Genomic DNA, 60274 nt, shown 5'->3' with positions numbered 1-60274 from the left:
CATACGGAGCTACTGAGGACCACACACACCTCCCCGCTGGCTTGGCTGCAGATGGATTGATGGGTGGATGTCACGACATCATTGGTTGGAATTGGTCGGTACCATCTTCCATAAACACGCCTCATATCTTGTTTTACAGGGAGAATAAACGATTGGATTTTGATGTAAACATAGAATAAATGGATCTTCTGCATGTAAACAGTTGCATTATATAACTGGAGATGTGATCTAACGGACTTAATAAGGCATTTGTCATTTCATCTAAAAGCCGTGTGGATAGAAGAAACACTGTTCTACTCTTAAATACAGTAATAAATAAAACATTTAAAGGACGGCTGCTTTTATGTGTCTGTGATCAGAGAGAAGCTTCCATCTTATTAGATGTGGGTGGATGGTATCCAACAAATCTGCCTCGTCGTGAATACAGTATATTTTTTGGAATGAAATCAGATTTTATACCCTCAGATTTGCTTTAGGAGTTCAATATCCGGTGAATAATGTGAAACGTGCTTCTGTCCATCCCCTCTCTGTGAAACCTAAACAAAAGTTGGGCTGGTACCAACTACGATGTATTTCACACAGTGGGGGTCTGTGTCGCGGTCGGAGGCCGCCTTAAAAGTGAGCTGTGTTTAACACAAAAGAGCTCTCATCACAGAAAGTTACGTAACGCTGTTTGACTTCTGCTTTGTCAACAAATGGCAGAGAGGAGAGAAGCTATCCAGCGCCGTGCGTGGATCCCACCAAACAGCTCCAAACATGGCTCGGAAGAGCCGCTCCGGAGCAGCAGCAGCAGCAGCTTATCCCCCCCCCCCTAATTGAGAAGAGACCCCCACCTACCCCCCTCCACCCTTCCAACTCTCTTCCATAAACAGCTTCCACGCTGGACGGCAGCCTGGGATTCTACACATTCCTCCACCGAGCTATTTGAAGTTCATTTCAAACAACTGCAGCATAAAAGGAAATGTATGTAACTTAAACACTGCAGTCATTACGGGCCTCGGAGCAGGATTACACATCCATGTTGATAATGGACGGAGCTTAGGCCCAGTCTACGCCAAAACTGCTTCCTCGACTAAAGACGTAACGAGTTTATGGCGAACGTCACGCGGGAGGACGTCTGTGACCTTTAAGAATAAAATGTCCTTTTTCAAAAGGCAAAAAATAAATAAATAAATAAGAAAAAAAAAAGCAGCCGTCACACCAGCGAATGAAAGATGTGTCCCCCAGCGCTCCGAGGGGCTCGCAGCCTGCCAGAGTGTCCGTGAGAAGCCCCGGCAGTCGCTGGACGTGGCCATGGCCAGGTCCCTGGGACAGGAAACACTTGGCGAGCACGTGTGAAGGTCCTGGGGAAGGACTGCAGTTGGCCGCAGTGGACTGCAGACAGCCGTGTTGGAGAGCCAGCCTGCTTATAACGTGCCTGCTAGGCTTTTAGAGGCAGCGTAGGAAGAATGTCAGCGAGCTGACAGCTTCCCCAGGGTGATGCATCTTCACAGCGAGGGCTCCAGGCTGCTCTCCGAGAGGGCAGACAGCTTGGATCACAGGCCCCGGAGTGAGGATAAACATTAAACTCAATATTCAAGTGTCTCTTTAGGGGGCTTTTTTCCTTGAGTTGACTTTGTTAGGAGCGAATTCCAAAAAGCATTTGAGCAAATAAGGAGCTAAAAGCGGAACATCACTGGAAAGACATTCCCACCGATAATTTCCTTGAGTTCATTTAATTTGGGAGCATGAATAAGAGACATGGTGTTCCTTTGATGTCATGTGACCAGATAACGAGCTCAGCTGCTCCTGGCTTAGATAACGGGGGCGTGTACCGCACATTAGGTGAGCAGCGGTGACAATTCAAATCGTTGTCTGAGAGAGTGCTGAAAGTGTTTCCTCATCTCGGCTGGATGTTTTGACTCCGAGCGTGGAGAGCAGCACGCTCCCTAAATATAACCCGCCCGTGTGACAGCACCACTTGATAATTGAGTCATAGGATATGGCGGCTAAACGTGAATATAAACAGCGATGTGATAATCCAGCAATTTTAAGTGCTATGAAGGTATCCTCGTGTGAAATGAGGCTCCCCATCATGCGTCTATTTCAGGAATGCCGTCGCACCCAGACGCGAGCGCGACAGGCAGCTCCATCAACGGCAGCCCGCCCGCCGACGTGGATATTAGGCGTCTCATTACCGTCGATTAGGTTTTGTGGCGAGTGATTTATAAACACGCTATGCATCGCTGGCACATGATAGTTCTGGGTTTGCTTTGTGTGGTGATGAGGAAGGACACATGCTGGTTCCTATTAAAATACATCCCAACAACCGTTGATGTTGACATGCGACTCAGGGGAGGAGGGTGGAGGCTGGAGGGTGGAGGTGTCATGGTGGAGAGGCGTGCTGCTTTAATCCATCACTAAAACATAAATTGTCTTTTCCCAGCCTTGTTTACATGCATCCATGATGCAGGGGGGGGGGGGGCTTCTTTGTGCTAGGAGCCTTGAGGAGCCAGAGCATAACACTTCACTTCACCGTCCACTTCAGCCAATGGCAGCAGATGGGGGAAAGCAGGGGGTGTGGGGGTTGCTAAGCAACCTGTTGTAACATCAACATGGAGTGAAAACAGAAACCCGGTGGTGGAAGACGAGGCTGCTTCCTTTAAAATACTGTCACTGCGTCTCACATCCGCCTTCCCCGAGCAGTGATGCATGAACTCTCACAATAAAAAGATGATTTATATATCATTAAATTAGCTATGTGCAGATAATAATTTGTTTAAATATTCATTGTGAACACATGGATGATATTTTCTGCTGGCAGAGGAAATGAATTCCAACGACTCGTTGATAAACATGCTTTAACCAGTTGGTCTTTTCTAACATTCTGTGTCGGATCAAACCAAATGGAAATTAAATAAACGTGACGGTGATCTGGAGGCCAAGGGAAATCTCTTGAAGCTGAGTTTTGAGATTGGTGCCTCCTGCTCCTCTCAAATCTAGGGGATCTGAGTAACGTGAGTCTGAACAAGCTTCATGAAATATTAACAACTGTTCTGGGTTCATACCGGCGGGTCCCAATGTTCACTCCACAGGTGAACATTTCTGTTTGTCCAGCTCAAAAGAGTGGCATGCAACACTTTGACCTTGATTTATTGTGTCACCGAAAAAGCAGCAACCAGATAGTTTCTGGCTTATAAGCACGTTATGTTTGAATATTAGTCGCTCTGTGGTCTGAAATCATAAAAACGTTAGTAAGTTACTGACAGTGTTTACAGTATCATTACTACATTTCCAGGTGCATCACTATTGTATTTTTCACTTACAGTATCGTTTCTGTATTTTAAATTACTGTATTACAGCTTGGTACTTTATATTTTTGTTCAATTTACAATTAGTTGAGTTTCATTTACGTTAAACACATTTAAAGTACATAACTGTAGTTAGACTTTTTTACTATTTTTATTTATTTAATTTTAAATTTGTCCTTCAAATATGGTCTTTGATTTATGAGCGTTTAACATGTCATCAAATTTATGCTAGCAGAGCTTTAACGTTAACTTATACACTATACTACGGCAAATGGTTCAATTAGTGAATGGATATTTTCCCATAATCCTTTGCCGTTTACTGCATACACCTTGCAGAGTGTCCTATCGCAAGTATAATAATTACAAAAAACTGGTTACAGTGTTTATCATAAAAACATCTGAAAAAATTGATAACAGAAGCTCATTCATCTAAAATAAACGACTGCAAGAGAATCATTTCAATCTCGACTGAAAATGTTTCGTCACGTAGTTCAATATTTGACTTGCACAACAACATGAGAGGTCGTCGGGAGGATCGGCTGCTCTTTGAACAAACGGCTCACGGCTGAGGTGACATATGACTTCCATTTCCACGCAGCAGCAGACCGATGACCACGTCCGAGTAAACACCTACAACTCCTCCGCTGACCTGTCGTCAACCAGCAACTACTACCGAGTCAACACTGAAGCAGCAGCGAGGACACAAGCTGTTCTTTCACGGAGACACTGTGATAAAAAAAAAACACTTGACAAAAGGTCCTTTAACACTGTAGCTAATGGAAGTCCTGTTCTTTGTGAGTAAACACTGTCTAGATACACTATCTCCACCAAAACGTGATAAGACAAGCAGGAGTGTGATATCCAGAAATGTGCCGACCACATTCAACTTTTTCTTCTTTTCTTGAGTAAATCAAGTCTTCCTTCCTGCTTGGCCTCTGTCCTCGAAGCAGTGGATGAATTATTTGTGGGCCGGGGGTTAATGTTTTATTAAGCTTGTGTAGCGTCACGTTACTAAGATCTCTTGGGAGTAAAAAAAAGAAAAAGAAATCACCACTGTAGTAAAATAGTGAATGAAGAGTTGCAGAGGAAAACGACACATGGCTCATCGACAGAAACGGATTTTCTGTCAAACTCACACATCGTTGAAAAGCATATTCCTGCTAACAAGAGGTGAGTGTATTTATCGTCCTTGTGTCTATATGGGTTCACACTTGTGCTGCGAGGCAGTTGTTCCTGGCACATGCTGTTCAATATGAGGCCTCGGGCAGACCTGTTTGTCAGACTATACAACAGGAAGTTTAACATTCAGCTCCACTGTGTCAATAACCGCAGAGGATAGTGGCTCCATTACACTCCAACACACACACACACACACACGCCGGGATAAGAAGTGAACAAACACATTCCTCTAAAATAAAAAGCCTGTTTTATTACCACTTAAGAATTCACCTCATGGATGCAAAACTACTCCTTCACCTTCAAAATAAATCATCCAATCCAAAATGGCAACAATCCAATCTGGACTTGTTGTGTTAAAAAATAAATAAATAAATAGCATTACTAAAGTTTTCCTGCCGCATAAGATGCATCCCATTAGTGGTCCTGATGCCACAGCTTCGTTGTATGTGTGGAGCAGCACTGTAGTCTGCTGGCTGCCTATGAATCATACTGACAGCTAATAAGCCTCGCTGCCACCTGCCAATTCAAAGAAACAGCCACACTAGGATGTATTTTTATATATTATAATTATAAAAGACAGGAAGCGTTTAATAACCAGACTTTTTCTTTTTAAATCTCCTGGGCATTGAGCTTGAGAGTGCGGCACCCATCGCATTGTAGCGGATGGATCGGTCCGTACACTGCAGCAACTGTCCCGAAGCCTCTTTGCATCACAAATAGACTCATAAAATAGAAACTCGCGATTGATAAATGTTCTGCTGGATTCCCGCTTAATGACTTGGCTGATGAATCAGAAATAAATTAAGTGCTTTTTTTTTTTTTTTTGCGTCACACGCTCAAAACACAAAGTCAGCTGTTATGCTGCCCATGTAAAAATAAATAAATAAAGATAAAAAAAAAATGGAATTATAATAAACCTCCAGAAGCCGTTATCCAGCGGGTATCCATGCCGGGGACATGCTTACCTCGGTGAGGTGGTTATCCAGCGTTAAGCTCGCTGCTGCAGACACACTCCGCTGAGCTCCGTGCGCCGCCGACGGCTGCTGCTCTCCACCGGCGTCCCGTCAGCGCTTCACCCTCACCGGCCTCAGCTGCGTCAACGCTGCCGCCGCACCACACAAACCACCTGGCACCGGGGGGGGGCGGGCCACCGTCCCTTCACAATAAAAGCCTGGACTCCGTCACTTCATTATGAAACTGAAATAAATGTTTAAACCCACATTCAAAATGTTAAGTACTCACCCATTCATGTGTAGATATTATGTCGTCCATTTTGGAGAAAGCTGAAAACAGTTTATGACTACAATGTTAGCAAACAAAGCAGTAGCTTAGCTTTTCTAGGCAACATGGCAGCATTTCTAGCGTTCATTAGGAGTTCAGACCACTTGTAGAATATAAGGATACTATTATTCACCCTCCTATATGCCGGTTTTTCGTCGCCATCAACCCCCGGGAAAAGCGTAGCTGATAAATGCTCCACTTTGCTAGCTGACGTTAGCTAGTAGCTTCCGTCCTTCCGGTAGTTTGTTGCCGGGCAGGTAACATTAGCAAACGTACAGTGGGTTCTTTTATATGCTTTTCGCGTAGACTGTATATAAGAAGTGGACGTAGTCATCGTAACGTCGCCCACAAGTTTGTGGACTGCGGTTTGTAAAGAGTTCGGAATTGTAACTGTCGCCATCTTGGATTTTGGCCGTTGCCGTCTCGATTTTTTTGTTTGTTTTGCAACCAGTGAAGGAAGTTACCATATTTGGACACGGGGGAGCGACGGGTGGATCTGACGAACACTAGCAGCAGAACAGCAACCTTACTGGATCCATCTGGATTCTGGTGTGACCTGTTAAGAAAAGGTAGCTTCATAATTCAAGGTCAATTTAACAGCTAAGTGTTAAAGTCATCTTAATAGTTAACTGCATTGATAGCGACCTGTCAATCACAAGGTAGCCACGCCCTAAATAATAATAATTGAGGCGGTAAGGTCAGTACAGTTAACCTCAATACAGAACAGCTGAAGCCCCTAAAAACCAAAACTATGAGCTAAAGATGCTGAAACGCTCAGCACAGCTGGCATCTACCATCATGAATGAAACCCCCTACTTTACCATTAGTCATTTGACCCATTGTTCAAAAATCATCTTTTTCAAGGTGATGCATGTGATTTTGCTATTGATTTTTCCAGTTGGGGCCTAAACAGGCATGCGTTGACATTCCTATTATACTAAACTGAATAGTGACCATGAGAAAACATTTTTCCAGTATTCTTTTTGTACAATATTACACATAAGCCTGACTATTAAATTAAACTTAATAGTTTCTCATGATTAAGATGTATCCACTGATGAATATTAACATGCTCTATAATATATAATATTTTTCTGCAACAAAGGTCACAGAAAAAACACTTGGAAACTAACCCTGAAAAATCTGGATTGGGTTTTTAAACAAAAACATTTCCAGTGAGTGATCAAATATATAAAACATACTTTAATTTAAAACATGCTTTACATTTTTCTTTCCACTTTGATGCTGTGAAGTCATGAGTGAAGATTTTACTTTGAAAGTTCTGACAGGAAGTCCCAACTTGCTTCACTCTCTCCGACTTTGTACAGTGTCTCTCCTCTCAGAACTTTTGAGGGGAAAGTTGAACTTATATTCATAACAGTGAAGTCATGTATACATTAAATAAACTGCTGCATGCTTATAAACAGACAGGTTCACATACATGGGAGAAAAAAAAGAAAGTCAATGGAGTCCAAACAGAATGTAGAGCACCATCTAGTGACCAATCCTCATATTGCACAATAATTAAATCGATACTGGTTGTGAAGGAGCCAATGAAAACAAAACACATTCAAGTGTATAAAAGGAACATCTTTTTTTATATTTCATTATGAAATTCAGACAAACAAACAACAAAACTGACTTCCTAAAGGTTATTTTATGTTCCACCCTTGAAATCACCGAATTTAAGAAAGACAAATATCACAACCATTAAAAGTCCTTCAAGAAGAATAAAGGTGACACGTGATGGAAAAGTACAATATAATGAGTACTAGTATTTATAAAAAGGAATATCATTTTTCTCTGGTGAACTTGACCACATTAATGTCACTGGCTCAGTTAACAGAGGACCAACTTTCAACCATGTTTAAATATCATCATTAAGATTTAAATTAAAACCACTTATTTTGCTTTTATCCCCAAACACATTATATTTAAGACTTATTAAAAAAAATACATACATTTTGTTAATACACTTTTCAATTGCCACAGTAAAGTCTTTAAATGTTCCAGGGTTATTACAGGGAAAAGTTGTTCATACCAGAATACAGTGAATATCAGACTCACACAAATACACAAACCCAAACACACACTGAGATATTATGGGATGTGAATGGATCGGTTTGGCACAATGATAAATATAAAAATAAAAGTGTCTTTCTGCGTGTATTCATCTTGTTAAATCCTGGAGGTTGCTGTGTTCCCTCTTTGGATACTCAGATACTCTAGCAAGTAAACCAGCAGATGTGTGTGTCCATCACCGCAGGCGTCGAGGGATGGGCGGCGCCGAGTTCACGTGGGAGGGTCTTTGAGGAAGTGCTCGAGTCGGGCAGGATATGTAGCGCTCATGCAGCATCTTCTCAGGCACCCTGAGACAAACAAGACAATTTGAGATTATCATCGGGGGGAAAAACAACAAGAAAAGCAGTCCTTGGTGTTAAATCTCCCTTTATTTGCCTTTGTGACTATTTTGAAGTCATTCGTTTGTTTGTACTGTGGGTGGCAGTCACCTACGATGTGACTCGAAGTAAAAAAATCAGGATTTAGGAAAAGACGAGCGCGGTGCTCTGAGTGGAAGGAGTGCGTTCAGTTTCTGCAGCTCCTCCTTCCTGATGATGTCACAGTTTAAAATCAACTCTGGTCATTCACAGTTCTATGCCATAATAATTTAAAGAGTTAAATTCTCGTCTCTTGCATCTTATCGTATTGATTGTTTGGTGTCATGTCATGCTCCTTAATCACACTGCAAAAACAGCCCTTCTAGAAAGAAGTAAAATATTCTCATATTCAATCAAATTATCTTGTATCAAGCAAAAAAATCTGCCAATGGGGTAAGCTTTTTTTGCTTGACAAGCAATTCTTAAAATAAGCCCAAATTTCTTAGCTCCGAAAGACTAAAATGAGACTTTAAACTAGACAGAAAATCTTAAACTAATCCAAATTCTTCTAAAACAAGCAATGAAAAAAACACTAATTCAAGATTAAATTACTCAAAATTAGAATTTAAGTCTCTTTACTAATTTAAGAAATTACACCTTAATCTGGGATTGATAATGAGCATAAAAGTAGTTAAAATAAGACATCATTTCTTAAAACAGCATAACAAATATAAAAGTAATGTCTTAAATCAAGATACTTGACTTGAAACTTTCTCAGTTAATTTTTTTTTTTTATGGCTGGAGTACCATGCAAGCCTTTTTTATTTTGATTATGAGAGAGACAGTGTGGAAAGGGGAGATAGAGGAGACTCCCAGTGTGGGCGAAGGAGATTGCCGGGCCGGGAGTCGAACCACTGATCTCCGCGTCGAGGCTGAGCCTCCGTACATGGGGCGGCTGCCTTATCCACTGCGCCACCGGCCGCCCCAATTAATTTTTTTATTAACTTTGCATTGCTCAATTCAACATCCAAAAAAAAAAGGGCACTTCTGCATTCCAGATCCATCATAATCAAACAGATTGAAAAGCCAGTTTTGATTTGAACCTCACTATCAAAATAATAATACATCAGTTATTGTAGCAGCATAGCAACTAAACATCATGTTGCAGCTGGTTTGCAGCATAATATCCCATATGGTTTTCAATCTCACCAAGCAACTGTCCTGTAATGAAAATGAAAATATTAATAATAAAAACTTTTGTCCTTGTTTCATGGCATTCTTGAATTGAGATGTTGTGCAAATGGTCTTACTCTTAAAATGAGGCAAATAATCTTGGTGCCCCGCTGGGTTTGATCGTAAAACATTTTTATACTCTTTTTCTGGTTCATTCTAGCTCAAAATTAGCTGGAATATCTTATCAAGAAAAAGTAAGGCATACTTTCTTAAAATGAGATATTTTTTCTAATGCAAAACTTGCTTGACAAGATTAATATTCTTTTTGGACAAAAAATAAGACTTATTTTCTTGATACAAGGCTTTTTTTACTTTCTTGAAATTCCATTTTTGCAGTGCACACAATCATCAGCGTTTTCTTTCTTAACTTAAAAACGTACAGAACACACACACACACACACACACACACACACACACACACACACACACACACACACACACACACACACACTTAATCAGATCTCACAGTGCCGTGAAATGAGCAAGAATAAAAACCCACCCGGGTAGATTTTATCACATTATTTGCAGCACATCAAACTTTCTTGCCGCGGTGAACTGTGTGTGTGTGTGTGTGTGTGTGTGTTTATGAGTCTTTACATTTATTTAAGGAACATTACTTATTCATGATTAGAGACCTAACTGTTCACAAACAAGAAAGATTCTTCATGCACGATGCAGCTCTCTTAGAGAGATGATGATAACACCTCTATGGTTTCAGATCACCTCTGAGTAACTATTAATACGTTTATGAGCATGAACATCAAGGCTTTTCTCATGTTGGCTCCACCCACTAATGCACAGCTGTGAGCCATCGCTGGTGAGCATTTCCTCTTCATCGTTTCTCTTTTCTCACTCTTACTCTTATACTTCTATTAGAGCTGTTACTGAGAGCTCGAGGAATGAGTCCTAATACCCAGAAATTAGTCAGCATATTTGCACTTCCGGTTCCCTTATCTTAGAATCAAATGTGGATTTTTTCTTAATGGGCTTTTAGTGAGATGCCTGGAATAAGTTCTGTGGTTAACATGAGCTTAAGAGACTTATGTTCTATGATATTTACATGTGTCGATAAAAACCCCACTGAATTTTGAAGCGTTCTGTTTGCTCATGGTGGTGAAGTTTGCTTAAATACTAACGTTAGAGAGATTTTTACTTCTGTTTGCCTGTGTGATGATAACTTCCAGGGTTGGCCTACAAACATTCGTCCTCCCTGTAGCACTCTGATCGAAATTAATTAGAATTGAATCAGTAATCTGGATGGCTGGTCTTTAAACTGACCTGTCTGGGACCCGTGGAGGAATCCTGGGTGGAGCGAGGGGTGCAGCATCAGACGGCCGCGGAGGTCGTGGCGGAGGGACGTTTTCTATCGTGTCCTTTAAAAAAAAAATACAAAAGACATTTTGAAAAGTCCAGCCTACCACAATACTCCACATTTACAGCTGAAACATCGACTGAATATAAGAAGTGGATGTTGGTTTGTGGACTACAGTTTTGAAGCCTCGAATTCGGCATTTTGCCCCGTCACCATCTTGGAATTTTTGCAACCAGTGACCATATTTGGACTGTGGAGGAGCAACGGGTACCATGCTGGATTGAAGAAGACTTGGAACTAGAGATTGAGACCATAAACTCATGTTTACAATGTTTACTGAGATAATACATCAAGAGAGAAGTAGGACCATTTTCTCATAGACTTCTATACAAGCAGAGAGGAGTCGCCCCCTGGTGGCCAGCAGAGAGAAGTAGGACCATTTTCTCATAGACTTCTATACAAGCAGAGAGGAGTCGCCCCCTGGTGGCCAGCAGAGAGAAGTAGGACCATTTTCTCATAGACTTCTATACAACCAGAGAGGAGTCGCCCCCTGGTGGCCAGCAGAGAGAAGTAGGACCATTTTCTCATAGACTTCTATACAAGCAGAGAGGAGTCGCCCCCTGGTGGCCAGCAGAGAGAAGTAGGACCATTTTCTCATAGACTTCTATACAACCAGAGAGGAGTCGCCCCCTGGTGGCCAGCAGAGAGAAGTAGGACCATTTTCTCATAGACTTCTATACAACCAGAGAGGAGTCGCCCCCTGGTGGCCAGCAGAGAGAAGTAGGACCATTTTCTCATAGACTTCTATACAACCAGATAGGAGTCGCCCCCTGATGGCCAGCAGAGAGAATGACAGATTCAGGCACTTTACTTTCACTTTACTTTTCAGGATAGGGCTGCAACAATTAGCCAATGAATCAATTACTGGTTAAAAAGAGAAATAATAATCCACAACTTGTTTGTTTAATTGATAAAGTACGCTTTCTGGCTCTTTCAACAAGAGTTCAGTGAAACTGACATCTGCCATATCTCCAAATCCACCACAGTTCTGATTACTCTGGTGATTTCTGAGAAACCATTGAGCAGTGCGTGCCACACACAAACTACAAGTATATTTAGAAACCGAAGACTACCGCATTAAGCCAAACACTAGACTCTCTGTCTACCTGCCTGCTCACATGCACTCGTGAGGACCGAGTGCAGCACCGCAAGACGAAGTGAAGGTTCAGTTTCTGATGTATGTTTGTTGTTAATTCAGGCTCACCTCAAAGTCGGGCTCCGTCCCGCTGCTGTAGCTGAAGGTGCTGTGAGTGCTGAGTCTGTTGCTCTCAGTACCTGGAAAACAAAACAATAAAAAACAGGGTTCATGTGGAAGCAAAACACGCAAGATTAAGTTTCTGCGAGGTGAATGCTTGTGGTGGATCGTGCTGGAGGACCGCTTCGCCGAATGTGTATAAAAATACCTTTTTGAGAGCATGACGAGCGATACAGTGAGATTAAATGGCTGAATCTGTGAGAATAGGAATCATGAGGCAACGTCGTGCATCTAAAAAGAATATTTACAGGCACTGTTCTCATGTTGTCTTTTAGTTTTAGGCAAGGTTCTACGAAAAATATTTAATTATCTTAAAAAAAACACAAATAACCTAGAATTCATAGTAAAGAACAGTTCAATGCACGCACACTTGAAAACATAAACATGAAATAAACAAAGCATGCAGCGACTGGGTTAAATAAGTCTCTGATACGAATCTGCCACCCTCGTTTGTCAAACTGTAATCTGACAGGAGGATATTTTTTTAAGATAAGGGGTTGTTGTTAGAAGTGTCAAAGGGCAGATATAAGAGTTTCAGGGACATTTTGATATTTCAGACCGGTTTTCTATCAAAAGGACAAAGCACTGAAGCAGATTTGCTTGCTGCAGAGGTATCAGTCAAGCTGTTGTGTAATTTGTCTTTGAATAATTGAATCTATCCGTAACTTAAGTCTGACACAATGTGTAGAATAATGGAATAAGAGAGAATCTCCTGGAGACTAAATAAAGCTCCTCAGAGATTTTCTCCCATTTGCATTCATAGAGGGAGAATTGATCTTAAAAATCTCAAATCCACGATGGGAACAGAGAGATCAGAGGTTTTCTTCAGTATTGTGAGAAACCAGTACTGAATGAGGACGGTGGGAACGATGCTGACACGCTCTGCGTCGTACTGTAGTAAAACAGAATGAGGACGCTGTGGCTCCATCAGTTATGAGAAAAAGGTCTCAACCTTAAAAAACCGAAACGCTCATATCTCCCACACGTACAGACATGGCCACCACTATCACGACCATCACCATTTCCTTTAGCTCCGCCTCCTTGCTGCCAGAGTGACGTAGAAAACACAGGAAGGACAACAAATAATAATGTAACATGTAGTTGCTCAGTAAGTCTCGTCCGTTTGGTCCTCTATTTATAATCACGTTCTGGATTATTCCGCTGGCTACCCAAGTTGCAAATCATAAAAAATAATAATAGGACAGGAAAAAAATCAAGACCTGGATGGTAAAGAGGGAGAAGTGAATGATTTCAGTCACAACTAGCAATGGGACGATATAACATATTTATAACAGATCGGGATTAACGCTCACAATAAATGACTCATAGAGAATCTTAATTATCTGGATTATTGTAAATGAAAAGAGAGAAGTAAAATTTACAGCCCCGATTTAAAGAATACAGGAAATTCACGTGTTGCCGTTCTCTTATTTATTCATTGAGACCTTCTGGTTTATGATTACCTTATTTACGATTGTTTGCCGCTACTATGGATGTTCACTAAAACAACGCAATAAAGTACGTTTTAGTGCCATGTTTAAAGCTATGGTCTACGATTTGGAATAAAAAAAAAATCCATTCAGTCTATCAGCCGTAGGCCTGCATAGAAATTAACCAATGGGAGCCATTGCTCCTATTGGCTCGTACCCTCCATCCAATCCCCTCGTCTCCCCTGCTCCTCGTCATCCCGCCTCGCCGAATCGTGCAACACTGAGGGGAGGGGCTTGGTTGGGGGGGGCGGGATGCTTTTTTCAAATATGTCTCAGAAGCTCCACTGATTTTCAGAATGTAAATGTTTGCTGCAAACAAACAGACAAACAAACAAACAAACAAGCTTCGGGACTCACTGGAGGTGCTGGACGTGCTGCCCGTCTTCCAGTTTCCTCTCTGGATGAGCTGAGGCACCGGAGGAAGGAGAGCCACCACTCTGGGCGCCGACTCGTACACGGAAGACTCCGGCGTCATGCTGGAGCCCCACTGTGAGTGCTTCGGCAGCGGGGCGCTTATCTCGTAATCTAACAGGGGGGAGACCACATCAGTTATCAGCATTTCCTTAAAAACAACGAGAGGAAGTCATTTTCTGCTCTGTGAAATATGAAAATAATAGTCAAATGATTGTACCGAGCTCCTTCCCCAGCTTCTCTCTCTCTTTGTGACGTCTGGTGATGCTTTCGCGTAACTTCTTCAGATTTTCCTGAGGACACACAAGGACACACGTCAGATCCAGCGTCGGACCAGCTGATCTGCACCAGGAAGTGTCTGCTCTACCTGCTGGTAGCGTATGGAGCTGGACCGCCGCTCGTGGTTTAACTGCCAGGCCTTGAACTCCTGGACGGCCTCGTCCACGCTGATCTCCCCCACCTTCACCCGTTCCTGCAGGGATATGAGCTGCCGCTGGCCCGGCGTCTTCATGCCGGCGTAGGGGTCGTAAGGAGGGGAGGGGGGGTCCGCCTCAGGCTGGGCTGGATGGAGGAATACAACTCGTACATTAGACACATTTTATTTTCATTCACTGTCTATGACAAAGGAGGTGATGATGTTCATTAATTTAAGAAGTTTACACTTTAATTAAATCTCCGACATGTTAATATGTAAGGGTGATTGGATGCAGTGACGGAGGACGTGTTTACATTTTTATTTAAGTCTGAGCATCAAAATAGTGAATACTAAAAATACTCATGGAGAATAAATATTATATTACTGGGTCGTAATTATTGATGCATTACTTTGATGTTGCAGCTGGTAAAGGTTGGTTTAATCTAAATCACTGCTGGGCATCTTAACTTTTAATAACATTTAATATGAATTTATCGATTTATAACTGATAGTAACTGATTACTGAAGCTGTGATAAAGTAGTTAAAAAAGTGCAATATTTGCCTCCAACATGTAGTGGAGAAGAAGCATAAAGTAGCATAAAGGGGAAATACTCAAGTGCAGTACTTGTACCTCATATTTGTATATAAACGTTACCTGCAGAATATCCTGCTTCCACTGGATTGGACGTGGCCTTATCTGAAAACACTGTCAGAAACATTCAGTTAGAGAGCGCTTTGGTGAAATCTGATGTGTGAAAGAGAAGATTTACCTCTAGAGATGTAGGTCAAAGGCTTCTCGGGCTCCGACATGGACTCGGGTCTCGGGATGGGTGCCGGTGGGCGGTTCAGGACTACGGGGATAAAGGTGCCGTTGTTGTCATCCACGGTGTCGTAGATGTCCTCGGGGAAGAGGCTGTACGGATCCTGCTCTTCTTCGATCTGATCTAAGTCATTGTGACTGTCTTTTTCCTCCTCCTCACCTTTAAGGCGCTTGCTGTCCCGGGTCGCGGCGCACGGTGGTTTTGCTGAGAGGGACACAAGGTTACCTCGTTACCCTACATTATAAATGTTGCTGTTTAGGGTCATTACTTCACTTATTCACGTGTTTACTTTGGAAGAACTTCCTCAGCATCACTTCCTCGGGGTTCTCGTCTACGGAAGTCATCGCCACATCTGAAACACAAACAAGTTTAACCTTTTACGTTTTGCCGTGGTCGTCGTTCCTGGGATCAATAAATCAACTCATCTTACATATGTCGTCTGCACACTCGGGGTCGATCACCAGCATCGACTCGTATATGTCCTCGGAGCAGCCCGAGTACCTCAGCATGATATCCTGAGGGGTCGCCATGGGCTCGTACACGTCGCCGCCCTCCTCGGTGCTGATGGAGCCCTCGATGTGAGACTTCAGCATGTCTGCCGTCTCCTAGATTCGGTTGGAGCAAAAACACACAAGAACCTGAGCGTCTGAAGACGAGATCCGACACACAACAACACAAAGAGGACGCTTTGATCGCCGGACTCACAACAAATTCGTCCATGAACTGTCTGAGATCAGAGAAGCCACTCTTCTCCGCCAGCGTGTTGGGGTAGTCTCCAGACTTGTTCATCACGCTGTACGCCTGCAGAGCCCCGGGACACTGCAGCAGAATGGTGGTCAGCTTCTTCAGGCCGTACTTAGCGGCGAAGTGGAGCAGCGTGGGAAGCTCCTCATTACGCTGATCTGGAGGACAGAAAGCAATCAGATAAACCCGTTTGTATGACTTTATGTTTGTCTCATAAAAGCTGGTTTCACTTCCCCTGAAGGTTTTTCACCAGAATTAGATAAAAAAAAAAACAGAACCGCAGATGTGGATTTAAATGTGCTTCGCATATCTGGGAAATTATTTGAGGACAAATCTGCTCCGGCAACTAAGAGAAGAGGAGATAAGAGGGGAGCGTACTCACATGCAGACATATTGTCTTCTTCAATCTGTCTGATTCCAAACAGCTGAAGAGAAGTTGCAGGCATCCTGGATTTTAATGAGTCAGTTAGCATTCTGTCCAGTGATTCTGTTGCATTGGACGTCAAGTTAAAGGCCTGAAAGCACAAAACCACTCATAACATGGGGAGCTTTCAACATGGAGCTGCTGTTAGTGTGAGAGACGTTACATCCTGGTTACTTATGCAACTTTCTAATCACGTATTATCACAGTCTTCTACTTCAACCGTTGCATTTCCTGATGTGTAAAATCATCTTTTAAATTGACCAAGGTATAGACATTCTAAGTATAAATTATGAAGTAAAAGTATCCTATGAAGGACATTTCTACTAGCTGATATTTTGCAAGACGAACTGAATCTCGCTGCATATTAATAAAAAAAATTTTAATCGATAACTACCCTCAGATGCATTGAAACTAACTAACGACGACTAGAAAGTACAGATGTTCGTTTTAAAATGTAGGGAGTAAAAGTAAAAAGTTGTGAGAAAAATAAATACTCAAAGTAAAATTCTAATTGCAGTAAAGTACAACAAGGTATTTGTACTTCATTACTTCCCACCTCACAATATGACATCGTGTTTTCTTATTTTTGACCTTTAATTAGGGAAGAGAAACTTGTACGAGGGGGTGAAAGCTCTATTACGGTCCACAAATCATTCTCTGAGGCAAAAAATATATGTTTTGAATTTTGAGCAGCATAAAAAGTTAATAACATATAATCAAATTTAGATTTGTGGGGCTAAAGAAATACTGTTACTCCATTGATCTCAATTAAGGCCATATAACCCTCTTGGACACTGTGTGCATTCAGCTTCCATCACTTTCTCCTGACTTTCACTGACTAAAAGCTGAATTTCCAGGACCTTTCCAGGACCTTTCCAGGGAGGTAAAAACAGGTCACCATTGTGTTAAGCAGACAGTGTTTCAAACCCATTCATTTGATATAAGTGGTAGTAACCATAACAACCACCTAGATATAGACGATAAATAACCCGGTAAAAATACAGCATGGGAAATATGACATTTTGATGAATGGCAACTAAAATTTAAACATTACAAACAGAATTCCCAGATTTACATTTCTCTACTGCTTAAGCTCTTCTTTATCTTACAGCCTTTTTATTTTTGGTGGCGTCTCTTCAATTCTTGGGTATTTGTTGGCCCGTATATAGTTTTACCCAAACTTATAATACGCAATCAGCCACGCGCCTCCAGTTTATAACCAGAGACGATCTTTCCTCACACAGAAAATAAATATTCCAGCGTGACGTTCTCACCTGGCAGATGAAGTTAACGGGATCCGTAGCATGTTCCAGACACCGGCTGACTTCTCCCATATTGGTGTAAAAGGTAACGGGCCTCAGCCGGACGCAGCGCTGGTCGCCGGCGTACATGGTGAGTGAAACCACGCCAGCAGGCAAATCTACAGAAGGGATTTCACTTTACAAGATCTGAACATCAACACTGGAGAAAAAGACAAAAGCAAAGGGGGGAGGGGGTGGGGTCACATGACTTCCTGGAGCTACTCACCAGGCGCAGTAACACTTATAGTATATTCGTTCTCCACGGTGCCTGAGACCCTTTCTGCTGCCGCGCTGTCAGATGAAAACTCCACCTCTGGCACCAACTGATCGTCTACTTTATGTGTGAAAATGATAAATAGTCTCTCCCGTTCCTTAAAAATAGGAAAAGAGGGGGATATGATTAATAACACGGCTTCTAATAAATAGGAAATTCATGTTGAATAACGCAGCATCGCCATGGAAGCAGCTCTGATCCACGTCTTTGATGTTGTTGTTACGTCGATGACTTCGGTACTTTGGTTCTTACCCCACACAGAACCCTGTGGGGCTGGACGGTGAGACAGGTGAGGTGCGTGGGCGCTCTGCGCTCCTTCATCTGATTCCCGGAGCTCGCCGCCTCTCCGTCCCCCAGGACGGCGGCCCGTTGCTCTTCAGACACAACCTCCTCCGTTTCATCGGTGCTGGGAGGTTCAGTCCAAGACGCTGCAGTGACGCGAGGCTCGATGTGAGACTCGACGTGAGACTCGACGTGAGACTCGACGTGAGACTCTGCAGCTTCCCTCTCATGTTCGGCCTCGGCTCGTCTGCCTTTGAATAAGAATTATTACAAAACATCAATTACTTCCACGGTCACCTCAACATTCTATATACTTCCACTATTCAGTGAGGGGTAAAGAGAAAGAAGTACATTTCCCTGCTGATAGTTTCAGTTTTATATGCTGAGGTTGTTTGAGGTTCCCTCCTCTGAAACTGAAGCCTAACAGTGTAGGTGTAGGTGTAGGTGAGGGGGATTTCATGTGTGTTTGATAAACCACAGACCCTTCTAGCTGGTTCTGTAGACTAACCAGGTCTTTAGGCCTCTACGCAGCTTATCTGAACATTTAAAGGAGTCGTAACCTGTTCGGGGGAACAGTCCATAATAGGAACAAAATAACTAAGTGAGGTCAGGCTTTGCGTACTCTCAGCGATGGACTCCAAAATGGTGGAAATGTAGACGGCGGGCTCGTCGTCGGCGTACAGCTTCCTCCAGCTCGACCAGTCTGGGAAGCACTCCATCAGCATGTCGTCCTCGGGCACGCCGCACAGCAGCGCCACCACTCTGCACGGAGGATGGAGGAGGCTCCGCAGCGCCCCCTGCACGTCGGGCTCGTAGAGCAGGTCCAGCATGCCCCCCGTGAGCAGCAGCACGATGCAAGCGCTGCTCCGGAAGCCCCCGAGGTCATCGTGTCCGTGGAGCTCGTCGGCCGGCTGGACCACATGAAGCACGATAGGCCTCCTGCGGAACTTTTTGTTGGATTTCAGGATCTGCCGCAAATATGTGGCCCACTCATCGGCCTCGGCGGTGTGCAGGATCACCAGCTCACGTGCTGAAAACCAACAAACAGAAAACAGCGTGATCAGAATGAGTCAAAATTGCTCCATCAACGCTTTAAAAAGTGGGAAAATAGTAATCATTAGTTCCTCAAACACCACATGAGATGATTCACAATCCGGTAATCGGCTCAAACGTCACGGCAGCGACGTGACAACGGTAGCATTGTGTTGTCGTGGGAACGACCACGACATTCCAGCTGTGAGATGTCAAGGTGACTGCGGTTCGGAGAACAAGGTTTTTTTCCGTGGCGAGCCAGTAAGGAGCTGTGCAAACACGGCGGTGTGTCAACAACTGGTGGGACTAATTCAGTCTGACTCACTACAGTGTTTGATCAGGTCGGGCTCACCTCTGTTCACGCTGGCTGGAGAAACCCAACGCTGACTGTTTCACCTGCATCACAGCGAGGAAGGAGAGACCGTTCCTTCACCATGTGGGAAATCCTAAAATAACTGACATGTTCATTTAACCATACAGGAAGATGCTTGCTTCCTCTTTTTTTTTTTTTTTAGCTCAAATAATTCTCAATGAATGCCCAGTCGAATAAAGTTCAATTAAATAAACACATATTTGAAAAGAATAGATAAAACCGTTTCAAAGAGGAATCCGTATGATGTAAAACAGTCTGGGTTTTGTGTTTCCAACACCTGAAGGTGACGACAAACACAGACCCACTTGAGACGGTCATGTTTACCTGGTTTAACGCCTGAGACGGGTTCTTCCATGGTCGCGAAAAGCCTCAAAAAGATCACAAAAATCACCTCACAAGAAGCTTCATTTGCCCCGAATATGTCCTTTTTCTATATCTCCAGTTGACCGATGCTCTTTCCTCCTCGACGGAGACTTCATTAGCTTTCACCAGCTGCAGCCCTTTGCTCGGTCGTATTAATAGCACCACTCAGTTTCCTGATTTTGGTGACACTGCCTCACTTCCTGAAACGGATGAAGAAGTGAGAGAAACGCACCACAGCGCTGTCGTGTCGTGCAACGTGTCTGCCATTCATCCCGTCAGTCGTTTGTACATTAACGCGAAAATGAAAGAAAAAGAAGAATTAAATGTTAAAAAAAAAAGAACCGAGTTACTGTGTTGAACTTGATGCAGGTACAGGTAAATATGAAGCCTCTGGTCTTTTATGTAGGAAACATTTATACAATTTTGTTCCCAAACATACTGCACACACACACACTAAAAAGAGTGCATGAGTTCACCTGAGTTGCATACTTCTTCCGTTTTTGTTTTCACTTCCTGAACAAGGTGCGGTGCGTGTCTGGGGAGTTTCAGTCACACTTTATGAGACTATATCTCGAGTAGATAAACATGCGTTTCTAGAAAACACCTCCTCCACTGCAGATATGAGAGTCAATGTTAAACTTTATACTTTTATAGCTAATAAAAACAGACTTCAAACATGCTGATGCACCCTGTCTGGGTCATTGTGAAGCTTAGGTATAAAATGTGCGTAAATCTGCCTTAAAAGTGACATTTTCTAAGGATGTATGATATTCACACACACACACACACACACACACACACACACACACACTGTACTTCTAAAGAGGCTGAATGAATCATCTGTGTGACATCACTATTACTAAGTATGGGAAGTTTCAGTATTTCTCCTCTAACCTGAACCAACATGAGGCACCACACTGATGACGCCACTAGAGGGCGGCAGTGAATCACTCACACGAGCCAACAGACCGTATCCATCGCCGGTCGCCATGCAGACGACCACAGCAGCCACTGCACGGCAGGTGCCTCGCTGCAGGTGTGCTGAACTACTTTAGCAGAAGTAAAGTTGTTATTTAAATGCGTCGGATCGGTTACGACAACGTGGGTTTGAGCATCTTTACTCCAAGTTGGTGTGGAAGACTGAACTGAAGGGTTCCACATGCTGCAGCAGCACTGGAAAACTGTCTGCTGACTTCTGGAGGCCAGGAGGAGGATTGTTTCTCTGCTGGAAAAATGTGGGAATGTGGACACAGCCCAACACAGGAAGGAAAAGATAAGAACCTTTACTCATTTATGGAGGAGTGAGAGACGACTTCTTTGTTGGTTTTTGCTAAATGTACTATGGAGTTTATGCACTAGACCTTTTCTGCTAACAATCCCACTTTGTCATGCATCACATTTTATAGATGTGAAAATGACTAATAACCTGTATTGATGTCATGGTGATGTCACCCGTTGGTTTGTGGACTAAAGTAATGAAGCTTCCAGCTTCATAGGTCAACTTTACAGCTCAGTGTTAAAGTCATCTTAGTAGCTAACTAGCATTGGTAGTGACCTATCAATCATCAGGTAAGCCCCGCCCCCTAAAGCATCCCCTGCTTTCTGGTCTGGTGGACTCTAAATGGACCATAATGTACTAAATGAACATCATGCTGGATTGAAGAAGACTTGAAACTAGAGATTGAGACCATAAACTCATGTTTACAATGTTTACTGAGATAATACATCAAGAGAGAAGTAGGACCATTTTCTCATAGACTTCTATACAACCAGAGAGGAGTCGCCCCCTGGTGGCCAGCAGAGAGAAGTAGGACCATTTTCTCATAGACTTCTATACAACCCGAGAGGAGTCGCCCCCTGGTGGCCAGCAGAGGGAATTACAGTTTAAGGTGCTTGGTTGGAGGCTGCAGTCGGGCTTTACACCTGTTTGTGATGATGCAAACTGACGATGATTCATAAGATTCCACAGCCTCAATTTACTGTAAAGAAATGTGATATAACTTCACATAAATATGTAGAGCTTTTACCTCTCTTCAAGTGTTGAAGGCTGCAACCGACATGACTTAGACCCACGAACACAAAGCAATCATCGGCCATCAGCATCATTGTATGTGGATTGCTGGAGCCCAATGAAGCCCTCACATGTGTTCATATAGCAGCACCTGAAACAGCTTTTTCCACTTGCATAAAAAAAACAAAAAAAAAACACCAAACCGTCTCTTGCAGAATTACTTCAACAAACGTCCAGACTCATGTCGAATCAAAGCCAAGAAGCTGTTCTCAACGGCTCACGGTTTAAACCTTCCTTTGTTGGCGTTTGGTTGATTTTGGCATGAACATGTAGGTCTGCCCCGTCCTCCATCTTTTACTCTCTTTAGTTGTAGTTACAAAATCACAAAACGAGAGTTCATCCATTTGTCTCACCATGAATTTCAGCCACTAAAATCAATTTACGCAGCTTTGCCTTCCCCCAATAACGCAATTAGTTTTGTTTCTGCCTTGACCTCTTTCTCCGATGACGCAGACCTTTTTAATCGCCGCAAAAGAAGTTCACCCTCCGACTTCTGAGGCTGCCTGTGAAGAGCAGGGTGATCCATGACCCGCCTTTAAGTACAATTTCCTGTAGAAAAAGAATCCCCTAATTTCTTCTAACTCTGCCATTAGCTACCACAAGCATGACCGGCCCGTTACCTTTTGTTTAGGCTCCCTTGAAACCACTATCTATTAGGTGGCTCACATCAAATCCCAGCAGCCTGAGTTTAATAAGGGGAATATTTTTGCTCCTATGTTTTAACCTCGTTATCCAATATCCTGTCTTTTTAGTCCGCAGTTGGTTTTCGGCACAGCGAGCCGGTTCACAACAGAGACCTGAATCCCGGTATGCTGGCTCTGGATCAGTCAGTGTACAAGTACATTTACAGTTTACTGCATTATCTCTAATGGCCAGCAGGGGGCGACTCCACTGGTTTTATATTTATTACCTCAGTAAACATTGTAAACATGAGTTTATGGTCTCAATCTCTAGTTTCAAGTCTTCTTCAATCCAGCATGATGTTCATTTAGTACATTATGGTCCATCTAGAGTCCACCAGACCAGAAAGCGGGGGATGCTTTAGGGGGCGGGGCTACCTTGTGATTGACAGGTCGCTACCACGTCGTTGTCCGTGTTTTTGTATTTGAACTTTAACCCTTTCACGGTGATCATGAAAGTTAATTGTAACCCCTTTGGTGACCTAAAAACCTCCTATTCAGGGTCGGGTTGTACTTTACAACCAAAATGCCCACAAACCAACGGGTGACATCACGGCGAATACGTCCACTTCTTCTAATACAGTCTGTGAAGTTAGTTGTACCACTTAATATGAGTTTGGTCGACTATGTTTGGCTTATTTTTGACTAGAAATTGCACTTTAAATGTTTTTTTATGATTTAAACCTGGCCCTAAGAGTCAGGAAGTCTCTTTTGTGGCTGACAGACACACAATTACCATGACGGGTATTAGGAAATTTCCCAAAAGGTAATTTTTGAGGAACAAAAGAAGCGCGGTCTTATTTCAACACGTGTCTCTAGACTTTGAAAACAGCTTCATGAGCTTATGAAATTTGCTCCGTTCATAGAAAAGCGTGTAATCTTACAATGACAGACTAACATGAAAAGTCAACACTGAAGCACTGGGAGGCGGGGGGCTGTAACGGAGGAGGGGGGGAGTACTGTACGTCTAATATCGGCCCCACATAACGCTCATGTTACCGTCTCGTTTACTGTACTTCCTCCCCCCCTCCTCGTCTACCTCGTATCTCCTGTTTGGGGAGACTTTTTAAAGAGGAGGAAGCCAGAAACAAAAGTGCAGTCCAGAGGACGCGGAGCGCAATCTTGAAATGGAAAACTGAAATGGGGGGAAAAAAAGGGGTTTCTCCAGCTGAAATGTTATTTGGACGATAGCCTGCATGAGAAAGGAACTGTGTTTGGTTTCTCATTGAGAGTCACCAGCAGGGACTCATTGTGATAAGAAAATAAGTCTAATGTTACCTGATCTGGTATAATGTGGACCAATTACCACTCCATTGCACTTCATTACAGGACTGTAATAGGGCCGGGGGTCAGTGCTTGAGATGGAGTGGCGGAAGAAAATTGAGTCGTCGTTGATAATATGATAAAAACTGACAGTGAGAGGCCCCCTCCGACAAATTATTGAAATTTACAGTTGATAGGGAAACACTATAACCTCATTTGGTAAGCAGCTGGCAAGCACTTTAACAAAGCAGCTCCTCTGACACAATGGGAGGCTTATGGAAGGAGGGAAATCCAAAACTATCACGGAATAGTTTTAGACTCTTCGAGCGTGCACGTACTCAGTATTTTAGGAATAGCGAGTCACACAAACTAACATTTCTCCCTTAAACAGGTGGATTGTGGAGCCCATTATAGGCTGCAACAATGATACGCTGACCCAACAACAAACAGAGATGTCATTTCCATTCTCAGCGTCCTCCTCCTCCTCGGTGGAATAGAGAAGTGCGGAGGCTGACAAAATCTCAAATCTGGCCCTTTCTGTAAACCACTCTGCTCTTGGGATAACGCGCGGCCGCCATTTGTTTGCCTCAGTTAAAGTGCCTCCATTTGAGGCCCCTTGAATAAATAAATCAAATAAACTACCGTCAGACATACTTTCCCAATCCATCAAGGTAATCAGATTCTGTTTACCTGAATGGGAACTATTCTAAAATGTTATTAAAAACTTAAATGGAGTTTAGGTGTGGAATAACCAGGCACAGGAAATGATGAGCAAACAGCAGGATAAGATTCCAATTACTATTAAACAAGCATTGCTTTGACTAGTAAAGAGGGAAATAGCTTTGACATTTTCCACAGCCGGCGCTCCCGCCTGACGTTCTCTTTGTCGTACCGGAGAACGGAGAATTCAATTCCTAGGCTTTTAGCCGCGAGGAAGTGGAAGCTTCCCGCTGAAACACCGCCGACGGGTTTTCACTTAGTCGACCTGTGGTCAGCATCACACGTGGCCTCAAGAATTAATACCTACTGTCTCGTAACTGTCCATGTGTGATTGTGTAGAAACACGTGTATATATGGTTAAAAAAAATATCAGGCGACATGAAAACTGGAATCACTTTACAGTTTGTTAAGAAACAAATATATCCACAATGAAGACAAACAAATAAATCATCCTAAATAAGATGATCCCTGCATAAACAAAGGATACATTTAATTTTATAATTTAAAATGTATATATCTTTTATTTGTATTTATTTATCTATTTATTCCCATGTTATTGTCCTTTTTACCTTATCTTACCAACTCTACGTATTGTTTCTCCGGCTCTGTTGATGTTGAAGCTGCTGTTTTTAATGGTGCTGTATAAATAAAGTTATTATTATTATGATATAAACTGGCATAATAAAGGTATAATAATTAAATATGAATGCTTATATGTCCCGTTGTGTGTGTAGCGCTACCTGAGTGGCAGCTAATGGGGATAATAAAGGAAGAATACGTGTCTTTTCCAGCTCACCGTCATTTCCAATATTAGGAATTCATCATGGCCATGAAGTCATTACCTTCCACTGGAGGAATTCTAATTTATGAATCATTTAGAGGCCCAGTTAAATTTATCTCACGTATCTAAATAGGCAATATATTGAATGCACGCTCCATTGATCAAAACTGTTGTGGAACAACTTAATCGAGCAGCCATCTTTAACTACTATTTAAAGATCATTCCGCCTTCATCTAACAGCCTCCACTCGGCTGAAGTCGCCTCGACACGATAAGACAGTCAATTTGGAAGTGGGCTCGGGCTGCAGTAATCACACCGGCCACCAGATAAGTGTGACTTTATTTATTTATATCCAGCCCCCCTGCGTGTCTAGTGGGAGATAATAGTTTCATCTTCCTGGAGAAAGTTTTGCCCGTCGCCCTCATTGTGGAGCAAATGTGACAGATTTCTGCTTCATTAGGATTCATCGCGCTGACAGAGATGGAGTCGTACGATGAATCAACAATAGCAACAAAAAAGAAAAGAAAAAAGCAATATTCAGGGCTGAGCCTCGGCTTAAACACTTTACAGATTGAGATTTACGGATCGCAGGTGGCAGCAAGAGAACAAGTAGGAATTCTCACACTCTGTAAAGTAACGGCTCTTGGTTGTGAACGCATTTGACGAGCATTTCTTGCAATGCATTCAGAAAAAAAGAAGTATTTTGCGTGAGATATTTATTAATAACTGAGGAACTGTTTTGCAGGATTCAAATTTCAAATTTCAAACACAAACAAAAAAAACAAACAATGCCTTCAGAGAAAAGGTTTTAAAATGTATCTAGAAATGCTGTTATTATTCTGGTAATATTAAAAAATATTTATATTAATTCATCATCTTAGGTTAAATAGCTACAATGCTGTTTATGGTGCATGAAACCAACAGTTTGGACCTGAAATCATTATTATATCACATTATATTATACAATAAACTCTTTTTTTATTTTAAAAAGATAATAAAGGACATAACAAACTTTTGTTATATATATATTCTTTTTGTAGATGTAATACAAACTAGCGGCATCGTTTTCCCCATTAAAGCTCCATTAAACAGATTTCTTGAGTTGTCAACAGTCAGTCTCAACCCGGAAGCGTCAGCATTTGAAATCTTGGGGCTTTTTGGATGGATGTTTGATATCAAAGTGACCTATTTGGCCTCTCAGAGAGCGTCGGTGACAGACTCCCACTGCTTTGCTCGCTGGCACGATGCCAGGTCGGCTAGTTTGTCAGGCAGCAAAAAGGTCACTGATCCTGCTGCTTCATCACATACACAGACATGAGGTGAGACGGAACATTTTAATGCCGTTTTATACCAGAGTCGAGGATGTCAGACTGCAGAGGTCAACGACAGAGCCACATGGCAACGCCACACACACACACACACACACTCATTAAATGCAGATTCGATGACGACACAGACGCCAAATTTGTTCTGCTGCAAGTTGGCACAGAAGCCCGGGTCAAGCGGCGCCGTGTGCATTCAGAAAGCGATAAAGCTTCCTTCACAGCTCCAGTGTGAGCAGCCCATAAATGGATCCCTGTGGAACATTTTTCTCTGGGCTTTTTTCTTCATGAAGTCACCGGAGGGACTTCATGAAGTCGTGCATGTGGAGCGTCTGGGAAAGAGGCCTCCGGGAAGCTTCACTTAAAAAAGAAAAAAAAAAGAAACTTACAAAGATGTGGCGTTTACAGGACTTATTATTCCCACCGTTGTTTGGGTGCAGCGTGAGGATCCTGCACTACCACGACGGGGCACTAGAGGTCAGACCTCCACTACAAATGCTGAGACAGACGGTCTGCTCCACAGCCGCCGTATGTATGCCAGACATGCACCGCTCCGTTATCACGGAGGAGGCCGTCGCCAGAAAGATGTCTGCTCAAATAAGTTTGCTTAAAACATCATTACAAATCCAATTAATAGTGTCATTAAACTAGATGAAAAGAGTGACAACATTGTGTGTGATGTGAATTCTTTGAAATCGCAGAAAGCCCACAGCTGAATACCAGGTGGAGATCTACCTCGTCATCGGTGTGTGAATGTTGCTGCTGTCAGACATACTGTAGATGTACGTTTTTTTATTTGTTACCAGCAGAAATAATTTAAATTATACAAAAAGCACACTTTCAGCCTCCCATGTTGTATGTTACGTCTGCGTCTCTGCTGAGAGTCCAACAACGTACCCTCGTTCATTCACGAGAGCATCAACAAGACCTGAGGGAACCGCAAATCACCAGCTGATCAGAGAAATCACATCAACGCTTGGGAAGGGCTCCTGGTAATGTTTCTTTGAGTAAAGTTAAGGAGGATGGTTCAAAATGTGCAACCCTTTAATTAAAGCTAACAGATGATTTGTTATATTATGTGTCGCCTGTTATTTCCTATTACGTACGTTTATATTTCCACAGAATTGCTATATCTTGGATTTGTTTTATTAAATTGCAAGGATTTCCTCTATTGACACGATAACCTGCGAATAGCATCTGTGTGTTCAATGTTAAAGTGATAATGAAGTTTAAGTTGAAATGGAGACTTCAGAAGAGGTCAGGTTTTATGTGTGTAGCTACAATACAGCAGGTCTACATAATAATATCTGGTATCTGTGACTGTTCAATAATATGTGAAAAATAAACAGAGAAAAGTGTGTTACAGTTAACAGAAAGCTCAAGTCAACACCCGTTTATTTGAGCTGCATCAGCTGCTTTAAATGAGCTACAAACATACAAAAACACAGCTTGTATGATAATTCTTTGTTAGACAAAATACAAAAAAAATATGCTTAACCTCATTTGCCAAACTAGTAAACTAGCCATCATATATCTTACATTTTTAAGCTTAATTCATGTTTAAATTAGATTTTTTTCACCTCTCACTAAGACATTTTCTGAGCTAACTTTTACAAAATGGAAGATTGGTGATGAAAGCTACTAACTGACCACAAACAGTGTTGGAGAACGTTAGCTCCTCTATCACGCTAGCAGTGCTACAGGTCTCAGGTCTGCTCATTCAAACCCCACAGGACAACACCAGCATCCATTAAAAAGCTCATCTGTTCCTCCATCATCGACGCCACTCACACTGAGAGGATTACCAGGTAAATCAATAAACAACCGGCGGCTTCGTGAATGAAGTCTCAGTGAACGGATACCTTCACACCAGCCCCCCCCCCCCCCCCCCTCACCAGGAAGTGTGACGTCATCTTTAACACAATTGAACTTTGCTCTCCAAGAAGCATCAGCATCTTCACACGCATGCAGATTAGTGCAAAACCAAAGCTCTTCCCCAACTAGATGCAACTTTCAGGGAACTTTGCCGCTATTTTCACAGTTGGGGAAAAAAAAAAAAAAAAAAAAAGGAGATCTCTTAACTTTCGGCAAATGGCGTGGGACATGAAAAGGCAAAAGACTGCCGACCAGACAGACGGGCGTTCCACTCCCCGGCTCTTAACAAGCATAGTAATACATCAGTCAAAAGCAATAATTTCACTATTAATGAAATTCCAATTTGCCTTCAGTGCATTTCACGTTGACATTTTCCACATTGCAACAGTGCTTTGATAAAAGTTTTTAAAATGCAAAAATGCATCTAAGAGGCTAAAGACCAGCCCGGGTGTCAGCGCGCCTGGCAGAGGACTATGGTACTTAATTTTTATCGCCGCGCGCCCGGGGCACCGAAAGCCTGAATGTTAACATTGGCTCCATTTTCATTATCATCGTATGATTATGGATTTTTACTGCATTTAGCTGATAATACAACTAGGAGCTCACCTTAAAAGAAAGTTGCTCGGAGGTTTCATTTCGGGGCCCCAAATGAAATTTTCATTTGACAAACAAGTATAATTAGGCTGCACTTCTTGTTCAGTGTCAGTCTGTTTTCTGATTGAACTTAGACCAATTTGCTGCCACTAAATGAGTTTGAATAATTTTCCATTCTGGATGTCTCGGGGACATTAGCTTCAGGAGCGCTAAGTGGCCGCATGCTTTTTGAAGTTGCTGATTATTCGATGCCACCCCCTGTCCACCTATACGTTTTTGAGCTTACTTCAAAGTTAACAAGGAAGGAAGAAAAAAAAAAAAAACGCTCCACATCGCCTACCTCCGAGTACAATGACAATTTGAAAGTGTTTTTTTTTTTTTGGCCAGGTCTGGGAGGCAAAGTCAAAATTACTTTAATAAGTGTGTAATACACATCGTTAGCTCCGACGCTCTTTGCTTCCTCACTTTATTTCTTTCACGTGGCCGCTTTCATTGTACTCGAATGAGCGGATTTGTTTCCGTTCTAAAAACCTGTACACCTAATAACTAATATTGCGGTATCAGTTTCATTAAACCCGCTAATTATAAATTAACACATTATGAATTATGAGAAGTGCTGCGGCCGGCTCTCTCATTGCCTCCCTGTTATTGATAATAATGTGACACCGGCGTGTTTGGTTTACATTAGATGAATGTTGCTAACTACTGCTAACAAAGTGTTTATTTCCTGTAACACAATACATATATTAGGAGATGAATATTGCAGATTACCTACTATTAATAGCAACGTAAGCTTCTGCAGCCACGAGATGAGGAACATGAGAGGACCACTGCTGATGGCAGAGAAAAGTGGGGTTATTTGTATACCCCCCCCCTCCTCCCTAATGGATTCGGTAGATGACCTAAAATCTGAGACACAGCTATTTCAGTAGGTTTTAATCCAGTCATCCTCGAAAATAAATAAAATAAAATAAAATAAACAAGCAATGTGGAGCAGAAATTGAAGGAGAGAAGGAATGAATAAACCGGGTGAGGGCATAAGAAAGAGAGGATCACAAATAAAGCTCAACGTGGGATTGATGAGAGGAAATGGGGATTTTGACAATGTGATTAAGTAATGGTTTCAAAATATGGGAGCTATGGTAATGTCAGCGCGGGGCGGAATTATATTTCATTATCATGCATAAAAAAGGAAAAGGCAAACTAGGGCTTAGTTCCGAGGCGCGTTTACACGCCGGAGACTCGACCCCAGATCCTCCGACATGTTTCCTTCTTTTGTTTGCTCGCACATGAAGATTTTACAGCAGAAATAATTAGCTGGCTCCGGGTTTAACAATAAAAAAACACTTAAATGTTGTTTATTATATTATATCGATACTGAAGAGTATTTTCAAAGCAACATATCTCATTAAATGATCGGATCTATTTTTTTTCATGCTCTCCAGGATCCCCGGAAACACAAAGATCAAGCTCTCCCCACGTTCCCTGAAGTGGCACTAAATAAGGGAGCTGCACCACGCTGGCTCTACAGTAACAGAGGACTATTGAACTAACGCCACAATGGGCTCAGGGACCACTACAAAGTGGAGATAATGCCGTGGATTCCACTCAAAAGGCAGAATTACTGTGGATCCGAGAGGATTGCAGCACATCTGCAGTTCATTTGTATTGTGCTCATTTTTCCAAGCGGTGAAAACGACCCCAAACTTGTACGACAAGCTGACTTACACAACCAAACCGATCGCTGGATGAAAATATATGCAATGTCTCCAGTCAAATCTATTCATAAATGAGTGTTTCAACAAACTCGCCTGCAAAACGGAGCGTATTCATCGTGTGTATTTGACTTTATGCCATATGTTGGTATTTTGATTCATATTTAAGTCACTTAGACGTCAAAGGTCTTTCTTTCCTATTCGATTAAGAACTTCATGCACTCAATGCAACAATGAAATGCAGGTTTTTCTATGAGTTGTTTTCCTTTTTGAGCTCCAACAAAGCGAGGCGGCGACTCAGTCGTCCTCATGAATTCTACGTTAGCGTACCTAAGAACGCGGGGTTTTAATTGACACGTTGAAATGTTCTGCATGACTCCGTGTTGAGAGGAATTCTACGCCAGCAAGTGTTGACTTTTGCATCTGCCATAGTGATTACTAAGAGCTTGGCTGCTCGGTGCAGACAGGCTTCAGGTTCCTGCTGCCGGTTCTTCTTCTACCTGCTTTTGACGTGTCGGTGCCAGAAATACGTGGAGATAAAAAAAAAAAACAACAAATCTTTGCTGAGGACTCAGAATGTCTCAACTTGGAAGCAACACAAACTACAGCAGGGTCTCATTAGTTGACGGCAACACTAATAATAAATGATGGTATTTAGGGACGACACTCACAATAAGTTGATCGTGTTGCCATTATCAGGATAATCGTAAATATCGTAAAAGCGGTAGCCAAGTGAAAAACAGCCTGATTTACATAAATATGGATAGAAAATACATTAAAAAATATATATTTATACTTTATTTGTGCCACGAGGTCTTATGATTCATGATCATCTTCTTTCAGGTTATTTGATAGTTTTTCACAGAAAGAAAAGAAAGATTACATATAATGTAAAGTGAGTCCAGTATGTTTTCAGCATACAAGCATACCATTATATTGGCCAGGATAATCGCCCAACGTCTAATTGAATTGTGATGCAACGATGGAAGAATGTTGAAAAGTGACATCAGTCTCCAAACAATGCAACCAAAAACGCCCTTTTAACCATTTAAGATCACATCAATTTCTTTGTATTTTTAAAATCAAAATCCATCAGCAACCAACCAATAATATCACGACATCCATCAATCAATCAATCTGTAACTTCTGCAGAAGATGGTGACTCATCTTTGGGATGAAATTCCTCCCAACCTTTCCTCTGCATCCTTTTCCACGAGGGAATATGTCGGAGGATAGACGCTCATTTCAGCTCGACTTTAACGGGTCGCTCCATTCATTCTGCCCCGCGGCTGCCTGGTGCATAATTCTGCCATTTTGGACCTACTGCATAAACACTGATCCCTGTCCAGCTGTAAAACACATAATATAACAAACAAACAATAGTCGTATCATGACAACATCACTCATCTACCTTATGCCTGCTAACTGTGACCCAAACAAAAACTTTTCCAGAAGTAATTAGAACCAAGTCAGGGATGATTGTGTCACCTCCCCTGGTGAGGATTTCCAAAGATGAAATCTCTCTTTAACCCACTCCCCGAACACCAGCGCCGATAAAGCCAAAATCAGATTTTTGGTATCTCCAGCCCACAGTTTGCATCCCCATCCATAGGAAAAGCTGCTTAGCCTTGGCAGCTAGCGCACGTATGTGAATTGCTCCGGTGGCGACGGGGTGCAAGAAACCTCTGAACCGAGCCGTTAGGTAATGAACGGACGGAACGGGGGGAAGAAACAATGCACATGATTTATAGCCGTAATTACCGAAGGGCCTCTAAGAACCGACAGTTTAAGCAGCCTTTTCATCGTTAAAAGCAGCCGTTGGTCGCGACGCCGCCGCTGGTGGGAGTTTATTCAGCTTCAATAAGCATCAACACTCTCTCCCTCTATTCAGATCTATGGCTAAATCCCAGGTGAGTGACAGGTGCCAGCTACAGGGCTGTTAGGAGAGAGCGTTTGTTGATATAACCGTGTTTTCCTCTCTTTGAGCGACTGATCTGCAAAGGTACACATAAAGGCCCTCCTTCAGCAATGTACACAGAGCACTTGGAAAGGAGTGCATGAAAATGCCCCCCGCCCCTCCCTTCCTGCAACATTAAACAGTGTGGAGGGTGACGGGGGGGTGGTGGTGGTGAGGGGGATGCAGCGGGAGGCTGGGTGGACTCAAACAAACGCCGGGAGAGTGGCAAGTTTGCATTCGCCCATACCAACAAGCTCCTATCTCATTAACAAACCGCTGAAATAAAAGAGTGCTTTTTTGGCTCACAGCTATAAAAAAAAAAAAAAAAAAATTATCATAGTGATGATGTTCCTCAGCCGTCAACAGAGCTGTGATAACGTTGTTTGATGATGACTTTCCCATGAATGTTAAGCAGCCGCCGCGGCAGAGGAAAGGAGCTTATCAGCGTCTAATGCCCATCTCTAATTCCTGCCCTTCTTGAACTAGCCATTTTCTAACAGCGTTAACTGTCAAATTTACATCCCGTCTTAATGCCACTAAAGAGTATGGGGGGATGAAGAGTAAATGACAGCAGTGTAATGAGGAAGGCAAGGCATTCCTTCTTACTTTCTCTCCCCCTCTCTTTCTCTGAGGAGAAGGAGATTTCCACAATATGGGTTTTTTTCTTCCTCCTCCTCCTCCTCCTCCTCCTCCTCCTCCTCCTGTGCCATGATGCCGTGATGGAGAGCTTACCTGTGAACTTACTGTAGGTGCACATGAGCTTTAATTAGCAGTGGGCTCTTATGTGAAGGAGGAAAAATAGATTTTTTTTTCTCTTTTCTTTCAATGCACTGCAAATAAATAGATGCGGGGCAGGCAAAAAAAAACCTTCGGAGAATGACAATGAAGCACACGGGGAGACGTTTGAAAATGAGCATTATAGAGCTACAAGAAATCTGCAGTTGGTTTAGTCAAAAGCTAAAAGGGATCAGCTTGGACTGAAAAGAAAGCCGGTATTTGATTATGATGAATAGAGACCAGGAGGGCGTATTTTAAAAAGCATGCAAGCAATCACATCACGTTTTGAATTCTCTCTCTCTTTTTGTTGCAAGACAAGGGGGGATTTCCTATAAAAACATTCCTGAACATCAGTAAGACATAACTACATGTTATTATTGTGACTGAGTAATAAATCTAAATGTCTTCCAACAAACTTCTTTCACATTATATATATAATATAATATATATATAAAATATATAGTCCGTGGTGCCCAGTGCAACTAAATTAAAAAACAAAACAATGAATTACATCAGTATTTTGATTCAGTACAACTGAGCGTTTCTTATCGGGGCGACTGACCGCTTTCAATTCCTGTGTTTTAAATTGCCATTTTGTCCATTAAGTCAATTAAAAAGGTTGAACTATTGCTGAGAGACAATCACTTCTGACATTCAAGTAAAATAATGGAAACAGTGCCACGGCTTCGTTGTAAAAACAAATTTAGTTTTAAATGGATAAGGGTGTAACCTTTGGTACGTACATATATATATATATATATATATAGAGAGAGAGAGAGACATTAATCTATTCCTTCTTATTACTGTTTGACTTATAATTTGTCAATAAATTGATCAGGCTTCCCACAGAGCGTACCTGCTTCCTGAGGAATCTATGCACACTTCTGCTCCTTTAATGCAAATGAGGCAAGTTGAAAGTTTTCTAATGTCTGCATGTAATTTAAGATGGCATTTAAGCCTCCTACCCCAAGATGCTATCATCGTAATTAATTCATCAGGTAATATTTCCCATTATTCCCAGGCATTATTTTATGTCAGGCAAGGTAATGAATAGCTACGAGGGCCACGAACGCTACGCTGTTTAGCTGCAGAACACAATAACGTCTGGCGTCGGGATTATACAGTAGACATGCTGGAGATTACAGAATATTCAAAACATCACTAATCAGCTGCTGAAAAGGGATGAAATATGGACTGAGCGGTGGTATGAAAGCGAATGTGGTTTTCTTAATAATTTAATTTGGACCGGCGAATCAATCACATTCAATATCCAATCTTCGTTCTCACACGGGGAAATTGGAACAAAGATAAAAAAAGAAGAGGAGGAGGTTGTACCTTCCCCACGATGCTGCTGCCGTAATCAACCGTGCAAGGGAACCTATGAATATGTAGTCCATTTCATCTGAGGGGTCGGACTCTGGCGGGGGCAGGCCAGCCCAGATTAAATCTCAGCTCATCTGATTGGACCGCATAACGACTCAAACTGAGCTAATTTCATGCCAATCTGGTCGCCTCCAGTGAAACTATCCAAAAAGGCAAGAGGCGACAGTGATTTGGGAAAGAAGAAGAAACAACAGATAAATGAAGTTGAGGGGGCCCCTTCTTACCTTTGAGAAGAAATATTTCAATTTAAATGTATCACTTTATCAGGGTAAAGTCCTCCAGCTTCGCAGCGCCGAGATTACACCAATTAAACATCAAATGTGGTGAACTAACCGCAAATGAACAAATGCCTCGCGTGCTCCCGTTTAAAGGTTGGAATTATGCCGTTCAGACATTCACTTACAAGCACAATTAGTCTGCCCATGTAGATTTAACACAGGCCACAACGCATCTATGGGCTGAAATTAATTGATTAGTGGAAAATCCATATATTTGCAGACTATGGAAAATACTGCACATGGATATTACTGTCTATATATTTCATAAAGTGTATAATATACACGTGCAATAAGATGTTTCTTTCATGCACAAGCACATAATCCACGTCTGTACAGATTATTGTTCATCCAATATTCCTCCCATTGTTCTTCACCACAACCTTGTGTGTAAAAGCTAAGCCACGCCCCTTCCCGTGGACCAGGACCACATTCTGGAACATGTCAACGGCAAGACACAAATCCTTTTTTCCATGTATAAGACTTCTTAAAATACTTAATTAGAAAGATGACGCGCCCAAAAATGCCGAAGCTACGATGCTTGAAAAAAGACACGTCAGGTAAGGTAATGTTATCTTTGTACGCGGAACTAGCTAGCCATGCTAACGTCTGCGGTTTCACACAAAACTAAATGATAATGCGACAAAAAAACAACGTGAAAAATGATCTTTTAAATTGACAAACATCATACTTGTAATTCATGGTACAATTCAAACGGGATCAAAAAATGACTTATATCTCGCCGTTTGACTAGCATACATATTTTTAACGAAAAGGGGCGGGACTTAGGCTCTCTATGTGTTTGTTTGCTAACATATTGTTGTCGGGATGTTGAACAACAATAAGTATTTTTACAGATTTAATTCATTTGTTTAGCTCGTTGTCTTTGTTGTCTTCTGATTCAGATTCTTACGTGTTTTTTGCATTTGTTGCATTTTGAATCCTGTTAGCGGTTATTTTTCACATTAGAGTCCATCTTTAATGCTGTAATGAAAACATGAAGCAGTAATGTATCATCATTTAATTTGTTTTGGAGCCGTTGTTTTGACCCTGTGCTGTATTTCTTGCTATTACGACACCGTTCAAGCACCTAAATATGTTCTGCTTCCATTAAAACGGTTTATGAAGAAGGCAGGAAGATCACCTACGTCAGTGTGGGTGAAGCAGGAACCATCCAGAAGACTCAGGACTGGTGCGCCCTCCTCCTCCTCCTCCTCCTCCCTTCCTGCAGTTTGCTGCCGCTGAGCTCCTCCTGTGGGCACAATAGATTTGACACAAGAGTGCTGATGAATCTCATCAGTTTAATGTGTTTATGCTCGCTAAGCCCTAAAAGCTTATTGCTGTTCAATGGAGTGCTACAAAGTTACCTAATTTCCCCGCTGGTTGTCTCTTAGCGCGCCGGCAACACAGACTCCCAATAACACGACGCCGCCTGCAACCTGTGGAAGACAGAGGCCACGCTGCGTCTCAATGATTTGTGTTATCGGGCGGAGAATAGACCTTGACAGAAATACAGTGAGCGTAGATATTACTGCTTTTTTATTTTATTTCCACCACCTTAAATTCAGCCCCATGACTGTCTCTCTCCCTCCACATTGATCCCTTTTTACAGCCTTTTCACAGTAAGTACTTTAGCCTTATCTTCCGTGCCCCCACATCGCCCCGTCTCATACGAGCCCCGGCTGCCTATATGACAGCTAACACCCAGTATTAATTAAAATGTCATGCCTTCCAAATCAATATTGTAAAACAAGTTCAAACACAAACTCATCGCCACTGCTGTGATAAGTGCTTTTGGGTGACAGGTAAGTCCAAAGAAAGAGACGCGGGAGAATGGTATGACGGAATTACCCAGAGTGAACATGTAACATTAAAAATGTATGACCCCCCACCTGTGTGTTACTTCATCGCTCACAATTGCAAATTATCCACACTGTCACGAAAGTGCGCGGGCGCTAAACTGACAGATCCATAAGTCAGCGGCGTCGGGGGCCGGGAGGCTCCACGCGAGGAACTCTTTAGCTTCAGATGTCTGACTGCGACGCGTTTAAAAGTGACTAATGCACACTCATTTGGGAAGGAGGCTGTCAGAGGGGGGATTTATCAGCGCCGCTAAAACAGCCGTCGTCCATCTGATTACTTTAACTCTGTCTCTGAAAATACACACAAAAAAAAAACACAAGGCAGGTTATTTCCAAACGGTTTTAAGTGGACGTCTGTGACACAGAAGCTATAGCTTTTACCATTAAAAAGCAATGAATAAAAGCACATAAAGCAATATTCCAACTATTATGAGCGACGAATAGGGTTCGATTCAAAACTTTGCGAGGCCGCGGCGCGTTCACGCCTCGAAAGACATTGTTCAAAAAAAAAAAGCGACGCTCCGGATACGGATAGAATGTGACAAATTCTGTCAAAGTAAATATGGTTTAATAAATGAATTAGCTTCATAAATAATGGCTGTAATGACATTTTAGGGGACAATAAGCCTAAGCGTTGTCAGGAAATAGTTGATGTATGAGTTTCATGCCTCAGCGGTTCCTCAAAATGAATAGGCTTGGGAAGATAGCAGGGGCCTGCAACCAGCCTATTTCCTCGAATTATCTACTTGTTGTCAATTTGCACAGTGGAATTACACATGCAAATTGAACTGCCTGCACAAACACCACTTGGAGATGATAAAAACAAATTAACAAAGGCTATAGAAGGAGGATTTATTTCACTGGCTAACCCAGGTCAAGCAATACATGTATTTTACAATTGTGTGTACCCAATTTTGGTGTAATTATATCAGCAAATTATTCTTTGTAATCTTATTATTCCCCCCCCAAAACCTTCTCCTTACACACATAATTAACTTCCTTCACATCCCTGCGAAAAAAAATAAAATAATAATCAGCTTGCCTCTGCATCAGAGTAACATTTTTAATCTGATTTGAGGTTTCGTCCTCGTCACCTTTTTTTCTTGCCGCTGCAATCCGGAGGAAGGTGAGAGGTGAACAGTTTAGCGACGTCGTTTAGTGGAAGGGGAGCAGACGAATCTACACAGCAGAAGTCACGATGTTAAAATATAAATAATCACCTCTTAACATCATCCCTCATATTGGGGAGGAAATTAAGAGTCCCCGGACCTCCACGTTTGCTATTAGATATCTCATTTACTTTGTACACACAGCGCTAATCTGCGCTAATGAATTCTGCCACACCAAGCCAGATCGAGATGACTTAAAATTATTACCACTTCCGCAGATATGCCTTTCCTCATTTGAGGCTCAATTTGGCCGGCTCGCAAAAAAAACAGTCTGTCACAGTAAGATACTAATAATTAGGGTTTTAAGATGATTAGTTTATCTCCGTGCTCTTACAGTCCCTGCCTCTTATCCACCATGGCCAAAAACTTAATAAGAGGCTCTAAGTTTTAAACAGCCAACTCCAAATTACCAAGAAATGACGGAAATAATGAACTGGAGCACATGCCAGGGAGAGGAGAGGAGAGAGAGACACAGGGATGGATGGCGGGAGAGCTGAGAGACGTTAATTCGAGTGTGAAATAGAACACAAAGTCTAGTAATCAATAAGGAAATGATTCAGACCTGTAATGCCAAAATTATTTAGTATTAGCGGGACTTTGTGACTCTCGTTTACCTTCAGACGCTCGCCGGCGCTCATCGACTTGTCACGCGAGTAATTAAAGTCACGATAATGCTGAGTGAGTGATACCAAGTTAATGGTTGAGATTTCACATGTTTCGAGACGACGTTCAATATAAGCTTCATCAGCCAGGGTTTGTAATACTTTGCAGAAGCTAAGTCTCTCGTGATGTGGTGCAGGAAGGCCAAGGAGAGGACAAGGTCTTTGTAATTTGGGTCGCCAGAAGGGGGCGGGTATCGAACTGCAAGACTTGTTTTGTTAGCGTGTATCAAAAGCTAGCATCGAACTCTGACTTCCAGGTTGCGATATTGTGTCTGCTATCGATTTATTAGTCGATTATCTTTACAAATTATTGTCTTTAAAACGTAAAAAAATTGCGATGTATGCAAATGTATCTACCAGAAACCGGAAGGGTTTAAATCTCGATCTCAAATGAGAGCTGGTGTCCTCCGTTTTCATTGTAGCCGGAAGAAAATGTTTAATTCTTACTTGATAAACTGAATTAAAATGATGACTTATTTCTCTATTTTGTTGTCAGTTCTGTGTTTTGTGTAATTGGGTAGTTGTTTCACATAAATCTGCTTTAAATCAGAATATTAGACTACGTTTCTGTCTGGCTGCTTCACACTGGCCTTGTGTCAAATGCAAAAAAAATGGTTCTTTATCATAAAATATGAAGTCATTTTAATTTTGTGTTATTGTTTGGCACCAAAATCACAACCAGTATTGAACAATTCCTACAGGATTCCCAACCAGTCCTGCTGGTTTACCTGCAGAAACCCATCCTGCCCTTTGACCTCTACATACATACACACATACATACATACATATACATATATATACATACATACACAGACATTGGCGTTATAGGTCTCACTCTTTATTCTACATTCACATGGCGCACAAAAATACACGCCATAATAATTTATGTAGATTATTGGCTTTGCAATAAGATGCAACCAAAAGAAAGCCTAATGTGAATGAGTGTGAAAGAGCAATTTAAGGGTAGATGTGCCTGTGCCAGTGCCAGCGGCTGTACAAGATTTGCATGCTAATCATTCTAATAATAATGTAATGCCCGCGGCGCTTTGAGCAAATTGCGAACCGTTGGTCATAGAAAGGGAGCTTATCTCGCCGAGAACATGACACAAATATCGGGTAACATTTGAATGAGTCCTGGTAATTCGGGGACCTGTCAGTAGCCTAGCTCACCTCAATTAGAACAGCCTTGCTCTTGACTTTTAGTTCGCCGCAAAGAATACAAACTTTAGACGGCTGTAGCTCCTTAAATTCTGTTCAGAGCGGTTAATATAACTTAACATGGAGGTTTGTTAGCACCGTAAAACCGCTCCGTCAGAAGAAACACTCACAATGAACCCACTAACGGTTAAAACGTTGAGTGCCAAAGCAAACAGCCAATAGGAGCGCTTGTCTCGTCCTCGTGCTCTCGGCCTTTCTGCCTCCAGCTCTGATTGGCTCGTGTGCTCGTCGTTGCTAGGTGTCAGCCAAATGGGTGCTTGGTGGTCGTGTCACGTGTCAGTGTTTACCCGGAAATGAGCGCCTGTTATGAAAAATCAATATAGCGGTTGTCTGACCGTTATTATGGTCTAAATGACACGTTATCCGTGTAATCTGACTGCCATCTACTTGACTCGGGATGTACAGCGGACTCTTGCCGAGAGGTTTGACCGAAGATGACCTCAGTTCGGATGACGAAGAGGAGAAAAGGGAGGGAGAGAGGTGCGGGAGCTCTGCCGGGGAGCAGAACACCGTCACGGCGGCACCAACACCATCACAGTCGACTCACACCGCCGGGGATGCTGACAGTGATTCCCCGACAAGCGGCATGCCTGGTATATCCCAGGAAATGTGGCAAGTATGTTATTAACACGCTACGCAACGAGCTAAGCGCTCGTTATGTGGGATACAAGCTAGCAGCGGTGGCTAATGCTGCCTTCACGTGCTAGTCGGAAGATCCCACTTCCCCACTTGTGAGGTCGCAATTACGAGAATGTCACGTTCAAGTGCTTTAACCTGCGTATTATACACATGCTAGCAGACTGTAATCCATTTGTTATGGTTAGAACAATTAATAGCATTGATTTATATCAAGTTAAGTGTACATGGATTCAAATGATGTACACAAGGAACACTTGTACATGTTGCAATGTTAAACAATAAAGAATTATGTTCCATCCATTAATTAATCTGACCGTTTGTTGGTATCAAAATCATCATCATTTCCCACCATTACGACTTGAGGGTCGTGTGCAGTTTCCGAGTCGTATTTCCCATAATTCCGATACCATGTGAACAACAGAGGTAGATTCAGGGTGATGGTGGGCTCAGTTTGTCAATTCAGTTTGTGTTTTTGTGTGTTTTTAAGAAATTCCAGGATCTACGGAAGAAAAATGATGAAATGAAGACAACCAACACCCCCAGACGGAGAAAAAGAAGACGACACAAGAAAGGTGTCAGTGGTAGCACATTGCTAATGTAATGCCCGACACTGTATGTTGATGTTGAGCCGCTGTGGTTGCTTCTGTTAGCAGCCTGCAGAGGTTGGAAGTAACCAAGTACAAATACTTCAAATGTAGAATTTTCAGGTATCTTGTACTGTTTACCTTGACTCATTTAGACATTTATATTTCGGGCATTTAGCAGACGCTTTTATCCAAAGGGACTTACAATAACTACAGTTGTTGGAATAAAGTGCAACAGTATATTGCTAACAGTACAGTAAGTACTCCCTACATTTTAAAACGAATATCTGTACTTTCTACACTCGCATTTACAAAACAGGCTCGTAAATTTAGTTTGAATGCATTTGAGGTGAAGTGAGTTTCAATTAATCTTGTAAAATAGGACTTTTACTATATACATGGAGTACATTTCAGAGCCTGTACTTTTTCACTTTTACTTGAGTAAAGAAGTTGAACCAGTACTTCTACAAGTATCTGTACTTAATACAAATAATAACTCTCTCACCCACATTAGAACTTTAAGCCACCCTCTTAACTGTAAACAACAAAGCACCTAATTGGCCCACCTGTTGTACTTGAAGACTTCTGTTTTAGCCGATGCTAATTTGTATCAAAGCATCCCACTAACCTTCAACTTGTGTCTCTTATGTCAAGCAAAAGGAGCAGAGAGCGATGAACCCGCGGAAACAAGGTACCAAATTATAATTTCCAAGAAATGAATTAACACAAAAATATCTGTGGGCTGCCAAATAAAATAATAAAAGCTTGTGAATGCAGGCAAACACAGATATTGAACAGCACTGCCACAAACGCAGGTTTAACGAAACTAAAAGCAGATATGATCGCTGTAATTGATGGTTGAGTGTTTTTGATTTGTTGTAAATATGTAGGAAACAGAGATCCTTTATAGTAAAGCTATTATTTGCTAACTCATGTGTACATAGCGTAGCATCACAGCTGTATTGTGTTGTCATGTGTGTTAGACACTCCTCTAGACATGTGGATCTGATTCCAGCATGGCCACTGAAACCATCCAGTTGCAGGATGGACAGCCGTAGTTGCCGGGGCAACACGTAATGAACATTAACTCACATTTTCTCTGTCGGCAGAGAGCGTCAGGAGCAGCGGGAGAAGCACTGGGATGAGCTTAAGCAGCATTTTGGTGTAAATGATCGATTTCATCCCCCCGCGTGCTCCAAACCCCCTCCGAAGGTAACAAAGACGCCTGCCTTCCAACTCATCTGCCGAGCTTTAATACTGTGTCAGTCGTAGCTGTTAGTAACACCTTCCCCTCCTTTGTGTTCCCGTGCCACTGTATCCTCTCATTGTTTTATGTGATATGACATATGGATTAGAAGAATCCTTTGCGCTAACTCAACCTGACACTGAGATGAATATTAGGGATTATGTTTGGCTACATTTAGTGATAAGATTAGGATAAATCTCCTTTCTCGCGTGCTTGAGATTAAAGTGAAATGTAGGTTTTTCCTGCACAAGAGGCCTAATGAAAAATGAAAATGTAGCTTGACAAAGAAGAGAGGGTTAGAGCACCTGATACACCCACACCCTCCGACTGCAGCTAGAACATTTAAATTAACGGTTAGATAATAAAACGCTCATGTGCCACTCCTGTGGAGTTCATCATTGGAAGAAATTATAACTTACTTTCTTTTAAATCGGATACATTTCTGCACTTACAAGATGAATGAACGTTTTCTGCAAAGGCTCGCAAATCTGCCAATGAAGCAAAAATATTTGCGAGCTTGATGAACATTTTAGCTGACCCAGTGAATGGGAACTGTTCTCATTTCAATTTGAAATCCTATTAATGATTATTTTGGAGTATTTTGTGCTTAATTTATTTCAGAGCAGCATAAAATTGAGTTTTTGCTGATTTTCCAGCCTCCGTTTGAATAGCGCAGCTATGAAAAGGATAAAAGAAATGATTAACAAGCTGAATGAAACAGAACTTGTCAAATCAACATAATGAGGGATCCTTCATCCCTCCAATGCAGTTCCTTGTAATTAATATATAGTGTCTTTTTTAACTCTGTCAAGTCTTTCACACAGTCATTTAAAGAAAGCTGTCAGAGCAGCCACATGTCATTAATTCATCTGCTGACAGCATTTCTTCACTGACCTTAAAAAACGTGTTGGTGGCATGAAGGATGACGGTCTGTCAGCTGGAGTTTTGCGAGTGAGATACAATAATTGAGATCACAAGTCAGGTTGTATCGATGTCAGTGCTTCAGTTTATAAGTGGAATAATAAGCTATAATGAACTAAACTTCTACTAATTCTGCATTTTTGAGCCCGATTGTATCGTCCGTGTACTTTTTTACAGTTGAGTCGAGGTCCTCAAACAATACATCAGAGGAGACGCATTAATAACTGCAGCCTCTTTCCAGTGTATTTTTTTATTATTTCTTTTAGCATGATGAAATTTTGGGGGCTGAAGAAATGCGGTGCTTCCTCAGATAGGCTCATCACAGCAGAACTGCCTTGCCATCAGTAACCGGGGGCCTCTCTGTCCCCCCCCCCCCCACTCCCTTCTGCTTAGGCCTGTAATGGAAATGTGTAATTAAAGAGTCACATTTATGTTTGGTAATCTCCTGTAGCATTTCTAAGATTTGCCCACTAATATCCAATCAAAAAGATTTTCATTTGTGAAGGGAAATCTACATATTTGTAGTAATGGCAATCATATTAAAAATAAGGCCCTGGGGACTTTTGAAGTTACTCTTTGATATTCTCTCTCTCTCTCTCTCTCTACCCCTATTTCGGAAAAAAAAATCTGAATATTTTTTTCTCCCTCCTCTGCAGTCCGGCCTAGAAAAGAGCATAGAGAGGGCCATCGCTGAAGGGGACATTGCAAAGGCGGAGGAGATGAGCGACAGACTCGCCACTCGAGAGGTACGTTGTGCTGATAAGAGATCTTTGGGGTGCTCCCGCTGTGACAAATCAGGCTAATGGATCCGTGGCCATTTCTGCTGCAAAGACATAGAGGAACAAAAAAAAACACACGCAGACACCCACCATTCAGTCCTGCAGCCCTTTTCCATTGAGTTAATGGAAAGCCCTCCCCTTAGTTTTGAAGTGCTGCGGTGTCTAAAGGACTTTTGGCTCTGCTTTTTAATGAAGGGTACATTGCTTTCAAGCCAACTGTTAAATCATTCTCCAGGTAAGAGTTTCATACCTTTGAAGTGTACATGTCCCTAAATGCAGTGCCTGAAGTTTTGTAACTAACCGCCTTGGCAGGCATCAAGGATCAAGTGGTTTGAAACTAATTTAGCATAAAATGTAGCCCACACACACATATAATTGTGGTTTAAAAAGACATACAGCTGCGGTGTTACTTCTCCACCGGCGGAATTGCCGTACTTTTGAGCATCAAAGTTATACTTCTTTGTTTCATGGTGCACGCTGCTTACAGCACCCCATAAGCTTTTCCATTTTGTAGTAATGGCAACACAAACATGTGTAACACTGCCGGGCTCGCGTTTCATTGTCGGTCCCGGGTTGCAAGTTGCAAAGCAGGCAGGGCTGCTGGTTCAGGAAATACTCCCCGATAATCACATGCTTCTATATCGTACTATAGGTTATGTTTAATTAGCACTTTTAATTATAAAACATTGTTTCTCAGAAATCTTCTTTTGTCTGTCAGTTTATCATGGTGGACAGCTCTAAACACTACAGTACCCATAATCCTCTGTCGCCAACGCTATGGAGGAGAAATGATTCGTAGCACATTCAACTCATTCTCAGATTACTGTTTTTTATTTCATTTTTTCAATATTGACCAAATATCTAAAAGTGACTTTAAAGGAATAGTTCAACATTTTGGGAAGTATGTTGTTTTTTTGCTTTCTGTCAGAGAGATGAGGAAAACAATTTATGTCTATACACTGAATATGAAGCTTGAGCCAACCGCCAGTTAGCTTAGCTTAGCACAAAGACTGGAAACAGATGGATACAGCTAGCATGGCTCACTAAGTAACACTTTATATCTCTGTACAAAAACATCTATTCACCTTTTCACAGGTGGTAATGTGCTGGACTATTTCCTGGGACCAGTAACTTCCTGAAGTTTCTGTTGGTTGCCTGGCAACAGCTCCCAGTCATGTAACAGAATGTTAAGTGCCGTGATTAGATGTACAGAACCAATATACTAACAGCATGATCTGACCAGATGACTGGAAACCGGAGCTCAGAAGGGGAATTTGAACGACATCTCATTTCTACTATTTTCTCTCTTGAATAAATAAAAAAGGCTCCAACAACAAGGGTCTACGTTTAAAAATGGGAAAAGGAAAAAAGAAAAGCAGATGTACTATTCATTTAATTTGCATTACATGCACGGCCCGGGTGTCTCTGGTGTGTAATGGACATTAGTGTGCAGCATCAGAGCCCTTATATTCCCATCTTAGCTGCTAGCACAGTGGTCAAATATGAGGAAGTTAAATGAAAGCTGTCGTGAGTGGCACCTGCGCCGTACTTTCATAAAGCCTCTTAGAGCGCCGGTGGATTGGTTTTTAGCCTGAGCCGAGGTTCTCGCCTCCCCGGCACCTGCCTCGCGTCTTGCCAGAGCCGTGATGGGACGTGACAGCAGCCTGGCAGCCGCGACTCATTGTCGAGCGGCGATAACTTCGTTTCGCGAGAATGTAGTCAATTGACCGTTTTGAAATCCCCCAAAAAGAAGTTCTTTATCGTTCACTTTTGAATGGCAGAGAAAGGCGTCGCTGAATATACACGGGGAGTGTGAAAAGTAGTAAGGAGCTAAAAAAAAAAAGGCACACAAAAAAAAAAGTTTGAAGGATTCTGAATCGGCTGGAAAGGATTATGTTCTATCTTAAACAATGCAGCCTGTAATGCAGATAGCATTAAGACCGATGTTTGTTTACAGCGCTCCCGTTCACTTTTGACAGGAGCCCTCTGACAAACATTTAGAGGATCAATAATCCCCGCTGTGGCCAGAATCAATTTCAAGGTTATAATTGAGTGGCTCATTTGGTACGGGATGGCTTAGATGTTTAATTTGTTTACGGTCATAACACCGAGACGTGATTGTGGCGGGCTTTTCACCGGAAGAATGGGAACAGGTTTTTCCTCGCAAAAAATGCAAAAGCATTCCGACAGCTGTGAAGAACTAAAGAGGCCTGTTTGTCCCTCCAGGCATTGTTTTGTTAAGAAAAACGCTGGTACACGTCGAGATGACAATGTTTCTGTGTATTTTCATCCTCAATCTAGCGGTTTCCCCACTTATCTCCTCCGAGCAAAGGGAAATGGAAGGAAGATAGAGAGACTTGCTGTCAGAATCCCCCCTTTTATGAGACAAAAATGTTTGTTTCTGCGGCTTTTAGCTCCCTCAAATCAATTAATGATTTCCATTTGCTCTACTTTCTTCTTTTTAATCTGAACATTAAAACAATTTGGTTTAAAAAAAAAAACTGTTTTGAAGGCTCCTTACAAATCCTGAGATAGGCTTTCTTTCATCTGTCAAACTTCTGAGACGCGCTGCTCGGATAGTGCAGGTTGAGGTTTTTTTTTTTCTTATTCTCATTACAGTTTTTCAACATTTCCCAAGGCTGTAAGTCTTTTTGTTTTAGATAAATTCACCAAGACATGCTCGGCTTTTAAGTGAAAGTATTAACGCCCCCGAAAGACGCCGCAAAGACATCCCATCCCCTTTTAGGTAACAAAATATTATTTATGTCGACATTGCTTAGACAAAGCTTGCTAATGCATTCCTTAAAACTGTGCAGATAGGCTTTCTTTTCTCATAGCGATGTCTGTTGATCCGTCTGAAATCATTTTTTAGCCTTAGAAGGCACAAAATAAAGGAGTCCTGGAAGTTCAGTAGATTAAAAGGTCCTCCAATTAAGAAGACTGTCTCCGTCCTTCCATTACTGCATTATTTTACACTGCGGCAACTTCCATACGGCATAATTAATTCAGTAATTAGCATCACGTGGAGTGAGTGACACGTATAGTATGAACGTCAGGAGGCTTGATCGCATCCGGAGACTCATATTTGATGGATTGATTTTATTCCTGGTAAAAGGAGCCAGTGCAGAAGGCTGAGAGCTCATCGGTACTAGAAAGCACAGCGGGGCTTCCTATGTGGTCGCTGGTGTATTGTGGGATACGTGGAAAACTTGAGTTGCATCGGTTCAATACGTACACATAGACATAAGTACGTATCTCTTCTGTCCGTTTCATTGACAAACATTTTTCTATCTCAGGTTTTCTGCTAAACTGTTGAACACAGTTTAGGCTTTAGATCCAGTAGAATCGTATCTACAGGATTATGCCAAGTGTATGCCTGTGAATAGTCTGGCCCCGGGCTGTTTATGCATTTATATTACATGACTAACTGTTAATACTGAGCCGGCTCACTGCACAAAAAGGGTCCGGACCCCTAACCCAAGTCAGGGTTTCGGTGCACACCGATGGGGAAAAGTCGACCCCGTGGTTGGCTTTTGTTTTGGATCAAACTTTGTTCGCATTAAACCATTTCATGATTTAAGTTTTCCAACACCTAAATTAGTAAATTTCATTGTAATCAAAGATATAATGTAGCATCTTATTTTGTACCATTTCTCAGCAGGTCTCTTGTTGCATAGAAATACCATAAATTTGAATTAATTACCTGCAAACTGAATTTGTGTTGTATCATAGCATGTTTCTAAGATGTTTTGGCATGCGTTAGATTTCCTTGAAACAGAATTATTGGAAAAAGAGTAAGGGATCTAAGATTGATCCTTGTGGAACCCCACACGTGGCCATTCTTGGATCAAAAGGTTCATATCTACATATGAATAAGATTAATTAGGTATTATTTAAACCAACAAACACATATTACACCTCATAGCTTCACCTCCATTGAATTAAATGAAATAATTTGCCGTATCAAAAGTCTTTTGAACGTCCATTAGAACAATTTTATTTTTAGTCCAAAACATACGATGCCCCCATGCTGAGAGAACTTGTATTGGTGTCTTCATTCAACCCCGTACCCTAAAACAAGATAACTGCTACAATACAACGCTAATTAATCTTCTCATTGTAGTTTTTCATTAAAACATTGTCCGTACAACAAATAATTTCCTCCCTCGCTCTTTTTCCTTTCTCTTTTATTTAACGGAGCCACCGAGGTCTTTTGAAATAGTCAGGAGCTGTACTATATATAAAGTAAGTGGGCATATTTCACCACAAAAGACCGTCACGCCGCGTTAGAGCTTACAGTTCCCCCATAGCCACTCATCACAGCTATTAGAGTGGCATTACCACTTCAAAACAGAAACTCTCTTGGTGGGTAACAATAGGGAGTGTCAAGTCCATTTCATTACTTCCAGGAGCTAAAGAATATGTGAAAAATGAAGAAGTAGTTGCATGGCTGCCGGCCTCTCCTGCACCAACAGGAAACAAGTGGGGCCGGCGCCATGCACCAAGGAATACGTACGTTCTACAAAACGCAGTTATGAGTTTTTCCATGCGTACATTGAAGAAGGATCAGAGTATTTCATACTTAGCTTAAAGGTCAGGTTTATCATATCAGGCTGCTAGTGCAACCACTGCAGGAAACGAGCCTCAGATTAACAAGTGATGATGAAATGCATAATATTTACAATATATATTAATACTGTCACCTATTTACTGGCTGTGTTTCCATCCTATAAACCCGATCACTATACTGAATGTACGTTTACATGCACTGTGAGTTTGCCATTTTATGATACCGTACACGTTCTTCCGGTGTTTTAAGGCTCACCGTTATATTTCAACAATTATTAAAGGCAGGAACGCTCTTATTTGGTCACTTTTCCAGTTTTTCCCCAGAAATATATACATTTACATTTACGTTTAGGGCATTTAGCAGATGCTTTTGTCCAAAGCGACTTACAATCAGTACATTTGTCAAAAGAAAGAAACCACAACATATCATTGCCGATAAAGTAAGACTTAAAAAATAGAAACAGATTTCAGGTCCTCATCTGAGTAAAGTAGTAGCTGTTCAGCAAGTATACCTTAAGAACAACAGTGCTATATAGAGAAGAATGGTTCATTTTGAGTCGTGCATAGTATTCCTGGTGTTTTGGTGCCTGCGTTGATCTGATTGGCTGAAACCCTCTGGCTCAACAACCCCAATCCAACCCCATTCTGACCAGTAGCTTCCTGTACTTTGGGGCCAAACCTCTTCATAGCCCCACTTTTGAGCGAGATGAACCTGTTTATAAAGCGCTCCCTCCTAATAGTCGGCTCACTATACCATACTTAACCTAATGAACATGTATTAACTAGAGGCAGTTATGGTTTCTGTAGTGTTTGAACTGGTTATAATATCCCTCATTATGTCCCAGCTCGTGTTTCAATAGAAGCAGCAGCTGAAAGGAGAGAGAGAGAAGAAAAAAAGCCCTCGCCGTCCTTGAAATCTAGCCGTCGGAAAGCCTCGCCTAAATGCTGTGAAACAAAGGTGTCGCGGCGTTTTGTCGGAGGAGACATGGTGGCTTAGTCGAAACAAAGAGCTGAACTAAGAGCGTTTCATGATATTTATGTTATTTAGCACCTTTTTTTTCTTCTTTCTTCCTCACCTCCCCTCCCCCCCCTCCTGTGTTTGTAATCAAAAAAATTAATGAGCAGGGCTTTTGTGGAAAGTGAGCGTTATCAGATTCTGACTTTCTCCGCCTACATCAGAGTAGGAGGCTGCCTACCCCCCCACCCTCACCACCACCACCCACCCCACCCTCGGGCCACCTCACAGAGAGTTTAGGGAAACTCTCCTCTTTGTTCATTTTTCCTTCAGCATAAGCAATTTATCACCGAATGAACTTTTATTGTATCTCTGGATGACTCACATTAAATTTTCGCCCATTAATTTTGAAATGGATTTTTTTGAAATGGGTACTAAGCTTTTATCAAATGCCTGGGAATCTCATTTGGATTATTGTATTTCATTAATTACTTGATAGACAAAGCACACTTTTCAATGTAGATTTGTGTGCTGTTTAATTAATTAGCATGTTTTCTCTTTTAATTAAAGCCATTTTTTTTAAATTAAAGCCCACAGCAAAACACATATATAATTTGTTTGTAATTAGGTCTTAATTGGTGGTAGTGGAAGCTTAGCACCCTCGGTTTCTTTTTTCATGATTGCCATTTTATTGCCACTCATTAACTAAACTGTTTTTTTTCTAATTAGCTTATAAAACTGTTGATGGCATATTATTGTAAGTGTGAGTTCAAAGCTGCCTAATAAGCCTACCCTACTCAGAAGAGGCGAGATAATGAAACGTGCACAAAGCAGGCGAACTTTTAGATTTTTTTATTTTTTTGTCTTCTCCCTAAAGATGACATGTCATGTTGTCGAGCATCAGATTACTAAGAGAGAAAATGTAGACGTGGCTGTTCTGCTGTGCCTCGGCTGTCTTATTGATGGAATACAGCAGCTGTTGCATTCGTCAGCGCTTTCACGTTGATTTGCTGTTTTTTAAACATGGAAGCGTTGGAATCGATCAGATAAATGATAAATAAATAAATCAGCGGGCCAGTGCTGGGATGTAACTAAGTACATTTACTCAAGTGTTGTACTTAACTATACATTTGAAGTACTTTTATTTGTGGAATTGATATTCACCGTACTTAGCAGCAGTAATTACATTGATTTATAGTTACATATTAAGATTTTCACATTCCTATAAAATACGCTGCATTGTTATATATCAAGCTACCCAGTGATGTAGTAAATATGAGCTGAGCCGATTAGTCGATTTAATTAATAATTGAATAGGTTTCTCACCTAAAAAATCTAAATATTTCATCGTTCCAGCTTCTTAAATACGAGGATTTGCTGCTTTCCTGCATCTTAAATGATTGGATTTGAAATATTGATTGGACAAAACAAGCAAATTTGACCCTGGGGACAATGTCATGGATATCCCTTAGAATGTATTGACATTTAAAGATAAGTAAAAATCATTAATGGCAACAAACAACAGTAAAATGAGGAAGAATCCTCCAATAATGCAATGATTAAGTATTGTTATGTGTAGACTACTTCTGATTAGCATGGTTTTACTTAATATTTCCTCCAACAGTGTGATGATGAGTATTAGATGAGGGTTTTTTGTTTTTCACCCTGTATGATGCTGTGAATCGCTGTCACACCTTTTGTCCTCGACAGAACCTGACCTGGTTGATGTGCAGTCTTTGTGTGTGTTCACTCAGCCTGGTACTCTACTCCAAGATGAACTAGCTGAATGAAACGCTGTCCTCCGTCCTCTTTAAAGCGATACGGGTGGTATTGATTGACCCCTCGATCTTTTGACCTCCCCAGTGTCGCTGCAGTGGCGAGACTTTTCCAACCACAAAGACGTTGTTCTCCCTCCCTCCCCCCCCGCCAGCCTCAGTTCTAAGAAATTATGCTGAAATAACACACAAGCTGCCTAATCTGATATTCATTCCTTTCTTATATAGCCCTGCTTTCCAAAGTTGACTAAGGCCACATTATTTAGGCATTAAGGTAGTGTGATAAGGGAATTAGGCTGGTCATTAATCGTTTACACGTCAAATGCAGCAGAGCAGCTCGGGGAGGTGATTTAGCGAGGCAAAGCCATATAGCCCTTGTTAATCCACCTCTCACACGTTTTAATTGGAAGAGGCTTCCTGGATAGGAAATTTATGAATGGGTTTAAGGCCATTTCTTCCTTAAAGCCATCATTTATTTCGTATTGTTAATAGGAGCTTTAACACTTTATCCACACGGAGATGTATTATTTTTTTTCTTCTTCTCATCTTTCATTCAGCTATTGTCTTTCTGCACTTTGCTGTTTAATTTGCCACAGTGTTTTCCCGTGAACCGTGCTCATAAAGACTTCCTAATGCTTCTTTTATTTATCAAACGCCCCAGAAATGATGCAATAGAGCAGACACACGCATGATTACAGAGTGTGAAACTGTCATTAAGTTTTGTATCTTGTGTGTGGCTCATACAGCAGCAATGCAAGGTGTTTTTTGTGGGGCTTTTTTTTGTATCTAGGCCCCATGTTTTGGTCTCCACTTGAATCTCCATGACGACCCAAACGTGAATGAACAGAAAACGTTACTATTGACTTAACCCTCCTAGTGGCCCTAAGCTGCTGCTGCTGCTGCTGCTGCAGTGCCAGCATTGTGCATGATGATTTTTCTTTTTGCCCTCAAATCTTCCAGAGATCAGAGTATTAATCCTCTGAATAAACCTTGTTTTAAAAAAGGCTGTGCCCAGGCCACACAAGGCACCGACACATGGCTGTGATGGACGTTTATTGTATATTAATAAGTGAGAGCGGGGGGGCTTCAGGAGCCACATAAACAAAGAATGCAGGAGGTTTCCTGTCTCCCGCTTTGTACTTTCATTCTTATTTTTTTCCACCAGCCTCTGATGTGTGAGGATTTGGCACTAAGATGCATGCAGGGAGGGGGGGGGGGGGGGGATCCTGAAAAGTGGATCAAAAAAGTAAATGAAAAATAATGTCATATTACTGAAAATATGAGAGGCTAATTTGTGCCGACTTTTTGCTAATTTTGTTCTCGCCACAGAAAGAGGAGCCGTCACCTGCTCGGCGCCACAGCGCTGACAGTGCCAGTGATCCATGAAATAAGCTGCCGCTGGCTTTGTTCAGATAAGAATGAACAAATCTGCACAATGTACTGCTCTCGGAATCTCATTTTCATACTTGCATGCAGGCTAAAAGAAATAAGCTGTTTGCAGGCTTGATTAATCAGACATTTGAGGGGTTTTTTTTCTCTTTTTTTTTTTGTCTCTTTGATCTGTTCTGTCTCCTAGGTAACTTGGTTGACATTAATGTTGAGCCTCAGTAAAGACAATCAGGGACTGGAGACTAAACTGATAAAAAAAAAAAAAGAATTAAAGACCTTTTAATGCTTTAAATATAGTCAACGCTATGTTGTGAATTTAAAAGAGGGGCAAGGAGGTGGCTTTTAATTCTGCTTTTGGAATGTTTGTGAAGGCGTGATTTCGAGACCTTTTGCATTTCAAATGCAACCCCACAGGAGAGCAGGTTAATGTGGTAATCCTGGTGTAGGGGGGGGAAGAGGAAAAAGCTGTAAATCTCCAAATAAAACCGTTTAGCATCATGCACTTTCATTTCATTTGCTCCCAGAATGAGCTAAAGTGTTTGTTTTTTTTCCTTTTTCAGCAAACACCGAGGGCAGGAGCTGTTCTCAGATTTGTCAACAATATAATAAACGTCTGCTTCATAATCTCGGCTCTCATCGCAGACACTCAAAAGCATTTAGCACCTACACCGCTCCATCAAGGAGCAGGAGGAGAAAAAACCCCAGCGTGGTTTTTATCTGCTCGCAAATCTCCTGCAAATGTAAGAGCAGTCACCCGTTATAACTCTCTTTAAGGGGCGAAAACACGATTTGAGGAATTTAAAACCTATAAAATGGCAAAGTACTGGAGAGCTGTCATAGTATGTGCGCTTCAGGTTATGCAGACGCTTTCACAAATCTTCCAGTGACTGTATAGATGAATGCCTTGAGGGCCCAGCCGGAGCCCAGTACTTGCAGCCAGCCGAAGCCCTTATCTTAAATCCAAGCAAAGTACCATTAATCTTTTTGAAAGACCTTTATGGCTTTTAATGTATCCCAAATTAGAACATTTTACACCCTTGGTTCCTGAAATATGGTGATAAAAAGCCTTTAGAGTTTAATTTTTCCTGCCTGCTCGCTCTGACCTGCTTAATCCCAGCATGCATTAGGAGATATTTTAGTTTCAGTCTTTCTAATAAAGTTTATCCCACTTAATTATAATTGAAACATTTTTTTTCCAGCAGGTCTTTTTTTTTTTTTCAAGTGGCGCAGTGGTGGCACATTTCTTCATTACCTTAAGACTCCCCCCCTCCCCTCCCCTCCCCCCTGATTGTACTCTGAATATTACAGAGAATTACCCAAAGGTTTGGTGAAATTGTTCCAAGTTGTTTATCAAAGTTTGCCTTTGCTTGAATAATAAACCTATCTCAGGAGTGACAGAGGAGGCAGGATTTTGCCCTTTGTTTCCCCGTGCTTCTGTGTGACTGGGGTTATTGGGATTATTCTGCTTCACAATACATACGTCTTCCCCGGGATTTGAATGTTTGCCTCTTGCAGTCACGGTCATTCTCTTCACTTGTGATTTCAGAGACTGCCTGCAGTACTCCAAACAGAAAAAGTCTCCTTTACACCGGTGGTGATGAGTGGAGAAAATGCCATTGCAACGTTTTTGAAACGGAGGGGGGGGGGCGCAAAATGCTGAACATTGTTTCTCATTGTTTATTTATTCCGTTATTTCATTTGCACATTAAACAAGAAAAAAAGAAATCTAATAGAAACAATGCGGGAGACAAAAGCCAGGAGCTTAAAAAAATGACTTTCTCTTAAAACACCTCAAACAAAAGGAACAATAGATTTGAATAATTTTAGTAAAAGGGTGCTCCTGTAATTTATGGAGCAACACACACATAAACACACACATTCATGAGCACTGTTATTTAAACTCTATCACTTTACCTTTATTTCTCACTGACTATTGCCCAAGACATTGTTCAAATATGTCAGGTACAGTTGAATAACTAAAGAATTACTAATTTAATCAATTAATCTGCCAATTATTTTCCTCAAGTAATCAAATAGTCTTCAAATTGCTGTCCAAAACCAAAAAAGATTAAATTAAAGATCAAAGTAGACTAAGAAAACCAGCCAATATTGACATTTGAAAAGGTGGAATTAGTGAATTATTTGGGGCATTTTTCTTGACTTAATGAGTGAAACGATGAATCGTTTATCAACATTTTCTTTCGACTGCAAAGCGACTTCATTTTTCAGCTTCAACGTCCATCTGAGAAACAGGAAACTTAATTTTGTAGAGGAAGTGTTTACAGTTGGAAAGTAAACCACTTACAAACTAAACGTCCACATTTTCCGAGATACAGTGAAAGCAAAACCAAATGTGTATGTATAATAATGTCATTATTTGTTTATGTGTGTTGTGATGTCACACGCTGCTGCTGCTTCGTCTTGTTTCATCATGTTTAATGCATCCATTCTCTGCTGCAGGACATGTGCAAGAGTTGCTTTCTGTGACATACTGCACATTAAACCCCCATTGCCCGCCCTCATGTACGTTAAACCCCCCATCACCTGCGCTCATGTACGTTAAACCCCCATCACCTGCCCTCATGTACGTTAAACCCCCCATCATGTACCCTCATGTACGTTAAACCCCATTACCCACCCTCATGTACATTAAACCCCCATCATATACCCTCATGTACGTTAAACCCCCATCATGTACCCTCATGTACCTTAAACCCCCATTACCCGCCCTCATGTACGTTAAACCCCCCATCATGTACCCTCATGTACGTTAAACCCCCCATCATGTACCCTCTTGTACGGTAAACCCCCCATCATATACCCTCATGTACGTTAACTCCCATCATGTACCCTCATATATGTTAAACCCCCCATCATGTACCCTCATGTACCTTAAACCCCCATTACCCGCCTTCATGTACGTTAAACCCCCCATCATGTACCCTCATGTACGTTAAACCCCCCATCATGTACCCTCTTGTACGTTAAACCCCCCATCATATACCCTCATGTATGTTAAACCCCCCCATCATGTACCCTCATGTATGTTAAACCCCCCATCATGTACCCTCATGTACCTTAAACCCCCATTACCCGCCCTCATGTACGTTAAACCCCCCATCATGTACGTTAAACCCCCCATCATGTACCCTCATGTACGTTAAACCCCATTAACCACCCTCATGTATGTTAAACCCCCCATCATGTACCCTCATGTACGTTAAATCTCCATCACCTGCCCTCATGTACGTTAAACCCCCAATCATGTACCCTCATGTACGTTTAACCCCCCCCCCATCATGTACCCTCTTGTACGTTAAATCCCCCCATCATGTACCCTCATGTACGGTAAACCCCCATTACCCACCCTCATGTACGTTAAACGCCCATCATGTACCCTCATGTACATTAAACCCCCATTACCCACCCTCATGTACGTTAAACGCCCATCATGTACCCTCATGTACATTAAACCCCCATTACCCACCCTCATGTACGTTTAACGCCCATCATGTACCCTCATGTACATTAAACCCCCATTACCCACCCTCATGTACGTTAAACGCCCATCATGTACCCTCATGTACATTAAACCCCCATTACCCACCCTCATGTACGTTTAACGCCCATCATGTACCCTCATGTACATTAAACCCCCATTACCCACCCTCATGTACGTTAAACGCCCATCATGTACCCTCATGTACATTAAACCCCCATTACCCACCCTCATGTACGTTAAACGCCCATCATGTACCCTCATGTACATTAAACCCCCATCACCCGCCCTCATGTACGTTAAACCCCCATTACCCACCCTCATGTACGTTAAACCCGCCCTCATGTACGTTTTAAAGTGTGTTCACCACCGCGCCTCTCTCTCCTCGGACTGATTTCCGTCCTCTAACGAGCCTCTCTCCCGTCTCTCTCTAAATAGATGGGTGTGAAAATCGCTGAAGCTGCCGATTGCCGTGACTTTGTGCAACGCAAACAGGAAGAGGAAGCGTTGAGGGCAGCACAGAAAAGGAAGAACCAAATCCCCTGGGGGTAGGACACGTCTCTCTGTCCTCATGTCCATGATACACATGCAGAGATTGAAGATGGCGGCCTGTAAAGGTCTCCTCGTTTTGTGTTGCAGGTTCGAGGCTAAAAGACGATGGGAGACCAAAAGCAACATGGGCTTCATGTGACGAACACGGAGGAGAGCGGCTTTTTAGTTTTTAAGTTGATTTGATAAAAGCAGACTGATCCTGTTTCTTTTTTATTCTCTTTGTATATTTGGAAGACTTGAGTGTGAAGGGGGGGGGGGGGGGGGGGGGCACAGAGTTGACGGAGGAAAAACCAATCCAGAGACTACAAGAGAGAAAAAATTATGGAGTATTCAAATTAATTCCTCAGGCGCCCAATGGCGTCTGCATTGTGTTATTTTTCATTACATTTCAGTGATTTGAGCGTTCTGGCCTTTTTCCCCCCCCCCTTCAAATAAAATCTGGTGTACATTACTGGATGATGCGTTTATTTATTGCTGTAAAGTGGGTTAATCATGAAGGCGCTCCTTTTCTTCTTCCGAGGAAGAGAAAGGAAAGATTAGGGCCCTAATGCAATGTACAGGATAATGTGCGATAGGATTTGGGAGAAGAAAATGAAATTTGGCTGCTGTAAACAAGCGTGAGCAGTTGTAAACTGGAAGTTGAGTGAACGTTTTGGGGGGGCGGGCGTGAGACATGAAACGGGAGGCTTTCCCGCTGCTGGCCCTCGCCCATGACGCTCTATTGTCTCTCAGCCCGAACAAGAGGCACGCGCTGTTTCTTGAAGCCGACACTCGCCGCTCATTGTGTGATGAGCTCTCTCTTCAGCATCTGTAAACTCGCCGATTCCTCTCGCGGTTACTTTGATCTTTTTTTTTTCTTTTTTTTTTATTATCTGCAGCATTTGCCTTCGCAGCTACTTCTGAAATTCAGATTCCAGGAAGTGTTAATTGCAAACAGCATGCAAAAAAAAAAAAAAAAAGAGCAGAAGCATGATAATTACTTTTATTCATAATGCGTGCCTCTATATTTCTTTTTTTTTTTTTTTTTAAGCGTAGAAAATGATTGCTTTGCTTCAAGGTAATGAGAATTAAAATTAATCCCACCTAAGTTGTTTGCATTGCACATATTTGGGCACTTTGTCCCCCTGGTGAGGAGCGGCGTTCCTAGCTTTGCTGTGTCGGCTAAAACGGGACGGAGAGAAAAAATTAACTGAACGTCAGAAACAAAAGTTTGTGGGAAATCAATGATACAAAAACACCTGAGCTGAGAAACCCAGATACGACACGAGCATTTAAAACCAAATGCTGAATTTTTTTTTTTTTTTGTATCATTTTTCCATCCAAAGAGAAACTGCCACGACTTTGTGTCTGAGAAGCTGTCAGTTGGTGGGAATTGGTGCTAATTAAACTATTAATTATCTCTGTAATGAGACGCCAGTTAAAACTGCGTTAAGCACATCAAAGTACAACGTGGGATTTCATCACTTTGAAGGCTGCTATGAAAAAATACATCAGAGATGCTTTATTAACGCGACGAGAAAAAAAAAGTAGTCCAGTTTCAGAGCTTTGGGCTTTAAAAGTCTCTTTTAGATACAGGTGTGCATGTTTCATAAAACCTGCACCAACATTTCAGGAGTCGTGTGGACGGAAGAACAACAGAAGAGCTAGTAGTTGCTGATCCAAGAGCAGCGCGGTATCAATAGCATCTCCCCTTTTATTAATCTCTTGGAATACAGGATGATGCCCTGAGCAGAGATGATTCTGCTTTTAAGCTGGAAAATCCACTTTCCCTGCCGTAGTCTGTTCCTGGGGCCAATCTTAGCCCCTGACCTCGGATGATTTGTTGTGAAACGCGGAGACGAATTCCTTGGGCACATGTCGAACCACTTCTAGGAAAAGTGTGTGTTGTGTGTGTGTTGGGGGGGGGGGGGAGACAACAACAACAACAACAATCCTATTAAATGGTTGAAAAGCTGCTGTTGTATGAAAGGGAACATGTGTTGCCGGTAACACGACATCAGCGCTATCGCTCGCTGCCATCGCCGGCTGGAAGAGGATTAACTCGATCTGCGAGATGCTGCAGATAAACAGCGAGCGACGTTCACAACAGCAGACATGGTGATGTTGCTTTGTTCTTATTTGTATTTTTTTTAAAACATTTTGTTGTGTCTCATTGTGCAACTGCAACTTGTTGCAAAAGCGGTCATTGAATTTAAATAAAGGTTTCAATCAATATTACATTTATAAAATGGCGCCGTCGTTCGGAACGCAATTTTTACAGGTTCACTTCTTTCCTTTGGAAAAACTACAGTAGAGGCTAAGCCCCGCCCCCTTTTCTTTATTTAGGAAAAAAAAAGTACGGTAGTCAACTGCGATAGCTAAATATTTTTTTGATCCTCTATGAATGTGTTATGAATTACACGTTTGTCGATTTAAATGATAATTTTACACGCCAAGAAAGTAGAATTTTATAGTATAATTAGAAAGATGACACCCAAAAGTCGCATAAGTGCCGTCTCTCTCTCTCTGAAGCTACGATGTCTGTGTGTTCGTAACGTTACTCAGGCTAACAACAGGTCTCATTCTTTCTCTTCCCGGCTGATGAAAAGAATACATCAGGTAAGATAACGTTACATTTGTGATGGAATGTAGTTAATTTAGCTAGCTAGCTAGCAAGCCGAGCTAACAGCCGTATCGGTGACGTAAATTGCGTGACACAAAAGATGTAGTTCACCAAGCGTAGTTCACACAAAATTAAATCATGCTATGACGAACCTTCCACTTTCTTACTTGCAAAATGATCTCATAAATTGACCAACATCAGGTGTGCTAGATGAAAAAGGATTATTTGTCTCTAACTGTTGACTACAGTACATATTTTTTCTATAATAAGGATCCATTGTGAATATCGGAATGGGCTTAGCCTCTCTATAGTGGCCCTGAGGTGCAAAACACATCAGCATTAGATTAAACTTCTCCACAACACAAAACACAAAAACACAATGAATTTCTGAAAAAAAAGGCAATTTCCGATTTAAAAAAAAAAAAAAAATTACATTTCAGAAATCACATCTAATCACATTTAATGTTTCATAAACAACATCATCACCAAATTGTGAAGCTACGTTTTATTTCTGTTTTGTC

General features: G+C 41.8%; 2 protein-coding genes across 3 annotated transcripts; one reads left to right on the top strand and one right to left on the bottom strand.

The window, feature by feature from the left end:
* Nucleotides 1–7319: 7319 nt before the first annotated feature.
* pik3ap1 (phosphoinositide-3-kinase adaptor protein 1) lies at nt 7320–36555 on the bottom strand. 2 transcript variants are annotated; one of them, XM_084021565.1, is made up of 17 exons: nt 36481–36555; nt 18774–19181; nt 18122–18402; nt 17822–17966; nt 17569–17714; nt 16253–16385; nt 15832–16028; nt 15557–15731; nt 15416–15478; nt 15076–15330; nt 14961–15011; nt 14257–14450; nt 14110–14182; nt 13836–14003; nt 11938–12008; nt 10640–10734; nt 7320–8119 (listed from the first exon to the last, which is right to left on the bottom strand). In XM_084021565.1, the coding sequence occupies exons 2-17, from the start codon at nt 18979–18981 to the stop codon at nt 8008–8010; spliced, it is 2367 nt and encodes a 788-aa protein (XP_083877691.1). In that variant the 5' UTR covers nt 18982–19181; nt 36481–36555; the 3' UTR covers nt 7320–8007. The 2 variants fall into 2 exon arrangements, with proteins under 2 accessions (XP_083877691.1, XP_083877690.1); XM_084021564.1 differs by lacking the exon at nt 36481–36555 and adding an exon at nt 19881–20195.
* A 3969-nt stretch (nt 36556–40524) lies between these two features.
* Nucleotides 40525–57602, top strand: fam204a (family with sequence similarity 204 member A). The gene is made up of 7 exons (XM_084020632.1): nt 40525–40859; nt 41370–41454; nt 42121–42157; nt 42576–42678; nt 44290–44379; nt 57038–57147; nt 57239–57602. Exons 1-7 carry the CDS (start codon nt 40641–40643, stop codon nt 57288–57290), a joined length of 696 nt encoding a protein of 231 aa, XP_083876758.1. The 5' UTR covers nt 40525–40640; the 3' UTR covers nt 57291–57602.
* The last annotated feature ends 2672 nt before the right edge of the window (nt 57603–60274 follow it).

The sequence above is a fragment of the Eutrigla gurnardus genome (assembly GCF_963514095.1).
Source record: "Eutrigla gurnardus genome assembly, chromosome: 11".
Taxonomy (NCBI): Eukaryota; Metazoa; Chordata; class Actinopteri; order Perciformes; family Triglidae; genus Eutrigla; species Eutrigla gurnardus.
This window is presented reverse-complemented; position numbering and strand designations above follow the sequence as displayed.

Excerpts from the sequence above, each read along its gene's own strand:
- pik3ap1 (XM_084021564.1), bottom strand. The coding sequence starts at position 19,911 with ATGGAAGAACCCGTCTCAGGCGTTAAACCAG. Across the intron at positions 19,182-19,880 it reads CGTCTCAGGCGTTAAACCAG|CACGTGAGCTGGTGATCCTG; the intron begins GTAAACATGACC and ends GTTGGTTTTCAG. Across the intron at positions 15,479-15,556 it reads CGAGTGTGCAGACGACATAT|ATGTGGCGATGACTTCCGTA; the intron begins GTAAGATGAGTT and ends TTTGTGTTTCAG.
- fam204a (XM_084020632.1), top strand. The coding sequence starts at position 40,641 with ATGTACAGCGGACTCTTGCCGAGAGGTTTGACCGAAGATGACCTCAGT. Across the intron at positions 40,860-41,369 it reads TATCCCAGGAAATGTGGCAA|AAATTCCAGGATCTACGGAA; the intron begins GTATGTTATTAA and ends TGTGTTTTTAAG. Across the intron at positions 41,455-42,120 it reads AAGAAGACGACACAAGAAAG|CAAAAGGAGCAGAGAGCGAT; the intron begins GTGTCAGTGGTA and ends TCTTATGTCAAG.